The sequence below is a fragment of the Talpa occidentalis genome, unplaced genomic scaffold, assembly GCF_014898055.3.
Source record: "Talpa occidentalis isolate TD23 unplaced genomic scaffold, MPIMG_talOcc4v2.1 talOcc4.4, whole genome shotgun sequence".
Lineage (NCBI taxonomy): Eukaryota > Metazoa > Chordata > Mammalia > Eulipotyphla > Talpidae > Talpa > Talpa occidentalis.
The window spans coordinates 18,521,235-18,593,323 of record NW_023604295.1 but is presented as its reverse complement, the minus strand read 5'-3'; the positions used below and the strand labels follow the sequence as shown (position 1 = coordinate 18,593,323).

The following is a 72,089-nucleotide window of genomic DNA, read 5'->3' as shown; positions in this document are numbered from 1 at the left end:
ATCACGAGAGTGGCACAATTTGGCTTGTTTTAAAAGCTCTCTTGGAAAGACAGCAGACTCTCAGTTCCTTACTCTTTCCCAGGGACAAAAGGATATTGTTTTGAAGACCAAAAAAATTATAGTATTGGGAAACAATAAGAAATTCTATTTATAAATAAGAAATATGGAGGACCTGCCAAAAAAAAAAAAAAAACCAGAAGTCAAACAAGATCAGATAGAAAAAGAGACTACATCTGATGTATGTAGTCAGACATACATGTGGAGGGATGAAGGAGCCTAATTCAAAAGATTCCCATTCACCAAAGAGGGGACCATTTGAATATAGATAATAACTAAAATGAATTAAAACACATCAAATAAGTTTCACTCAACAAGTTTACAATGATATTGTAATAAAATTGGTTGCCACTAAAAAGGACCAATAAATCATAAAAACTTAAAGAAATAGAATCAAACATTTTTCCTTCTTTTATTATATAAACTATATCAACAGGTAAACAATACTGGATGAGGTTACATTTCTTTTATAGAAATACTTCAACTGATAAATGAGGAAGGAATGACTTAATTAGTGCATCACCATTTGAATGGAGGCAGGTATTGATCAACAATAGCTGCTAAAGCCACAAAAAAAAAAGTAGATTTTATGCCACCTGATAGAGAACAAAATACTATCTGTGAAGTAATTTTGCTAAAAAAATGTTGAACTTGAATCTAATCAAACCTCCAGAACAATTATTAATGTACAGGAAATTTAAAGTAACATAAGTTAAAATCAGTAAATCGACTTATCTTAAAAAAGAAGTGGAGGAAGAACTATAGATTGGAAGAGTATTCAGAGTCATACCTACTGATCACAATGTATGGACTTTACTTACATCCTGATTCAAGAAATAAGTCATAATCTAAGCTTGTGTTATGTGTGCCACCATTGCAAATGTAAATACTGACCAAATACATGATGACTGAATAGTTTGAATTTGGGGAATATAAAAGGAGATAATTCTAGGGAGCAGTTGCATACAGAACTCCAGAGCTCATGGTCGACTGGGGATATCAATTTGCGAGTTGCAATCATCTATGCATGTTTGCTAACACGTGGAAACTGATGAGAGGCTAAGTGGTGTATAAAGCAGAGTTTCTCATCCCTGGCACTATTGAAATTTGAAGGCAGAAAATGGTATGCGATGTAGGATATTTAGCTGTTTCTCTGGCCTGTACCCAACTAGAGGCCAGTAGCATTTCCCCACCCAGATGTCAATGGCAACCACAACTATCTTCAGATATTGCCCAAAATTGCCCTCAGTTGAGAACCACTGATGCAGAGTGAAAAGAGAAAAGGGTAGAAAATGAATCTTCAAAGAACCATAAAGATGTGTGATTAAATGCAATTCCACCATTACTGTGACCATCTTTCCAGGTCTTAGTTTTCTCATCTATAATATGAAAAATGTCATTGTCAAATTTACAAAGTAGGGGTGGCAATTATTTAATATTGAGAACATTTTATTAATGAGAATGCGTGCCTCCCTTTGCAATTACTATTGGTTTCCTTTTCTTTCCCTTCTCTCTCAATGCTCTTAGCCCACAAAACTGAAGATCCACACAACTCTTGAACACCATTTCTCCTTCTCTTGTGATCAAGAAACCTGGAGTTTGATTTTGTAGCTACTGTGCTAACGCAACCCTGCATTGTGAAGCTGCTTAATGATTTCCCAGGAACTGAATATGAACATTTACTTTTACCTTCTTCCCAACCCATACATGAAGGTACTTTGCAGTAAGAGATATAAATAAATAAGCTCAAACAGCAAAGATGAAATATTGTTCTCTCTGGAGTCCAAAATCAGAGCCCACACATATACCTCCCAGTGAGCAATCTCAATTTGACTAAGAATCAACACAGACTCACTGAAGCTTTTAGATCAAAAAACTAAAGGAAAATGTATATTTTCAGTGAATGAAAGAGATTTGACCAGGGGCAATTCACTCTGTTGTAATTGAGACAAATTTCTTTCTTACATTTTGAGAAAAGGACCTGAAGTTCAAGAGTTTTCCTCTGTTTATCCAATGTGATTTCCCCTTAGCAGTCATTATTTTTTTTCCTTTTTTTTTTAAAGATTTATTTATTTATGCATTCAAGAGCTGGGACACAGGCCAGAGATGCGGGGGGTGAGAGGATCCACCAGAGACAGAGTGGGGAACAGAGCAGGACGACTGACTGAAATACACTGCTGAGGGGAACAGCGGGTGAGTCAGGAGAGGTCTGCTGCACCATGTGGGTTGCTCCCTGGCTGAGAATCGAACTCATACTGAGAGATAATTCACACACTGAAGAATTCACCCATTTAAAATATGCAATGCAATGATTTTTAGTGTATTCACAGAACTGTGTGATCACAGCAATTTTAGAACATTTTCATTTCCAAAGGAGAAATCCCATACTTTTTAGCTACCATCTCTCTTTCCTTTAATTCTTCCAACTCTAAGCAACTATTTTGTATTTTGCTAATCTATTTTCTGGTAAATTTGCCTATTTTGAATACCTTATATAAATGGAATCATGTAACATGTAGTCTTCGTATCTGTCTTCTTTCACTTACGAAATTATGAAAAATAGAATGTTTTCAAGTTCATCTACCTTATTGCTTATATCAGAATTTCACCCAGACAGCTTCACATCTGTTTTCTTCTTTTAAGTTTGTAAATTGACCAAGTAACCTATTTGAAATTTGTTTCTATGGGAAAAAGTATTAACTTAAATATTGGATGGTTTTACTTATAGGAGGAAGGAATATAGGGCAACCAAATAAGGGATCAGGAAAAAAAAAACAATAATAATAAAAAAATTTAAAAAATTAGCTGACAACTATAAATCAGAGACTTTCTGCAAGAGAGGGGGAGGTAGAGAAATCAAAACACGGGCAAGAAGAGCACAAGGGACTATGGTGATGGTTCATGCATGAATTGGTGGTGGGAATTTTATAAGAACTATGCCTGAAAGGAGAAAGCATACAAGCATGCATTATATGAAAATGAACAATGATGTAAATATATATATATAAATTAAAAAATAAAAACATTGTGCTCACTGACAAAAAAAAAAAAGTATTGGTTAAGGTTAAATTCCTAGGAAAACGCATTTTCCTGATCCAAACAACACCCTGGGGGCATCTGACCAGGGAGACTTGCCCTATCTCATACAGCATCTTCAAAGGACATGTAACATCTAACAAGGGATTCTACCAACCCCAGAACTGCAACACTATGTAGAAGGGATTCTTCTGTCTTCATTTAATTTCATTGTAATGGCTCTGGCTACCACCTAACAGGTCTGCGGAAGTCTGTAGGTATCCATGTGATTCTGGAAGGATTTCCATTTCTCACCTCTCTCCTGCTTGCATCTATCCGAGATATTCATCAACAAGTGTTCAATAATTAGGGAACTTCTTGATTCCAACTGAATTCTTTGGCTTGGGAATATTCTAGTGTGAAAACTGACCAAGTATAAAAAGTCAATTAAGGTTAACAATTAAAGCAAATAACAAAAGTCCAGGCCATGAGGAATCACAAGTAGTGACCTAAGACCTCATAACCAAGGGTTAGGAGTATAGTAAAATAGAAATAAAAGTAAAAAAGATGTTGAGTTCATGAAAATCAAAAATCAGTTATGAAGTAGAATGCAAAATGGGTCAGAGTACATGGATTAAGGCAGAGAACATAAATACTAGGGTGCCTGCAGTATGCAGGATTCTAAGATAGTTTCCAAAATTCTGACCCTCGGTACACATGCCTGGCATAATTTTCTCCTGAAGAGTAGATAGAGTGTGATTGTGATGGGACAGCAATTTTGTGATTAGGTTGCAACATATTGCAAAGATGAAGGAATTCTAGTTATAATTAAGGTACTTAATGAGTTGGCTTTAGTAATTTCAAAAGAAATTATCTTTGGTGGGCCTGCCCTGAGCAAGTGAGCCCTTAAGAAACCCATTGCTGTGTGAAGGGCTATGGAAGTCATCTTCTGGGCTAGGAATTGACATTCGTCCCTGGCCAACAACTCACAAGAAAATGAAGCCCATTTTCTGCCATTATCTGCCAACAACTGAGGGAACTTGGAAGTGGGTTTCCCTAGTTGAGCCTCCAGATGAGGATGTAGCCAGCCAAGACCTTGATTCCAGCCACAAGAGACACTGAGTGGGGAGCCCAATGCAACATGCCAGATTCCTGAAACATGGGAACTGTGAGATAATAAATTAATTTTGTAAGCTGCTAAATTTGTGGCAATTTACCGCAATAAAAAACTAGTACACGTGCCTCCCAGGTGGCACAAGGGGTTAGGTCTCAGCACTATGAAGCAATCTGCAGCCACGCAGCATGAGTTCAATCCCCAGCCAGGGAGGTGACCTACATGGTGCAGCAGACCTCTCCTGTCTTGCCTGCTGCTCCCCTCATCAGTGTATTTCAGTAGATCCACCTTTTCTGCTCCCCACTATCTCTGGTGAATCCTTTCACCCCCACCACCACACACACACACCCCCACCTCTGGCCTGCACCCCAGCTCTTATATGCATAATTGAAGCTTAAAAAAAAAAGAAAATTAGTACAGTGCTACAGGCCATAGTATGTGTGTGGGGGCATAATTTCTGTCCTAAAAGGACTTGGTAGCTTTTAAACACTACCAAGACTTAACACATATTCATGTTATTGTTCTGTATGCTTTTTGTGCACTTATCCATGACTTACATTTTATGTTCTATGTAGCTATTTCCCTATCTATATTGTACACATACTTGCTATAATTAAATTTGATAAATGTTTTCTATTTTTGTTTTCATCTTGATAATGATGCGATGATCTACACAAAGGATTTGCATGTTAATTTGCTCTGTCCTGAAAGGTAGAGTTCTAAACCTCTCAATCTTGCAAGTGTTTTTCTGCTTCCAATTCCAAGTTTCACGTACAAACAGAATAAAAAATGGAAAAAGATTAGAGACTGGCCAGATGAGATTTACCATTCCTAGGGGAGCAGTAAACAGTAACAGAAAACCTGTAGATTGTGTATGTACTCACACAGACCATTTAGACGTGGTGGTGGTGTTTAGTTAGCCCAGAATTACATAGAAGCCTTAATGCAATTTTATTTTGGTGAGTTCACAGTACCAAGTGGTATATATCTGTGTCATCAGATTGCAATGTGAATAAAAAACAATATAAGAAAGACTCACAAGCCTCTGTTTCATTGCAATGCTAGCACCAAAGCTTCCTCATTTCACCTAAAGACAGATGGACAACAAATGTCCTTTTGTTTATTGGTATAGAGCTTATATTGAATGGGATTTATCATGAGTTTACATCTAATCCTTCTTCTTAAACTAACTCTAGCTGTTAGCTTTGGCAGACAAGAGAAAGGAAACCAGATGCTTGAACGTTAGAAAAGAGTTCCTCTTTTCAAAAAGTTTTTCTATGACTTTCATTTTTGATACATTCATACATGCCATTCTAAACATGAAAACGTCTACTCAATATCAATGGATGTGAATTATGAATTGATCTAAATGGCTGATATAGCACCTCCAAATAAAAACAAAATGTGTCGACTGACTGTTTATCAATATAGGTCTATCTGTGCTTGCTACCTTAGAGAATAAAGACAGTGTTGAAATTTCTAAAAAATTCTGACAAAAATGTTTTTGGAAGTAGTACATTTTCATTTTAAAATTCCCTTAAAATGCATTCCCTCCTGGTATGGAGCATCCTGCTCAGGGAAGTACTTGCAAAATCTCCAGCTGTTCCTTTTCATTTTCCCCCATCGATTTCACACTATCATCTTAAAAAGGCACAATAGGACTTTCCCAAATAATCACCAGCACATGATGAAATACTTCTCCAGATCTAAGAACTCCAACAAAGAATTGGTAGGGGATTACCATCTCATTTTCAAATAGTGGCCTACTCAGATGCAGCTATAACCATCCTGGAGTTAGAGCAATAATGTCTTGTTGTCACTCTTCAGGGGTCACCAGTTATCTTAACAACGATCATGAAATTCTAAAAGAAAAAATTAATTTAAGTTTGCTCTCAAAAAATAGGAGTAAGATGTAGGAGCTGTATGGGAGAAGAGCCCAAAACTCAAAAACTAAGTAAAACATCATAATCACAAAGGCTTTACTGTTCTAAGGAGGGCAGTGCCTTCCAAACTTGGCTGATGCCAAATCTTGTTTTGTCACTACAATAAGATACCATCTTACACCAGTGAGAATGGCACATATCAAAAAAACAAGCAACAGGGCTTCCCTGGTGGCGCAGCGGTTGAACGCTGGGTTGCGAAGCTGCCCGCAGCCTCTACAGCGCCAGTTCGATCCCCGGCTGCTCCCCGGCCACCAGAGGAGGGTCCCACATGGCGCGCAGACCTCTCCTGCCACCCGCTGTTCCCCTCAGCAGTTTACTTCGGTCCTTCTGCCTGTTCTGCTCCCCGCTCTGGCTCTGGTGAATTCTCTCACCCTCCCGCGCTTCTGACTGTACCCAGTGCTTGTATGTATAAATAAATAAATAAATCTTTAAAAAAAAAAAAAAACTAGCAACAACAAATGTTGGCGAGGTTGTGGAGAAAAAGGAACTCTCCTGCACTGCTGGTGGGAGTGCAAACTGGCCCAACCACTATGGAGAGCTGTGTGGAGATTTCTCGACTTACTAAACATAGAGCTTCCATATGATCCAGCAACTTCACTCCTAGGTATTTACCCAAAGGACACAGAAACATCAATTCCAAAGAGCACCTGCACCCCTATGTTTATAGCAGCACTGTTTACAATAGCTAAGCTTTGGAAACAACCCAAATGCCCAAAAATAGATGACTGGATCAAGAAGATGTGGTACATATAAACCATGGAATATTACTCAGCATTCAAAAAAGATAAACTCATATCATTTGCAACAACGTGGATGGCGCTGGAAGGGATCATGCTCAGCGAAATAAGCCAGAAAGAAAAAAAAAAATACTGGATGGTCTCACTCATAGCAGGAATCTAGAAAACCTAAATAAGGGACCAGGAAAAAGAATAACTATAAGAAAGAAAATATCAAAATCAACAAACAAATATGAACTAGAGACACTTTATGGGGGGTGGGAGGTGGGGAAAGGGGTCAAAATAAGGGGGTTGTAATTGTATGGGGAATATAAAAATAAAATCTAAATTTTAAAAAATGATAAAAAAAATCTTGTTTTGTCATCAGTTTAAATGGTTAAAATGTATGTTTAACCATACATTTTGTTAAAAAGTTAAAATGTATGTTAAAATGTAAAAAAGGAAAAAGATTAAAATGTGTGTTCTTAGATCCCAAAGCATAACTTTTAAATCAAAATCTCTGAGGTAGTTTTGAATATCCCTAGTGTTAAAGTAATCTCCAAGGATTTTCAATGCAACTAATCTATAGACCAGAGTGTAGGAGATTAAAAATTAGAAAACATCAGTATTTACTGTTTTTTGACAGTGTTGATTATGATGTAAAGCTTGATCGTCACCTATACTAGTTTAAAATTTAAAAGGTAGATTTCTGGTTTGAATCCTGGCATTTAACTTCTGATTTTCCGAATTCCCAATGGAATGACCAGAAGTTTTAGAAAATTTCTATCAGCTTCTCACCTATATTAATTTATAAGCTGTTTTCAGTGTTATTTCCTTTAATTTATTTTTTATCCAATGTGTTTCTTGCATGGTATCTTACATTTGACATTTAATAATAATTGTTGCGTAGTCTTTTTTTTTAATAAAGATTTATTTTTATTTATTTATTTTATTTATTTATACAAGCACTGGGTACAGTCAGAAGCGTGGGAGGATGAGAGAATCACCCGAGTCAGAGCAGGCAGAAGGACCAAGGTACACTGCTGAAGGGGGCAGCGGGCGGCAGGAGGGGTCTGCAGGGAACCTGGAACCTCCCTTTTTCCTGGGGACGACCCTGTTACAACTGTCCTGGCACAGAGTATTTTGAATTAAAGTAACTTGTAAAACAGCAAATACAAGAGAAACACTGAGAGTCTTTCTTTTTCTTAAAAGAAAAATATGAAATTCCTATATGAAGGATGTCCACCCTGTATACCAAAAGAAAATAACATTGTTATCATCAAGGACAAGTTGAGACCTAGAGAATTCTATACAAATAGACCTTGTTGAAATAAATTCCTTCCCTTTTCCTCTCTATAAAACTTAGTGACTTTTCCACAATACCCTCTTTTACTTAACATAAAAGCAAGTAGGTTTCACCATTTGTTTGGATTTTCATGATTTGTGAAGGTCTAGGGTCATATAAAATTTGTACTAAATAAATGTATGTCTTGTTCTCCTGTTGATCTGTCTTACATCAATTGAATTTTCAACCGAATGAACTCTAAAAGAGTAAAAATAAAAGTTTGCCTCTCCTGCCCTTCACACACCTAGATATCAGCATACACTTCTGTTGTTGCAGTCAGTGGTATACAAGTCACCTAATTGTCAGAGTATATACATCATTCCAAACATATGGATCTGTTAGGTTCTTTAAAAGTTACCATACAACATACATATGAAACTGTAAGGGAGCAAAAAAAATCTGCCTCCCCAAAATATGTCCTTTTGGCAAAAGACTGATTGAATTGGAGAAGCTCTGTAGCCCATGGAAATTGCTTTTGAAAAAGATATTTACATTTACATGTAAATTTCTGTAAGGGTGTGAATGGGAAGATCTAACTTCCTTATCTCTTTTCAAGGGAGAAGGCAGAGCTTAATCTGCATAACTTTTGTTAGCAGTTACTAAATTCCCTTACTGAATTTCTACCTTCTTCCCCCAGCCTTCAGGTCTCAGCTAAGCTACATGTCTAAAGTCACGTGGGGGAGTGGCCCAGTCTCACTGGGTCTCTCTCACATGCACAAAAGGAAATATTTTATTATTACAGCTTCTTTTTCACTTTTTCTCATCAATCTGTCTGGTGCTTCCTTGTTTGTCAGCCTATAAGAACCAAGAGGGGCTTTGTTGGGTTGCACCCTAATACAATCTTTCATATTCACATTAAAATGTGTTTTTTTTAAAGATTTATTTATTTATGCATACAAGAACTGGGGTACAGGCCAGAGGTTGGGGGGTAAGAGGATTCACCAGAGACACAGCAGGGAGCGGAACAGGCAGACTGACTGAAATACACTGTTGAGGGGAGCAGTGGGCGAACCAGGAGAGGTCTGCTGCACCATGTGGGTTGCTCCCTGGCTGAGAATCGAACTCATGCTGCAGTGGCTGCAGATAGCTTTGTAGGTTGCGTCTTAACCCCTTGCGCCATCAGGGAGGCCCTAAATTTTTTTTTATTTAAAAACATTCAGCTCCCAAACAAATATACAATTACAATATTTAATAAAGCATTCATTTGAAGAAAAAAATAATCACTATACTTGTAATGTCATTAATATTAAGAACAGTTTAAAAATAGAAATAAAAACCTGAAAATACGGGCCTCCCCGGTGGCGCAGTGGTTGAGCGCTGGGTTGCGAAGCTGCCCGCGGCCTCTGCGGCACCGGTTCGATCCCCGGCTGCTTCCCGGCCACCGGAGGAGGGTCCCACATGGCGCGCAGACCTCTCCTGCCGCCCGCTGCTCCCCTCAGCAGTGTACTTCGGTCCTTCTGCCTGCTCTGCTCCCCGCTCTGGCTCTGGTGAATTCTCTCACCCTCCCGCGCTTCTGACTGTACCCAGTGCTTGTATAAACAAACAAACAAATAAAGAAAGAAAGAAAACATGCCTCTATTAAAAAAAAAAAACAAAAAAACCTGAAAATACTAGGAACTAGTATCAGTTTGGGGGAGTAATTACATGTTAAATGTAGAAAACTTACATCTTCTATCTTTTGGCTGCTTATGCTTATATTCTATTGCTTTAACACTTCTAAATTTTCATGTCATGTACTTGTTTTTAAGAATCTTTTTTTTCCTCTTAATATCTCTTCCTTGAATTATCAAATTGCTGAGATACAATAAAGTCCAATTCAAGATTTTTACCTATTATTTCAAACAAATTTTGACATTTTAATTTCCTTATCACTTCATTTACTTAGGTTTGTCGCTTAAAAAGTTTCAGCAAGTTTCATTTAGCATTTCTTGTTTTTTTTCTCACTTTCATTCACTAAATTTGGAGCAATTCAAAAAAGAATTTTGGAAGTTATTGCTTACTGGATGAACTCACTACTCTATCACTGAGTCTCCACCCCTATCACAGCTTATACCAAGGATTGAAAGCTTCCTTATGTAACAAGGTGGTGCCCAGAAAAAGGGGAGGTTCCAGGTTCCCTGCCTCACCCAAGGGAGGGTGGAGCTGAGCAGGGAGGAGAAGAAACTGGCGAGGAGACTGGAGAAGGAAGGAAAAACAGGACTGAGAGTATGGAGGAGGTCTGGAGGAGGAACATGGAGCAGAGACATGTGAAGAAGATGTGCTTGCTTCTTGGTCCTGAACTGGTTGAAACAGATGTGGGTGAGGGACCCATGAGGAGGAGAATATCGAATTACTTCCTTTTCTTCCAATTGGCTTCTGTTTATTACATTATTACATTGCAACTTTATATATGGAATTACTCTTTAAAAGCAAGAATCTTGGGCCTCCCCGGTGGCGCAGCGGTTGAGCACTGGGTTACGAAACTCCCCGTGGCCTCTGCAGCGCCAGTTCGATCCCCGGCTGCTCCCCGGCCACCAGAGGAGGGTCCCGCATGGCGCGCAGACCTCTCCTGCCACCCGCTGCTCCCCTCAGCAGTGTACTTCGGTCCTTCTGCCTGCTCTGCTCCCCGCTCTGGCTCTGGTGAATTCTCTCACCCTCCCGCGCTTCTGACTGTACCCAGTGCTTGTATAAACAAACAAACAAATAAATAAATAAATAAAAATACATGAAAAAAATAAAAGCAAGAATCCTGTTTCTATACAAACACTGATTTGTAGCTTTTCTTTCATTTTCTTGACAAGAAAAAGCTCTGTAAGTCTTATATGCTCAATAAACAAGCACTAAGCTTTGAATTCCCTGAGGAAAACTGTCTTACTAAGTGATAGTTTCCAAAAGCCTTACAAATACTAGGCAGGCAAGGGTACCTACATTTAATTGAGAATGTATCATTAGCTCTCTCTCTTTTTTTTTAAAGATTTATTTATTTATACAAGAACCAAGAACCGGGGTACAGGCCAGATGTGCGGAAGGGTGAGAGGAGTCACCAGAGACAGAGTAGGTACCAGAACAGGCAGACTGACAAAATACACTGCTGAGGGGAGCAGCGGGCGAGACAGGAGAGGTCTGCCTCACCATGTGGGATTCTCGCCGGCTGACCGGGATCGAACCCGTGCTGCAGAGGCTGCAGACAGCTTCACAGTGCAGCGCTCAACCACCTGCGCCACAAGGGAGGCCCTCATTAGCTCTCTTAAGACCAAATATTCTCACAATGTCCATCCACATGGCAAAACTGTGGGTAGAAGAGAAATTCAGACAGATCTCAAATTGCTCATTTAATGTTTTATTTTGGAGATGAAAGGAGAAAATCTAGGAGAAAACTTGCAAAGTTATTTGCCTCTGATAAATAATATGTAGAAAATACAATTGTTAGATTGTGCCCGAGGAGTACACAGGATCCCAAATTGATAAGGGGTGCACACTCTAAAAAAGGGTCCAGTCATCTGAGGCGCAAACAAAGCAGACTCTCTTAGTATGAAAATTCTTTAATGGAATTGTTATAGAGCAACCCCGATATTAAACGGGTTCCTGGCTGTTGGTCCTCACCCGCGCACTTTAAAGGGACTTATGAATACTCCACTACAGACACACACAAAAGGTTAATAAAAGGTTTATTTACAAGAGAAAAGGAAATAAGGAAAATGTACAACTCAGGGAGAAAATAGGGAAATAAAGTCTTTAATGCGTCCTACCCTATCCGACGACCTGGAAACCCAAAGTCACTCTCAGAGCTGGCCGGACGCTGTGAGCTGGCGGAGAGCCAAAAATTGGGATTTCCCCAAAGCCCGCATGTCTGCCTTTTATATCCACCTGGCTGCTTAACCCCACCCTCAGGTCCCAGCCACCTTCCCTTTGGTGGGGATGGGATTTGGAGTTCCCAGTGTCTTTGGCTTTGACCTGGGGTGGGGGTGGAGTCCACAAAGCCTATATGGAATTAGCTTTGGGACATCCTTTCCCCCTAACAGAATTATTATGCGTCTAGAGAGAAGAGGAGAAAGGATATTCCTAAAAATAATTTCCCAGTAACTTCCCAAATTACCCACCCCCTTGTGGGCAAGTAGGCAACAAAAACGGGTCCCCCTAAAGCAAAGTTGCTGGGCCCCAAAAGCTTGCCATATGAGCAAGACACCTTCTAGCAAGGAACCGCTAGAAACGGGTCAGGCAGTTCCCAGAGAGCTGGGACAGAAGAAGAGATTCAAACTCATAACCACAATACAAATGAAGGTAAAGGCTGCCATTATCTCTGCCAAGGACAAGGAGCAGCTTCCTCTCATGCTTCTCCCCCATGTGTCTCCTTCTAGTCCCTAAGTGAAAATCAGTGCCAGAGAAGCAAGAGACAGTGTCCACCTGCCTTCCATCTAATAGATGTCACCCGGCCACATCTCCATCCCTATTTCCAGAGGCTGCCCCACTCAGAAAGTCCAGTTCATTGCATACTTGTAACCCAAGGCAGCAAGCATGTGATAGGGGAAGGGAAATGGCACTTCACTAAGGTGCATCTGTAACACAATCACAGGAACAATGAACAACATCTTTCCAGACCTCCCTGGTGGTGCAGAGGGTAAGTCTCAACGCTATGAAGCTATCATCAGCCACTACAGCATGAGTTCAATTCCCAGCCAGGGGTGCTAATCCACATGGCACAGCAGACCTCTCCTGCCTCACCTGCTGCTCCCCTTAGCAGTGTATTTCAGTCAGTCTGCCTGTTCTGCTCCCCACTCTGTCTCTGGTGAGTCCTCTCACCACGCACACCTTTGGCCTATACCCCAGTTCTTGTATGCATAAATAAATAAAAATAAATCTTTAAAAAAATGAAAATCAACTTTCCTCCAACACAGCACAGAAGGAGAAAAAATAGTAATATAACTTTTGTCAAGAAAGCATTACTTTTAGAAGACTTTTTTGGTGCTCTTGTTGTCATTCCTATTCTAGCAATTCCTAAGATCAAGATATTCTAAAGTAAAAATGGAATGTTTAGGAAACAGACGTATATGACCATATGATTTGTTAACTACTAAAAGATATTTCCCGAAAAAAACAAATTGATGACATTCACACACTCCTTTTCTTTTTGCTGTTGTTGTTAGTTTATCAAATTGTAGTATGTACCAGACTCAGCATTTCCCTCACTTTGTGTTTTTGTTGCAGAGCAGAGGAAATTTTCCTCTACTCCTCTGGGTTTTTTCTCAAGCTTGTTGAGTAATAAAATTAACATCAGACAGGTTAGTAGGAGAAAAAACAAATTTAATTATGTATGTACAGGGAATCATACAGACATGAGGACTCCAAAGACAGTGAGGCAAAATGAGAATGTGTACACTGAACTAAGGACTAAGATAAGGGTCTAAGACTTCAGGGAGAGGGAAGATGCCTCAGAGTGTTATAGGACAGGGAGAGGGGCAGCCCAAACCCCGCAAACCTGCCTATTCTATGTAGGGTTCTGCCATCCGCCGCATCAACACAAAACATATGAGACTTTAATGGGAAGGAACTTTAATACAATTTGGAAACAATACAGGAAAGGCAAAGAATCTAGTTTCTAAATCAAGCACCCAAAGTTACCCGTCCCCTCGTGGGTAAAACTCCATTCAAATGGGATTGGCCCAGAGCAAGGCCCCAAAGCCTGCCACAAGTCTAAAGTATCTTCCAGTGGGGACCCTCAGAAAAGGGTCAGAAACAACCAGACAAGCCCGGAAGGAAAAGAGCAAAATCAAAATCAAGATAAAAGCTGCCATTGTCACCTCCCCACGGGTCTCACCCACATCTGTGTCACCCAGTCCACGACCAAAAGACAAGCACAGTTTCTTCACGTGTCTCTAGGCTCCATGTGCCTCCTCCAGGTCTCCTTGCTCCATCCTGCTTCTTTCCTCAGTCTCTTCTGCAGCTTCTCCTCTCCCTGCTCAGCTCCACCCTCCCTTGGGTGGGGCAGGGAACCTCCCCCTTTCCTGGGGACCACCCTGTTACAATAGGACAGGGAGAGAATGATTCATATGACAAAGAGAAGATGCTCTGTCATTAAATATCTACTTGGTCACATAGACACATTTTTCAGATACAAAGATTTTTTTTCCTAGTAATAACCCTAGGTTTGGGTAAGACTCCAAATTTTTGTTCTTTTGAGTAAAGGAGTAGTATAAATTTCTTGCAAACCTGCCATGTCTGTTTAATCTCAGCTCAAAATAATCCACATGTCAAAAGGACATGTCTTGGGAAGGTGTGTCCAGAACATCTTGGGGAAGCCTGTCTTGAATGCCTTAGAGAGATTTAGCCTTCATTTACTTACACCAAACCTAACTTTAATTTCAGATTTAGTTTAAGGGGATAATTACCTTTTTAAAAAAAAAAAAGATTTATTTATGTATGCATATAAGATTTGGGGTGCAGGCCAGAGATGCAGGGGGTAAGAGGATTCACCAGAGACAGAGTGGGGAGCAGAATAGACAGATCCACTGAAATACACTGCTGAGGGGAGCAGTGGGTGAGACAGGAGAGGTCTGCTGCGCCATGTGGGTAGCTCCCTGACCAGGGATAGAATTCGTGCTACAGTGGCTGTGGATAGCTTCATAGTGCTGCATTTTAACAAACCCTTGCACCGACAGGGAGACCCTGTGGTTAATTACCTTTGAAGCATGGTTAATTATTTATAATGTTTATTAAACAGCAAATATGAGTGAATCACTTTGCTACATGCCTTTCATACTCTACCCAATTTAAACAATTTCTCTGAAGCTTTATTCCTATTTGTGTTACTCCACCCTTCTTTTGGGTGGGGCAGGAAACCTGGAACCTCCCCCTTTCCTGGGAACCACCCTGTTACATTTGTACTTGAGGAAACTAAATCAGAAGACCCACTAGTCACTTCCATCCCACCCTCAAAAAAATCTGAAGTTGTACATTGGAAGGTTCGCCAATGTTCATGATCTTTCCATTGTACCAGACCTGCATCCATGTTGATCCAACACATGTTGTATTGGGGAACAAAAATCTGCCACCTCAAGATTTGTCTTTTAGGCAACAGGTTGATTTCATGGGACTCTGGAGGCTGCTTGGAAGTTGCTTTTGACATTTATATGTAAATTTCTGTTTGTAGGGCCTCTCGGGGAAGACCCCCCCCTATCTTTTTGAAGTAGAAGGCTGATCTAAATCTGCATATCTATTGTTCGCTTATCTTTCACATCAAGCTCCCTAACTAAATTTTCTCATTGTTCCTCCAACCACCATTGGCTTAATTACTTTATTTACATTTGCACCTAGAGCCACAGGGGTGAATTTCTCAGTCATGTTGGGTCTCTCCCATGTATACAGAAAGTATACACGTTACTATTAAACATCTTTTTGGCTTTTTTCTCTCATCCATCTGTCTGATGCTTGTTTTATTATTTGCCAGTCTAGAAATACCCAGAGAAATATTAGAATGATAATTTTTGCACCCTGACAGTGATTTCAAATGGCATCCTCTTTATAAAAAGGTGTACATTTTATAAAAAATCGAACTACGTACATGTTCTTTCCCCCACCCCATCCCCAAGAACTCTAAGGTATGACATCAATTTGCCTTTGTAAGGAAGCAAAATTTGCCACCTCAAAATATGTCTTTTAGGTACAGGATTATTTCACAGGAAGGGGCTCTGAAAGTTAGATGGAGTTTCCTCTCTTATAAGAGTCATTTACTTGTATAAAGGAAAACTGCCATTTGTAAAGATATGCCCTTTGCTGAACTGGATAGATTAAATATCTTTAACTCTTATTAATGGAGAAAGCAGCAACTTAAATCTGCATAACAGTCATACCCTTGTGGCATCTTGCCTTATCACTTCCCAGATCCCTCCTCTTCAAAGATCCTTTGTCTTTTGCTGAAGTTATTTAAGGAGGTAACTTAACTGTTTCAGAGAGTTACTATCTTTTACTGGGTTTCTCCATCTATATAGAAGCGGTATACTCATTTTTAAACTTCTCTGGTTTACATTTTGTTATCATTAAACTTTTCTGTTTCATTTTTCTTTTGTCTATCTGTTTAATGTTAATTTGATTATCTGCCTGTCTGAAACTAACAGGAAAAGGGAAAATCACCCCCTGTCTCCCACACTGTATTCTTTCATCCCCCCAGGTGAACCACCCCAAAAATAATTCAATCAAGAGCAACTTGGTACAGTGAAAATCTCTATGCCAGTGGAGGAATTAAATGTTCTGGGTTTCATGTCCCTGTGATGATAACTGGCACAGTTACCTTTGCCCAGTTGCATTTTTTCTCTTAATCTCTTAGTTCTCTTAGTCTCATATCGCTCATCTGTAAAGAGAAGGTTAACCATCTGGCTCCATAGGATATTTTAGTTTGCTTTACAATGGTATTTCTAAGAGAGTAAATATATTTTGCAAGTTTCCTTTAAAGTAGCTTTAATCAGTAAATTGCAAAGTAAGGACATTGTCCATAACCTTAAAAAAAGGAGCTTAGCCTCTCAACTACACTCTAATATTATTTGGACTAGGTTCCAAAAAGTCTTCTTTTCAAAGAATGCAATTATTTTTTAAATAAGTTCATTAACATATTTTTGCTTATTATTTGGCTTTTAAAATATGCTGCTCTTATATTGAAATACCTATATCCAAAGCCTACCAAAGAGAGTGAATTCCTTAAGATGTTCCAAGTATAGCAACACTTTAGCTATCAGACAATAATAAATCAGGGATGACAGTTATTGCTGACCATGGTGCATTTCATGGTGAGAATGGTAAAGGCTTAGCAGCTTCCCATTAAATTAATGAGAAACCCCAGCCTTTTTGGCCAGCGGGAGTGAGCAACATAATGGAGATATCTGAACACCTTTCTACCTCCCTGGGAATGAAAGGATGACCAATTCAGTTAAGTGTTTGGCTTTCCACCCAGTTTATCCTCTAGATCAGGCTGTGATTCTATTATTTCCTCGGTTTGGTTTTCACTATCAGCAGCAGCTAAAAAGCCTTTTTGAGGTATTTTAGGTTGTTTATTCCCTTGTTTCCTGAATAAGTTAGAAATAAAAAGCCTAGGAATCACTCCAAAACTCTACAACTATCGAATGATGAAACTCTTTTAATTTGGTTTCGTAAAATGGGATTTTCATTTTAGGTCTGCTTGCTTTTGCCGTCAGCAACTCTGGTTTGCTATAAGAAAGGAGGATCAATTAGTTACAGATAAATAAGTAAACAAACTAGAATCCAGTTGTGAGTTTTTCTTGAGGCAGAATGCTAAGGTCAAAGGAATATTGGGTTAGAAATCTGGTGGTTGGTACTTCTAACAAGCTGTGCAGCAAGAAGCAACTGATTTCACCTCGGGAGATCCTCAGATACTTTTCATTGTTCAAAGAATTGTTTTGACAAAGTGATGCCTAAGTTTTTCAGCATTTCAAAATAGGCAGTTTCTTTAGAAGAGAGATGTGGAGGATGTGTCGGTTCAGTTGTTGATACTATTGTTGAAAAATATTCCAGGATTTATAATTCTTGGCAGAGATTCTCTTCTGTAAAGGGGAATAGTATTCTATGCTAGTTTCCTGTTTTCAAACACACAGGTTCTAAACCCATGGAAATTCTGTTTATGTATTGAAAAGTAGTTTTTCCTGTCACTACTACTAGTATTTTTTACTGTGACTTGTATCACCTATTTAGTCAACTTTGATCAACTAATCTTGACAGATTTTTCTTTTACTTACATTAATCTGCAATTTAATTCCCTTAACCCTCAGGAAAAAATCCTTATACATCACTTTGAAAGGGTTATTTTCTTAAACTCATTTTAGACATAGATCATTCTTTGACTGCATTTCCATTTAGTGGATTAATCCTGTGTAGGGCCTCAGCAACAACCTTGCTGGGTTCTCAATGGTGGCCCGAGACTGTAGTGATGGTGCATGGGTGCATTGGTGAAGGAAATTATATGGGGACTGGGCAAGGGGGCTGGGGTGTGTGGATTGGGAGGAGGGGGAAGCAAATACTGTTTAAAAATTAACAATCAAGGCAGGGCCTCCCCTGGTGGCGCAGGCGGTTGAGGGCCGCGTTGTGAAGCTGTCTGCAGCCTCTGCAGTACCCGTTCCATCGTGGCTGGCTGGCAAGGGTGCCACATGGTGCAGCAGACCTCTCCTGTCTCACCGGCTGCTCCCCTCAGCAGTGTATTTCGTCAGTCTGCCTGTTCTGCTCCCATCGTCTCTGGTGAATCCTCTCACCCTCCTGCATATCTGGCCTGTACCTCATTCTTATATAAATAAATAAATCTTTAAAAAAAAATGAACAATCATGTGGGAGCAGGAACAAGTCTTTATCATGAGGCAGCAACAGCAGCAGCATCCAGCAGTGGCAACCACCCTGGGCTTCAACTGTAGCACTTGGCCCGAGAGTGGCCAGTGAGTATCCAGAGTGTGGTCAGTGAGACCATCCCCAGGGTATACCTATTAGCTTTTATATGATGCATAGACTAAGGCACACAAAGCCAAGTTTAGACCTGTGATGATGCATGTGAACTATACATCAAGGACACATACTAGTTACTGCCCTCTGCACATGTGCACTACATCTCAAGGCTACACAATATCTACTAGGCCACCTGCGGTATAAGGTCACGGTGAAAAACAGTCTGAGAAACTGAGAAAACTCTGCTTTCCCATGAGCCCTGCATCATCTATATCTTTCTATTCTTTTTTTTTTTTAAAAAAAAAGATTTATTTATTTATGAGTACAAGAGCTGGGGTCCAGACCAGAGATGGGGGGAGTAAGAGGAATCACGGGGGTGCAGGCCAGAGATGGGAGTGGTGGTGAGAGGATTCACCAGAGACAGAGTGGGGAGCAGAACAGGCAGATCTACTGAAATACACTGCTGAGGGGGAGCGGTTGATGAGACAGGAGAGGTCTGCTGCACCATGTGAGTCACCTTCCTGGCCGGGGATCGAATTCATGCTGCAGTGGATGGAGACAGCTTCATAGTGCTGTGTCTTAACCCCTTGTGCCACCAGGGAGGCCCTATCTTTTCTAATTCCTAACACTGCCTTGTTTTGTCAACTCAATGCTCATTAGCATCTAAAAGATGGAAGTTTTGAAAAGAACTGAAGATTGATTGATGATAATATGCAGGTTTGGATAACCTTAACATTAATGTAACATTAACGTTGACATTGAAGACAAGGTCTCCCCGAAATCTAGATAGGCCTCCCCAGCATGTTGAGATCAGCCTTTCCAAAATGTCCAGAACAAGCTTCTCCACGATGTGTCACCTTGGCATGTGGGTTGTCTCAATGAGGTCAGTTGGAATCCTGAGGGCTTCAAGAGAAATTTTACTCCCTTTACCTAAAACAATGAAAACAACCTAGATTTAGTGTCATCTTCAGAAATAAACTTTCCATCAGAGAAACCCATAGCAAGGCAAGCATGACAACCTGCAAAGTACCTAGTTTTTTGTTTTTTTTTTTTAAGATTTATTTATTTATTTATACAAGCACTGGGTACAGTCAGAAGCACGGGAGGGTGAGAGAATTCACTACAGCCAGAGCGGGGAGCAGAGCAGGCAGAAGGACTGAAGTACTCTGTTGAGAGGACCAGTGGGCGGCAGGAGAGGCCTGTTGCACCATGTGGGACCCTCCTCGGTGGCCGGGGAGCAACTGGGGATCAAACGGGCGCTGCAGAGGCTGCGGGCAGCTTCGCAACCCAGCGCTCAACCGCTGCACCACCGGGGAGGCCCCAAAGTACCTAGTTTATATAAGTTACCTTCTCAGCATGGATCCCTCTTCCTTTCCTCCTTAAGCACCATGTTCCTATCCCATTCACCCAAACACCTTTGGTGTTTCTTCTTTACTCTAGAATTACTGGTCATATAGCACCTCCATATGTATGAAATTAAATTTGTTCTTTTTCTCCTACTAACCTGTCTGATGTAAATTTGATTGCTTGACTAGTCCAAGAAGAAGCCAGGAATAGGGGAAAATTTTCTCTTCACCTCTTCTATATGAAGACACACTGGGGGTGGGGGGTGGTATGGACTGCTAGATCTATGTGTTCTATAGCTCAAGTCCAAGCAAATAATAAAATTAAAATTTAATATGCAAATTCTTGGTAGGACTTTGTAAAAATCTACAAATGAGAGAAATAGCAACCCTGAGTACTTGCTATTTTCACACACTCTACTTTTTTTTTATATCACACATTAATCCTAAAAGAGTTATGAGTTCTGACTTACAAAAAGGAAGCAAGATTAAATGATGCTAAGTAATGAATAGACAGTCTTTGATAGAAAATAGTAGAAATGAGTAATCCAAGTCTGGTCTCTATAATTCTAAAAATTATGTTCATTTTCCCCTGTATATGTGCTTCTCTTGCTAAAATCAGTTAGACATTCCCTGTTTCTCTCTTCTTTGTATTCTTCCTTTCTCCATCTTTTAGCTCAAGAGGAAGGTTTTTTATTTAAAATTTTCTCACTTGCCAAGATTCTAAATCTAACAATTCTTTTATTATTAGTTAGAAGTAATATTTATTGAGAGTTATGTGGCCTAAACTCTTTGCAAACATCCTCTTTTTTTTTAAATATATTATAAAGGTAGGTAGGTACCATGATAACTGCTTACAGATTTGAAAACAAAGATTTAAGGATATCTAGTAATTTAAAAATAGATATTAAAATAAAATTGTTGGTCATTTTTGGAAAAAAAAAAATCTATCCCGTACCTAATTATAAAGTTTGTGCTCTGAGTCACTAAAAGAAATCAAAGGCTGGAGAAGAAAATATGTGGTAAAATTTACTTTATTTCAAATAGAGTATATTATTTGCTTCATATTTTAAATTGTTTTCACTGTTGATTTTCATTCTAAAACATCTTTGACTCTTCAAAAAAACTATTTTTTGTGTAACTAGGAAAAACCCAACTCAACGCGCTACCACCGTTATGATGATATGTCACTGGCATCTAGTGGCTGTCTACAAAATTACAGCCCAAACGCTTCCTGCCAGGAAGTAGTGTTTAAATAACGAATGCAAATATGTTAATACTAAATGAAATGTTGAAATTGAAGGGAAATGTTACTTATCCTGGACTTGAGTCATCTCAAAATGACTCAATAAACTGACGCTGCATGTATCATGGTGTTGGTGTTAGGGTGGAGGGTAAACGAAATAATCAAGCTTTTTACACCACTAGGCTCTATGACCATCACCTGTGGCCTTGCTGGTGTTAATGCAGAAGGCCCATGTGAGCATGGGAGTGGGGCACGTGTGTCTCATTGTGGACACCTGGGGTATGGATGGACACGCGTGTGCAAGTGTGCACACCTGAGCCTAGAGGCTGGGCTGACAGTTACGGCAGTGGCCGCAGTGAGGAAAGAACAACAGGTGTGACAACAGAAGAGGCAAGACCGTGAGTCGGATGTGAGAGAGAACTCCAGAGAGAGCCCAAAGAACTTCAAGATTTGTAGGGAGCTGGGAGGCTCCGTTGCCTGCTGCTTCCTGGCCCCACTTCTCAGCCATACGTGCCTCCTTGCACACCAGCCTCCCTACCTGGTGTCCCTGTGTACCTGGTTCCCTGAGAACATTAAAGTCTGAAAAATTCACTGCGAGCTCTGGGACTCTTTCTCCATCTGCCTGAATCAATAGTGAGCCTGCAGGCTTACACCACACCAGGTAAGCAGCTGGAGACTTTGGAGAATGGTAGTGGTTGCCCGGCCACCCAACCCACCCACCACTGCCCCGCCCCAGTGCCTGGCCCCAGAAGCTGCTTGTGGGCAGTGCAAGTGGCAGTGGGTGACAGGCATTTCACTGTCCGCCACCAGTGGCCCCACAGGCTCAGGCTGCAGGCAGAGGCCAGCAGTGATGGCAGGTGGCAGTGGTTCCCTTGCCACGCTGCTCCGGGGCTTGCAGCCCCACTGGAACTGCTGAGGCAAAGTTGCCCAGTGCTGGAGGGAGTCAGTAGCTCTGCAGGGCCTGGTTCAGGGCAGCAGGGAGGAGCATGGGGACCCACTGGGCCCACTCCAGTCTGTGAGCATCTCCAGCTGCGGAGAGTTGGATCCTGGCCTGCTGCTTGTCTGCCTGCAGGCAGCTCCAGGCCCTTGTTGCTGGGACAGCACCATCTTGAGCAAGCAAATTTGGGCGGGGACGGGGGGGGGGGGGGGGGGTTGGAGGGGGACGACTTCTGGACACTGGGCACTCTCTGGGCTGAGATAGCAGGGAGAAGCATGAGGCCACATTGGGCCAACTCCAGCGCAGCAGCTCCTTGGAGCCAAAGAGAGCAGAGAGGCCTGCAGAGTCCCAGGTTAACATGGTGGGTTCCCAGCAGAGCCTGCCTTAAAGCAGTTCCAGAGCTGTCACAGGTCTCCTCCTTGCTTTTAGGTCATTAAACCCAGTTCTGTTGGAGGGGTACAGGGTTCCAGGTGCAGAGTGCCTCGGGGGACCCACCAGTCCATGAGCCTGCCCTGAGGTCAGGGCAAGTTGGGCCTTTTATATTCCCTTTTGTATTTGGTGCTTGGGTCATAGAATAGACTAATCAGGGTCAAGCCCAGGTCATTATTTAATTATTCAGATTGAAAATGGGAAACAAGCTGATTGGTGGTGAATGGTCTAATCAGGCTTGTATGATGGGAGGCCCTGAAAGAAGGTCTAAGGGCAGGAACCAGCTTGGGGAATTCTGTCCATGGCCTATGAAGAAAGAAGGATCAGCAGCCAACTTCTGATAAAAGAAGCATTCAGTGACTGACCTCCAAAGGAAGAGGAGAGCCTAAGATCTTTGCAAAGACCTGGCCACTGTACCGGCCTCTGATGTCACCCTAAAGGTATACCGTAGACCTTGGACTGGTGTCTCAAAAAGGTGGTGTGCTATTGGTTCATTCTAATAGCTCACTGTAGGGTAAGTGAAAAAGTGTCGGGCTTTTCTGCCCTCCTGCCATTAGGATTGATGATGGATCCTTGGGGTCCTGAATGCATGCCTGATGGTGGGCACCTGGAGTAGGGTGTGGGCATGCGTAAGTGGGTACACCTGGGGCTAAGAGACTGGGCTTATAAGGGCGGTGTCACGGGGACGCCAGAAGAACGAACGGAAGAGCAGAGAGAATGTGAGAGAAGGCTGGAGAGCCCAGAAAGAGTGAAGACTTGCTGGAGGCTGGGAGGCCTGCCAGCCTCCTGGCCCCCTGGCACCTCTGCCTGCTGTGTACCTGGTAAGTCCCAATAAAAGCCTGCAAAAGCCACCGAGGGCTCCAGGACTCCCTCCTTTACCTGTCTGCTTGGGTCATAGAAAACTTGCTCCTTGTCCTCCTGCCCCTTATACTCACAAAGAGCTGTTAACATTGGTTTGATAACCTCCTCCTGGTGACTGGTGGTGAATGGCACTACTGGCCATTGCTGACCAGCACTGTTTCTGGAGCACCTTTGAGAGCTGTCCACTGCTTCTGATCGTCTAGCACTGCCTCCCAGAGCTGTTGTCTCTGTTGCTTTCCAGTCTAGCCTTCAGTGCTATCCAGGTTGGCCTTCAGGCTATAGCTGTGAGTTTCTTCAGGTTTATCTCAGTGGCCCCTTCTGTGAGCACCCCCCACTGCCATCATCAGTTGGATCCTGGTCCACTGCTTGCTGGTGTGCCACAAGCTCTAGGCCTGGATTGATGGGACAGTGCCATCTTGAATGAGCAATCTTTTGTTTGAGACTTCTGGACACTGGGCTATTTGGGGTGAGATAAATGGCCACTTGTGCCTTTATAAATTGTTTCCCCAATTTGTTAAATGAACCCCACTGTTGTTCCCTGAATCCAAGTGGTCTTCTAATTGAGTATATGACTGAGAACCCATAGACTGTGGCCTGTTTTCTACCTTGGCATGATCCTTTGACCTCTATAGTGCTGTCTAGCACTGTTTCACTTCTTTTAGCCACATACGCAATCAGAAAAGATAATGAAACTGCTAAGTAAATATAAAATGACTCATCCTTTGTACTACAAAAGGCTATTTTAGTTATCACACTAAAGAATTTAGAACAAAATATTACATCTTTGTAATATAATCAAAAACAAAATAATTTTTTTTCATTGTCATTCATATATTTGGCTTTCCTTTATTCTATACTTGACAATCTGTTGAAACGACTTTTCTAATGTGTTGTATATGGAGAATGATTACAGAATGTAGAACAAAAATAACTATCACATGAGTTATCAGGTAATATCAGAAAGAAGTAAATCCAGTTTCTAGAGAAACCATGTAGTTTGTCTTGTGCCATTAGTTTTGGTGGAGTGTGATTTTTATGAGATGGGGCTGTTTTCAGAAGTTTGATACACAGTCTCCAGATATAACTAAGAGTAGGCTCTGCTAAGCAACAGAAGGATTTGTAATACATGACAGTTAGTATGTAGGTTTCTAATCTGCTAGTCTCCTTAAAATATCCTAGCATGTCTTCCTGTTGAATTCATTTTCTGATTCTCAATATGTCAGAACAAAAAGTTCTCATTCTTTTCATTTTGGGGGGCACAATTCTTATTTGTATAATTTTAATTAGCACTACTCTGTTCTCTCTGTTCTTTATGCTATTTTTATATGTGGGTTGCTGTGTTAGTTGACTAAGCAAAGTCTGAGGCACCAGATGCTGACTGGAGAAAAGAATGGACTTTATATATCCAAGTATATTTGGTGGTGAAATTTGCCACAGCTGAAATTTACAATACATTGTACTATGCAGGAATTATATCTATAAGATTTTAAATTATTTCAAATATTTATCAAAATTAATGAGAAGAATGACCATGAAAGAAAAAAAAAGGCAAAGATGACCAAATTAGACACAAAATATAATCTCCTATGACAGTTAATTCGATGTGACAGCCTAGAGCTAGATTATAGTGGTCTTTGTTTCAGTCAAGCAAATGTCTAGATGTTGCTGAATGTAGGGTATTTTTTAGGTGTAATTGACATTTGAGTCAAAAGAATTTGAATAAAGAAATTTATCCTCCTCAATGTGTGTGAGACTCATCCAACCAGTTGAAAGCCTTAAGAACATAGACTGAGGGTTCTCAAATGAAAAGGAATGGAATTCTGTCTTCTAACTGCAATAACAAAATTCTACCTGAAGCTCCTATAATTGGACTGAAGATTGCAACATCAACTCTCATGCTTTTGAACTGCAAGGATTTAGGATTCTCTAGCTTTCATAGTCATGTAAGGAATTCATTCCTAAAAATAAATCTTTTTCTTTATATATATTTTATTGATTCTCTTTCTCTGGAGAACTCTGACTAATATACTTTCAAAGTTATAGAATGAAGATGCAAAATAAATACTGCAGATTTTGTATATATATACCATATATATAGCATACCTTCTTAGGGTAATTTTTTTTTAAAGATTTATATATACAATAGCTGGGGTACAGGCCAGAGGTGCAGGAGGGTGAGAAGAATCACCAGAGACAGAGCGGGGAGCAGAACAGGCAGACTGACCAAAAACACTGCTGAGGGGAGTAGTGGGCGAGACAGGAGAGGTCTGCCGCACCATATGGGTATCTCCCTGGACAGCCGGGAATCGAACCCATGCTGCAGAGGCTGTGGACAGCTTCACAGTGCTGTATTCAACCCACTGTGCCACTGGGGATGCCCATGGGTGATATTTTAATATCTTTAAAAAAAAACAAGTATATAATAACCATTTAACACAATCCATTTTTCTGGCATAATTGTTTTGGATTTTCCAGGAAGATTATGTTCTTTTGACTCTCTTAGGTTTCTCCTCTCAGTCTTATCCCACCATTGCTTTTACAATAATTCATAAAGAACATTACATTTTATTCTTTTCCTATAGGAGTAAATGAAATAATTATATATCTCATGGCCTCTGTCTATTTCAGGTCAAAGGTTTTCCTTTTTTTTTTTTTTTTTTTTTTTCATGAAACAGCTATTGCCATTTGTTTTTCAGTTTTGAAAAATATTAAATTGCAATATATTTAAATCTATGAAAGATTCTTTACAACAGTTCCAGAGAAGTAAGGACAAATGTACCCATGGCATAAGTCTTTACGTATTTTCTTATATTGTTATTCACTTTTGTACAATATTTGATTTCTCCCTCATGTTTAGTCACCTTAGTACCATAGTATAAATTTTAAAGCTTTCACAATGGTAACTTTTAGTGGAAGAATCAATCATTTATTGAAAAGGTGAGTTAGGAATGGAGATTTCTAGACGAGAAATAACTAAAGAGTGTACAAAGGTTTTTATATTTCGATTTTCAATTCTCCCTTCCAGCTGCGAGCAAGCAGAAAAAAGAATAGGTGTTTCAGACAACAGAATGGGAGAATTTTAAAAGGTAAGATTGTTCCTTAATCTTTTCTCATAAGCTACTAGTGAAACTGAATATAGCGCTGATGGTTGTGATAGAAAATAAACCCAGTGTAGGCAGCTCAGGGGAGGGTAAGGAGGGCCTGGAAAGAGAACAGCTGACAAATGTCCAAAATTACATAATTCATTAAACTTGTAATTTTCAAATGTGCTTCTTTATATAGTCACTTGGAGTGATGATTAACTACCTTAGTTTCTTCAAAACACGCATGAGAACATTTAGCAATGTTATATAAGTGGCAGTGTTCACAGTATGGCAAGGAAGAACTTTATCTTAGCAACTGGTACCACTTCCTAAAAGTGTTTCAGTTTTGTATGAGGACCCTAAAATCTGTTCTTACACATATCCTCCAGATTTTTCCAATATAAATTGGCAACTCGTTGATTCCTTTTCAAGTGTGTGATATCAACCTGGCTTGTAAAGTTGCATTTGTAGTTTATGTTCTTTGTTCTTGTGACATCTAACTGTAGTGGCTTGTCTGTATAAAGGAGGTGTGGAGAGGGACTTGCAGATAATGGGGCTTCTTCACGGAAATCATCAAAGAGTATAACATTTAATCAAGTGAGAAAGAACCACAAGACAAAAAAAGGGAATCATTCTGATGTCAGGAGATGCTTAATGGAAAGCAGAAAGTCACCTATGTGTTGTATTTCCAATTCTTGAATTTTGATATTTGAATTCATAATCCCCTTTCTTTAAACCATCGGATTGAGGAGAAACCACCCTTCCTCTTCCCCATGCAGTCCTTAACTCCTGCTACCATATTTTGTGGGCAGCAATGCTGTTTCCCAGAGTCTATTCCTAAGTAAACACAGGATGAATGAATTAGCAGTTTTGTAACTCATGCCATGGATTACTAAATTCCCAACCAAAATACTATAGGGCTTTTATTGACTACATCCAGACCAAACAATCAATTTAATTTCTTCATATTTTCCCAGGGACACTTTGCTTGTGTTGTTCACATTCTTTGTCAATTAGGATGTTGTTTTATAATCAGTAAAAGGAACATATTTTGGCTTGCCTAAGGTATTATAGGCACATAGTTATAGATATGGATTCAGATATTTAAAAAACTAGATATTTTTTAAAATATAGATATTAAGGATATCATGTATACACCCAGGCATAGCATATTATACACACAAACACACACACACACATACACACACAGGAAAAAAGGAGCTAACTGTAGTGATAGAAAGCTTATCTTAAAGGGCATCCCAATACATTATCCCTCCCAGATGTGGGTGCTGTTGCTCAGAATGAATTGTTTCTTTCCTTGTGTGCACCACAGAGTAAAGATTCAGAGTCATGTGTGGAAAAATCCAACTGAGGGCATTAAATCATTATTACCCCCAGGCTTCCATGGTCTGTTCTGCTTATTTCCCCCTTTGTTTCAAAAATAAGATAGTGCCTCTCAACAACATTACATACTGTGGGAATTGCCTCTAACTAGGATACTAAAGAGCCTCAAAATGCAAATGGGTATTAAAGCTGTAAGAATTGGGGGCTTTTGTAATTTTTTTATGGAGTTTACACTGGTTTACAACACTTGTTTTTTTTTTTTTTAAGATTTATTTATTTATGCATACAAGAGCTGGGTACAGTCCAGAGATGTGGGGGGTTGCAAGGATTCACCAGACACAGAATGGGGAACACAACAGGCAGATTGACTGAAGTACACTACTGAGGGGAGCAGCGGGCGAGACAGGAGAGGTCTGCTGCGGCATGTGGGTTGCTCCCTGGCCGGCCCGGGATTGAACTCGTGCTGCAGTGGCTGTGGATTGCTTTATAGAGCGGTGCTTAACCCCTTGCGCCACCAGGGAGGCCCTACAACACTTGTGTATAGTTTAGGGGTACAGGTTCACACCCCCCAAATACATGTTAGCACAACATTCCTACCACTAAAGCACTCATAATTCTCTACCATAGTCCATTGGGCCTCCTCTCTTCTTTGCTCCCCACCCTCACTATCTCCTTCTGGTAGCCTCAGTTCTATAATCCAATTTCTAGAGTTTGTTTTGGTTTATTCTGTATGTTCCTTTGTTTTGTTTCTCTTTTCTCTATGTTAAAGATGAGTTAAATCATCTGGTATTTGTCTTTCTCTTTCTGACTTATTTTCCCTAGCACAATCACTTCCATTTCCATTGTTGTAAATGATAAAATTTCATCTTTTTTATAGCTGAGAAGTATTCCATTGAGTGTATATATATATATATATATATATATGTATATATATAAAGATGTGGGGTGTGTGTGTACATATATATATAGACACACACACCACATCTTTATCCACTCATTTGTTGTTAGACACTTGGGTTGTTTCCAGAAGTTGACTGTTGTAAATAGTGCTATAATGCACATCTACCCCTTTGAATTAGTGTATTTGCATTCTCTGGATACCTAGCTTTCGTCATCTTTGTGTCCAGTGTAGTCTCCACATTGACTAAAATGTACACTAACTTGCATATGCCTCTGAGAACTCTGGATGTATTTTGGCCTTCCCTCAACCCCCAACAAGGATCACACACAAGTTTTTTTTTCACTGTAATTGCTCAGCCATCATGAACCAATTAACTTATGTTGATTTGCATGGCAGCAAATCACAATAGCAAAAGACAAGTCTGTTTTGATCATCGCATCATCAATAATATTTATTCACTGGTCTCTGACATGCAACAATTACTTTTCTACTACAGAAGGGCAATCTTAATTAAACTTGTATTTCCTGTTTCCCAGGCTTTTGGAGTAGGAGGAGAGCAGGTTTTCTCCACCATCTATTGCAATGGTTTACATCATCTTAATTTGGTTAGAGTCTTACACCCCCTAAATCTTGATTGTCTGCATTCCAAGCTGTGGGGTGTGGCAAACAGCCCAGTTCATTTAATTCCAGAAACTGCTTGATGAAGTTTGTGAAGTCTGTTTTATTTATACTTTCTCATGCAGTTTGGGAAAATTTTGAGCTCTGTGCTTCAGTTCATGATTTATATTTATTGACTATGTTTGTACGTGATCAAAGTATACTTGTTTACTTAGTTTTGACATTTCCAGACATTCAGTGGTATTACTCAACACAGGTGGACAGACAACCAAGAGAAGTTTGCTCATCTGTTTCCAATAAAGTTGAAGAAACAAATGTTCAAGAAATTAAAGGATAATAACAAATATATACAAAATTCAAACATAATAAATGATTATATAGTGAGTACAAAATGAGTAGTACAGGTAGAAAAAAGAGTGAGAAAGAATTCATTGGTGGTGGTTGCAGAGATAATGAGGAATATCTCCCTCCTCTGCTTAAGAAAAGAAATGGGTTTGGGCCTCCGTTGTGATGAAAGGGGTTAAGATGCAACCTATGAAGCTATCTACAACCACTGCAGCACAAGTTTGATCCCTGGCCAGGGAGCTAACCACATGGTGCGGCAGATCTCTCCTGACTCACACGCCACTCCCCTCAGCAGTGTATTTCAGTCAATCCACCTGTTCTGTTCCCCACTCTGTCTCTGGTGAATCCTCTCATCCCCCCACACCTCTGACCTGTAACCCAGCTCTTGTATGCATAAATAAATACAGCTTTTAAAAAAAATTTTAAAAAAGAGAACTGGTTTTACTTTTGTTCTTATGTGCTCATGTATAAAGCAATCAAAAAAATTGTTTTGATTTGTTCTACCACTAAGTAAACATTTCTCCCTTCATTGACATAGTGGAAGTTGCTTACCTGTGAATTCATTCTGCTATTACCAGACTGCTCAAGTCTAACTTTGAGGAAAGATTTAGCCCCCAAGTTTTGCATGTTGTCTTTTAGTTGCCAGCCTTAAGTATATTAGACTTTGTGTTGTCACCCAGATTAAGACATTGGGATTGGAGGAAATCTCTGAATTCCTATATCCAAGTAAAAATGTCCAAGAATGTGACATGGAGCATTAAGACTTTCACCCAAAGCCAGAGAGGAATTGTTCTGTTTTCAGAATGCCTCCATCTGAAAGTGAGTAATCCTTATGAAATGGATAATTTATGATTTTAATGCTCTCACAGCTTAAGCAGAACTGCAGAATTACACATAAAGAATTTTTTTAGGGCCTCCCCATTGCCAAAGCGGTTGAGCGCTGGGTTGCGAAGCTGCCCGCAGCCTCTGCAGCACCGGTTCGATCCCTGGCTTCTCCCCGGCCACGGGAGGAGGGTCCCACATGGCGCGCAGACCTCTCCTGCCGCCCACTGCTCCCCTCAGCAGTGTACTTCGGTCCTTCTGCCTGCTCTGCTCCCCGCTCTGGCTCTGGTGAATTCTCTCACCCTCCCGCGCTTCTGACTGTACCCAGTGCGTGTATAAATAAATAAATAAATAAATAGATAAATAAATAATCTTTTAAAAAAAAAGAATTTTTTTAAAACAGTGTCACCTGATCTTCTGGTATGACCTCCTGGGTAGCCTCCTCTCACTTTCTGGGGTAGTTTTATAAGAGTAAAAGAATAAACAATGTCCTGTTAGACTGGTTTATGCTCATTCTTCAGCATCTACTTTGTTGTTGATACATACTAATATATGAGGATTCCTAAGTGTCAAGTTCCACTTTAAACATGTTATAGATACAAGGATGTGAAAAGGAAGTGAATTCTTTAAAATATTTTTGTAAACCGTGCATGCCTTCTATGGGGCTGGGAACTACTTTCTTAAATCACAACTTTGCAAAAAATTTCTGTAATCTTACAATACAGTGTTTCCTCTATATTTTCCCTTTAAACCATTTTTCTCTTTTTTTAATTTTATTTTATATATTTTTACATTTTTCATTTTATATTTTTCCTTTAAACCATTTTTTAAAAGTGTTAGCTCTATATTTTTCCTTTTAAGTACACTAGAGATTTAAGAGCTACATTTAAGAGCTATCAGGTGAGCTACAAAGTGGAGAAAACTTAAATTCCCCAGAATTTTTGGTGTTATTCCTTAATGAAGAAAGCAGTACAAGAACAACCCATGCTGTTTCCTAATGTCCTTGATTGTTATGGGAAAGGTCACTAAGGGATAGTGTGACCTTTTGAAAGGATAAGAAAGGAGAAGACAGTAAAAACAATGAAGGAAGTATGAGCTTCCAGGTACAAATCATAGTGATTTGTATAGACAACCCTAGTACATTACTCCTAAGACATTGCTATGTTCATTGAAAAATACCCAGTTTTGGAAACTCTGGCTTTTGATGGGGCATGTAAGTATATTAGAAGTTGCCATAAGTAAAAACTAAACAAACTGAAGAATCAACAACTCTTTTTAGATCCCCAAGAGAAGTGAGGTCACAGAACAAACTGCTGACTTTAAATGTGGACAGACCATAGAACCACAGCAGAAACCTCCATGGGAACAAGTGATGGGGAAGGAAGACCTAAGCTGTAATCAACGAGTTGCTAGAGGTTCTGTCAGGACAATTCTGAGAGTTAAAATATCTGAGAGACCTAATCATCGGTGGGTCACTACAATTGTGTAAGTTTTACCTCCAGTAGTTCAGTTTCTCACAGCAAGTATAGGAGAAAAATCCCCTTGTGTTTCCAGCAGAGGGAGCAAAACAGGAACCACCATGAAATAAACCATATCATTCTTTTCTTAACAGTCTACCTTGGGAAGAAAGTATTTAACCACAACAGAGATGCTACAGTTTTATCTGAGCCTTTCTCGCCTGAGTTGGGAAATAACAAGAAGTTCCGATAGAAGGCAAGTTACTGCCACTCCTGTTCAATATTGTATTAGAAGTCCTAGCTAATGCATTAAGACCCCCAAAAAGAAAAACAATGTAAACTGATTGGGAAGGAAGAAATAAAATTGTATTTTGCTTGCTGCTGACAATGATTATGTAAGGCAAATTAGCCCATTGGAACACTCCTAAAACTAAAAAGCAGTTATAGTGAGGTTATAGAACATAAAATTAGTATACAAAATTGCTTTCCTATATGCCAGACATGAACAAATGGGATTGGAAATGAAAAAAAGGAAAAGGAAGAGAAATTTTTGTAAAATATTTACAGGATCTATATGAGGCTAACTACAAAGCTGATGAAATAAATCAAAAAAGAACTAAATCAACAAAAGGTATTTCATGTTCATATATAGAGAGATTCAATATTGTCAAGATGTCATTATTCCCTACTTGATCTATAGATTCAATGCAATTTCAGTCAAAATTACACAAGCTATTTAGTGGATATTGGCAAAATGATTCTAAAATTTATATGGGAAATGAAAGACCCTGAATAGTCAACTCATTAAAGAGAACAACAAAGTTGAAGAACAGGTGCTACATTTAAATTGATATAAAGTTTCAATAATCAAGACAATGTAATATTTGTGAAGAATAAACAGAATAGAGAGACCAGAAATAGAATCACATAAATATAGAAAATTGATCTTTGACAAAGGAGCAAAAACAGTACAATAAAGAAAAGATGATCTTTCAGCAAGTCATACTGAAACAGCTGGATATCCACATGCAACAAAAAAATGAATATAGATAACAGACTTTACATACTTCAAAAAATTAAAGTGGATCACAGACCCAAATGTAAAATTCAAATCTTAGCTTCCAAGAAGATGATACAGGAGAAACTCTAAATGATAATGGGTTTAGTGATGACTTTTTGAAACCACACTAAAAGCATGAGCCATGAAAGAAAGAAATGATAAGCCAGATTTCATAAAATTCAATTTCTTCTCTGTAAATACAGTCACAAACTGGCAGAAAATACTTGCAAAAATCATATCTGCAAAAAAATCATAGCATTTTTACCCAAATTATGAAAAGACTTAAAGCCCACCAATAAGAATACAATTAATTTTAAAAATTGGACAAAGACACTAATTTATATATGTCACCAAAGAAGATACATATATGCTCTGTATTATATATTTTTCTCAGAAATTAATTTGAGTGGGATTAGTGCCTGGTAGTAATAACCTTTCAACTATTTGTTTAGTAAATGACATTTTTCCTCTCATAATTAAAATCTTTGCACAGCTTTAACTGCCTATAATAGACAGCCCAAATTCTTTAATGAGATGTCTAAGATTTTAAGACATCATAGATCCTCCCCTTTTTATTTTATCACAAGTAACTCATTTTGGTTTTTAGACTTTAAAAAGTTCTCTTATGTTTCAAGTGTTTTACATGTACTTTTCATTTTCTCTCTTCTTCTCCTTCCTATTCTGTGTTGACCGTTTCTGTTTCTCTTCAGGCCTGTTCTCAATGCAGTCTTCCCTGATGTCTAAAAACCGAGTTAGTCCCATAAAAATTTCTACCTTGCAATTAGATGATGAATAAGTTGTGCAGCTTTAACACACTAGTAGTGATTATAGTCAACAATACTATATTACATATTTTGAAGTTATTAAGAGACTAGATTTTAAATGTTCTTACTACAAAATAGAAGTTTTAATTATGTGATGTAATAGAGATGTTACCTAATGTTATGGTGATAATAATATTGCAATAAATAAATGTATCAGTTCAATACATTTTATACCCTATGACAATGTTATATGTCAATTATGTATCAAAAAATAATCAAATTTTTAAAATTTGTATTATGAAGCTGGTCAGAGGTTCTTTTTCATATGGTAGTTGATATAGTTGTCTCTGCCTTTACATGGCAACTTTGGTGAGCAGAGATCTCTGTCTGTGTGAAGGCCTGGAATAGGTGAAACAAGCAAAAACAATGATATCAGGGAAACTTAGACTAGACTTCTACTTTCACAGTCTAGTTCTATGACTTTAGTAAAATGAATTAAATTCTCAGTTCAATTTTATTGCTTGCAAATATAAAAAGATAGCTATGTTGGCTGAGTCACAACCTGGTAGGTAAATTTCTATTTTTAAAAAGAATGTAGTGAGAGAGCAGTGTGTGTGTGTGTGTGTGTGTGTGTGTGTGTGTGTGTGTGTGATTATCAGATCTCCAAAAGATTATTTCACTATTTAATGGTGTTTATATTTCATTATCAAAGTGTGTATTCTCATTCAAACCGTATGATAAATGCTGCATGGGCAAGCTCAATTGCAGTCATAGACATAAGCAGTACCTGTAATTCTTTGTGAAAATGAAAAACTGAGACCTTGAAATATACTTAATCTTCTGTAAGAATAGCATTTTGAAATGTTTTCCTTCTATTATCTGACTTACATCACTTGCCTGACTTGAGTTTTAGAATCAGTAGCTCATATTAAAAAAAATCCACTATTTTATCAAAGCATTGATGTAAGTAAATACATGAAGAGAGTAACATAGGTAGGAATCTGCAAATCAAAGTGAATATATGAAATTATACTCACACCAAAAGTTAGAATTGTATATCTTACCATGAGCTAAACTTGGGTCTGATTTATAGGAAAAAAACTGATGAAAATTTCTTCATTTTTTCAAAGCTATTTCCTTTCTTCCAAGTCATCCTGCTATATTCATGTTTGTGTCTTTGATTCTTAGGTGGGGAAGTAAGGATAATTGGGGCAAAACTCTAATAAATGAGTAAACTATTACTATCAAAGATTTAAAACTGAGAATGGCACAAAATGTCATGGAATTTCAAAGCTAATCCCCAAGAGAAAATTGTGTCATTGGCCCAAACAGTCCCATGAACAGGCACTGTTGAGTTTGAATTCACTATGTGTAATCACTTTGTTGTAAAGCAATGGCAAATCAGCACACTGTTGAATATTAGGTTTTATAACTTAGATCAAGATATATAATCAATCATTAAATTCTTTACCTTTAAGGATTTGCATTTCCTTCTATTCTATACATAAAGGGGGAAAAAGAATAAAACCAAAGCTCCCACTTTAAAACACACCTCCACAAAGTGGAATTTGGTTGTTCACAAAGGGTAAGATTTCTGCCAAATGGATGACAAGCTGTTGTCAAGGCAGAATGGGAGGTTTCTGTGGGAGTAGCAGGGGATGAATGTATTATGGTTGCATCACATTTTGAGCTCAGATACTCTTTGAGACAGAAACAACCTAAATTTCAAGGATTTTACTAATCCTCCTCAAAAACTCTAGCACTTAATCATATATGTTGAATATTAACACTAAAAGTAAAAATATTAACTTTTTAAAGATAAAAGAATTTCCCTTTCTACCTTATTATTTTTTTTTTAAATATTAAATTTTATTTTTATATTCCCCCATACAATTGCAAACGCCCCATTCTGACCCCAATCCTTCCCCTCCCGCCCCCCACCCCCCAAAAAGTGTCTCTGGTTCATAGTTTTTTGTTGATTTTGATTTTCACTTTCTTATATTCATTTTCCTGGTCCCTTATTTAAGTTTTCTAGATTCCTGCTATGAGTGAGACCATCCGGTATTTTTCTTTTTCTTTTTGGCTTATTTCGCTGAGCATGATCCCTTCCAGTGCCATCCATGTTGCTGCAAATTGCATGTGTTTATCTTTTTTGAATGCTGAGTAATATTCCATGGTATATATGTACCACATCTTCTTGATCCAGTCATCTATTTTTGGGCATTTGGGTTGTTTCCAAAGCTTAGCTATTGTAAACAGTGCTGCTATAAACATAGGAGTGCAGGTGCTCTTTGGAATTGATGTTTCTGTGTCCTTTGGGTAAATACCTAGGAGTGGAATTGCTGGATCATATGGAAGCTCTGTGTTTAGTAGGTCCAGAAATCTCCACACAGCTCTCCATAGTGGTTGGACCAGTTTGCACTCCCACCAACAGTGCACAAGAGTTCCTTTTTCTCCACATCCTCGCCAACATTTGTTGTTGCTAGTTTTTTTAATATGTGCCATTCTCACTGGTGTGAGATGGTATCTCATGGTAGTTTTGATTTGCATTTCCCTGATTACAAGTGATGTTGAACATTTTTTCATATGTCTGTTGGCCATTTGCATTTACTCTTCAGAGAAGTTTCTTTTTAGCTCTTCTGCCCATTTTTTGACTGGATTATTTTCTTTGTTGTTGCTGAGTCTCATCAGCTCTTTGCAGATTTTTGTGATCAGTCCTTTATCATTAGTGTTGGGTGCAAAAATGTTCTCCCAGTTGGTGGGGTTTCTCTTTGTTTTTGTTATTGTCTCTTTTGCTGTGCAGAAGCTCTTTAATTTGATGTAGTCCCAGCTGTTTATCTTTCTCTTCACTATCACTGCTTTGGGTGATGTGTCTGTAAAGATGTCTTTGATGTGCAAATCACGTAGTGTTTCGCCTATATTTCCTTCTATGTATTTTATGGTTTCAGGTCTTATGTCTAGTTCTTTAATCCATTTTGAGTTGATTTTTGTGTATGGTGTGAGGTAGTGGTCAAGCTTCATTCTTTTGCATGTAGCGACCCAGTTTTCCCAGCACCATTTATTGAACAAACTTTCTTTGCTCCAATGCATAGTCTTTGCTCCTTTGTCAAAGATTAGTTGACCATAAATCTGTGGGTTTATTTCTGGATTTTCTATTCGATTCCATTGGTCTGTATGTCTGTTCTTGTTCCAATACCATGCAGTTTTGATGATTATGGCTTTGTAGTATAGTTTGAAGTCTGGGAGTGTGATGCCTCCATTTCCTTCTTTTTTTTTCAGTAGAGCTTTGGCTATTTGGGGTTTTTGGTGATTCCATATGAATTTCATCAATAATTGTTCTATTTCTTTGAAGAATGCCATTGAGATTTTGATTGGAATAGCATTGAATCTGTATATTGCTTTTGGTAGGATGGCCATTTTAATAATGTTTATTCTTCCAATCCATGAGCAGGGGATGTCTTTCCATTTCTTTGTGTCTTCTTCTATTTCTTTTAACAGTGTTTTATAGTTTTCTTTGTATAGGTCCTTTACCTCTTTTGTTAGATTTATTCCCAAATATTTGATTTTTTTTGTTTCGATAATAAAAGGGGTGGTTTTTTTGATTTCTTCTTCTTCAGATTTATTGTTTGTGTATAGGAAGGCTACTGACTTTTGCGTGTTGATTTTGTATCCTGCCACTTTACTGAATTGATTGATGAGTTGAATTAGTTTTTCTGTGGAGATTTTGGGGTTCTCTATGTATATTATCATATCATCTGCAAATAGTGATAGTTTGACTTCTTCTTTTCCTATTTGGATTCCTTGGATGTCTTTCTCTTGTCTTATTGCTCTGGCTAGGACTTCCAGTATTATATTGAAAAGCAGTGGTGAGAGTGGACATCCTTGTCTTGTTCCAGATCTTAATGGAATTGCTTTCAGCTTTTTCTACCTTATTATTTTTTAAAGATTTATTTATTTATGCATACACGGTATAGGCCAAAGGGGTGTGTGTGGAGGGGGGGTTTGAGAGGATTCACCAGAGACAGAGTGGGGAACAGGACAGGCAGATTGACTGAAATACACTGCTGAGGGGAGCAGCAGGTGGGAAAGGAGAGGTCTGCTGTGTCATGTGGGTCAGCACCCAGGCCGGGGCATCAAACTCATGCTGCAATAGCTGCAGACAGCTTCATAGTGCTGATGCTTAACCCCTTGCACCACCAAGCAGGCCCCTCTAGTTTATTACTTTATTGGACATATGAAATAACTCAAAATGTCAAAGAAATAAGAACATACTTATAATACAGAAAATGAGTTCTTAAATATCAAGATAACAGGAAAATTGAGAACCATGACGTTCTGAGTATACTGTGACCAGTGGCCAAGATTTTTTGCTTGACCAAATTTTTGTCAGGCAGTGGAACCTGGTCCCGTGCTAATCTGTATACATCCTCATAAATCCAGTGTCAGTAAGATCCCTGTGAAGTCAGTTTAGCAAATGTTCCCCATCTTTCATATGTGATCAGCCTCAGCATCTAGTCAGGTTCCTTATCCGTCACTATTTCCCAGGTGATGGCTGATTACCCTGGTCTGTCTTCAGCAAAGATCCTGTCAGGCTGTTTGACTAAAGCCTCCCTTACCCCTGATGTTACCTCTTAGTAATTTTTCATTCACTCACCCCCACTCTGCTCCTTGGCTACTCCTTCCCATTTGTCTATCCTGTATTTGGAATTGAGCCCAGTTCTGCAGTGATAGATGTCTCCCAGTAATAATTCCAAATTAAGTCTGTCTTTACCACTCTATCTGCTCTTTTTTCTTCAACACCAGCAATTGCTGGGTCCTTTTGCATACTTTTATTATTGAATCCTTATGACAAACACTGAATTTTTTTAGTACTCTAATTTCAAGGTTCAAAACGGTTATGTTTTATTGAAGATCAAGTAACAAAGTCAGTGGTGGAAATTTTTTGTGAATTTTAAGTCTTGCTTATTTCAAAAGTTGTGTAATTTCTAATTTTTTCGTATTATTTCAAAAATGTCCCCAAATATAGAAAACACAGAAGCAGTTGATTTAAACAGACAATTTTTACAGTATGGGAGATGTAAATAGCTTCTTGTTCTAAGATATCATAAATTTATCTTAGCATCAACACATTTTGGAAGGAAGCCATCATCATTATACAAGGGAGTTCCCAAAACTGAGACAAAAACAGAACCCTTGAAAATAGAATCTTACGAACCTTTCATTTCATAGTCCCTGGGGAAATAAATGAAGAATCTTCATTCCACATGGAAGTATTCCCTTCTGACCATCCCTTTGTTGGGAAAGGTCATGCTACATTCCTGAAGCGCTCGAGGTCATTATCAAAGATTGGTTGTGTTCCCATCATACCCATCTTTAAGGAAATAGTGTTCAAATTCAGCTAGCTGGTATTTACAAACTCTTTCTAATGTAGAGCTCCCATCCATTCTTGAACTTACAAAATTGCCTTCAAAGTAACTTTATAGCAATAGCCTATCACTGATTTCTAAGGAAACACATGTTGATAATAATAATTTATTGTGGGTTAACCTCACAATAGGCAGGTAAGACAATTTAGTAATCATTTTACTTCAGGGCTTAAGATGAGGCATTTTAACTCTAATCTGAAGAGAAAGGTATGCCTTTGGATATGGAAATACGGCACAGCAAAGGGCACACATATGAATATGTATGTTTATTCATACCCATCTTTCTGGTCAATTGGGATCTAGCTTGAGAAATCAAAAGAACCCATTCCAGGAACCTTGTTAACTAGGAATAGTAAGTAAATATCATATTCTAGCTGCTTATTTCCTTAAGCATATCATATCTATTTCATATTAAAATGGATTTGGTAAGGAACATGAACTGTAATGAGTGTAGAAGAAGAAAAGAATCTTTGTCTATCCTCTTATGTTCTTTGGCTGGACTGAGAATTAGGCTACCATAAAACATTAACAGGAGAAAAGCAGACAATTTTCATTTAATATCTTTGTGTGTACACAGTTGCCTTCATAGGAAAAATGAAGACCTGAAGAAGCAATTAAGACTGAGAGCTTATATAGTTTATTGAACAAAGATTGATAAATTTGTGGAGAAATGACAAAAGAAAAGGGCTTCAGCTTTTTGGTAAGGTAGGCTATAGAAAAGTGACTAGGAAATATATTAGGAAACTAATGGAAGATAAGGGTTATTTCAGTAGGGTTGTTTGTACAGATATATTTGAGAATTACCCCCTACTATCCAGTGATAAAAAGGTTTTTCCTGGTACAGGGAGAGTACCTTTTCTTAGGAAAATTTATGACCTGCTTTTTGATAAGCAGGGGAAGGTCAGAGAGCCCTCCTGGTATCAGTTGCTCCTCAAGTGCCTTCAGCTTAAAATAATATGTCAAAGGGCATAGTTGGTGTTGACATTTTTTTGAATCCCTTCACTTCTCTGTATCATCATTAGCAGTAAAGGAACTGTACACTTTTAGCTCTTGGAATCACATTTGTTACACCAATTCTAACAAATGGGATTAGGACAACTGTGTCCTGAAGTCTTGTATCCCAATTTTAACCTGAGGTCACGAATGTAAACCTTGAATAATTGCAGTGTATTTTCTAGTTGGTGGTCAAAGCACATAATTTGCTACATGACAAATACAAAGTGTTTCCTTCCTTGGCAGTATTTAATTTTATAAATGCAGGGATTTTATTTCAAGGGAAAGAAATTTGATGGACTGATAAAGCATTTGAGTACTTAATGGAATGCTGTAAGGAAGACATTATTATTAAATGAGTTGTTCACAGAATAGACTATACAACTCCAATATATGCAGCCAGGAAAATGGCCAAAGTCAGAAGCTACTTGTGTGATACTTGATTTAAATACAGTGTCTTAAAAATCAATGAACCCATCATGTAGAAGACTTGAAGCTCAAAATTAAGATGTCTTGTGGGGTAATTGATTCATATAAAAATGACTGCATTACTGGGAATAATCTACTTGGGAAATTTTTTTTTAAAGACTTTTTTATTCATGCATACAAGAACCGGGGTATAGGCAAGATGTGTGGGAGGGTGAGAGGATTCACCAGAGACAGAGTGGGGAACAGAACAGGCAGATCTACTGAAATACACTGCTGAGGGGAGCAGCGGGCGAGACAGGAGAGGTCTGCTGCTCCATGTGGGAATCTCCCCAGCTGGCTGGGATTGAACTGATGCTGCAGAGGCTGTGGACAGACTCACAGAGCTGCACTCAACCTCTTGTGCCAACAAGGAGGCCCTGCTTTTTTTTTTTAGGTTTATTTATTTATACAAGCACTGGGTACAGTCAGAAGTGGGGGAGGGTGAGAGAATTCACCAGAGCCAGAGCAGGGAACAAAACAGGCAGACCGACAAGAAATACACTGCTGAGGGGAGCAGTGGGTGGTAGGAGAGGTCTGTGCACCATGTGGGACCCTTGCTGGTGGCCTGGGATCGAACCGGCGCTGCAGAAGCTGTGGGCAGCTTCGCAGCCCAGCACTCAACCGCTGCGCCACCAGGGGAGGCCCAAGGAGGCCCTACTTGGTCACCCTTTAAGGGAACATTTGACTAATAGGAGTTCCCTGCATTAAAAAGGATATTCAAAAATTCTTTTCATAATGCCCTTTAGAAAACAGAGGTATCCCCGCCCCCATCCTTGTACCTCAAATTTCTCCATTTTAATAGAGATCTAGATAAAAATTATAAATGAACATTTAACATGCAGTTTTTCTAAGCCTCTGCACCTTCAATTGACCAGGTGAGGGCTGGTGCCAGATACATTCATACACCCTCTGGAGCCAAGGTCAGGCCATGAAAAACAAACTGGGAGGTTGTCTATCACTGACCAAGCATGTCTTGGCACTAAGAGCAGGTATAATTCATCCTCTGAATTGAAGCAGTTTATTTTGGATGCAGGAAGTCATTTTCAAGATCATATATAATAGATCACCTAGAGTAGGCCAATTTAAATAGAAATTGACACTTCCTGATCATGTAGTGCCTACCACAGTCTCCGCAGGGTGATTGCTATTAAATCAAGTTTGTTTTTGACTTTGTTTAAAGCCTTGAAGTGCACTTCAGACTTCGGTTACAAGTCCCGAAACCTGTACGAGACAGTTTTTATATAAGTTAAACTCAAACAGGTCTTGTGTGTATTCACCATAGTTTTATAGTAAACTTGACCTTAACAATGTCTATGTACCAGCATTCAGAAAATCCCGATACACAGATGAAGGCATGTTTATATGGTCCCTTAACTTTCTCAGAAATCTCATTTTCCTTAAGAGAAATACCTTATCTTTTTATTACATAACTACTTTGTATTCATGTTTTAACTCTTTCTTAAGGATTATATTTCTCAAATACCAACAATATTTGGTCCTCCTTGAAAGCAACTACAATAAAGAGGAAATAAGAAAGAAAGAAAAAAATAGGAATGAGAAGTTTAGGTAGTAACCTAGAATCATTTGCAGATAAGGGACTGTCTCAACTCACATGTGATAAGCTCACACCTCAGCTAAATGAAAGATGACCACATGTAGGTATATGCATAAAATCTTAACCATTATGAATCTACTTCATGTTCATCTATGTTGGAAAATAAATATTCTTTTTTTCCTTCATTCTGGTGTGAGATCAGTAAAAAGCATTATTTAAAAGTATTGCTTGTGTACTGTACTACTTATTCAATGTGACTTCCCCCGCCACTGCATGCCCATACAACCACCTTGGAACTGTGTCCTTGACTGCATTCAATCTTAGTATCCATATTTTGCCTATCTCAGTGAATTTAGGACAGCAAGTTAGAACCCCTTTGGAAACAGGAACTCCCGATGCCCCAGAATGAATGTCTGTCTGCCTGCTGATCATTCTCACCACAGCTGTGGCCCTCCAAGATGACAATGATTGATTCAATAATGAGACTATGGAGTAAGGTTTATGAGTCCTTCATTTATCCTATTTCCTTCTCACTTATATATTGCCCCTGGACAGGCACTTCAGCACTCTTGGTCTCACTTAGCTCAGTCATGAATAGACAAAACCATTGTTCTAGATGACCAGGAAGGTCAGCTATGAAAATATTTTATACACTCATGAATGAGAAGTTTTGATTTCATGTGATAGCAAAACACTAGTAGTCTGTGAATAAGAGTAGATATAACACCATTGTTATTTACTCTGAAGAGAAAATATGGGCAGGATTGAATACCAATATTCACTAAAATCTTAGGAAAGGTATTTTTTTTTCTGGCAAAGGGCACTTTGTTATCTTCTTATAGTAAACATCAATTCTTATACCTTCTTTTTTTTTTTTAAATTACTTCCCTGGCTAGGGATCAAACTCAGGCACTTGAGGTAATAGTGCTGAGACTTAACCCCTAGGCTACCAAGCAGGCCCAATTCTTGGTACTTTCTTATATAACATATCTAGAAACATCCTTCCTGGAATAAATAATTGCTAGAAGTACCCAACCTAAAAAGAAAATGACAGTTTTAAAAGTGATGCTGCCTTCACTTTGGTATAATGTAATGAATCATTCATCTGAGTCAGTGACACACATTGATATGTAAGAAACAAACCCCTAATAAATTATCTTGATTTTATGTCCTCTACTTTCCATATTGAGAAGAAAGTTAATTTCTGTTACTGCTCTTAGGAACCTCAAATTTAATCAATTGATATATTTTAATTAGAGAGATACCTGATTCACATCTGCTCTCTTCTTCCTCTAACTTCCATTTTCCTACTGTTTTTGCATCATCATTGTGCCTTAGCCAGAATCTACAAAGGGTTTGGTGCTCCCATATGTTCATTCATATTTTGTCCAGATGAAAGAACAGGGCATGGTAGAGGAGGCTTTTATTTGTGAACTTACTGTTCTCTCTTGTATAACCAACCTCTTTCAACAGATATCTTTGGGAAGAAAAATATCCTAAGTATACAGGAGAATCCAAGTACATTATGTTCCTTGGAGATCTTATTTGCAAAAAGTTTTTATGGGACTTAGATTAGTGCCTTCAGATAAAATAAGTGTAGATTTTCATAGCAGATACATCCCCAAATTTTATGTAAATAATGCCATTTTAAAGATCCCTATTATTTGTTGACCAGAAACCTGAAGTTGATTTACTTAACCTATGATAGGTAACCAGGAATTGGAAGTTTCCAGATGACATTTAGGGGGTTTTTGTCCTCAAATTGAGAGACTCATGTACTTTAAAAGATATTAGATAAACTAGGTTACAAAATGGCAATGTTCCTGAAGTAACCTACTCTTGAGAGTATGCTTCTTTTATTTTATGCAAAACCCATTTTCCTGTTTTGTTTATAGTAAAACAAACAAAAGTTCCTATTGTTTGAATATCTACTGTGTGCCAGATGCTAAATGCTTCTCTCTTTTTACTTTTATAACAGACCAGCAAAGAAGCATTTTTATCCCTGTTATTCTCATATTTTACAGATGAGAAATTTAAAGATCAAAGAAATTAAAGTACTATTTAAGATCTCAGAAATCATAAGGAATCAAGTTGGGACTTGAGCCCATCTGAAATCATATCCTGTATTCCCTGTGCTAGGATTTCTTCCCCATATTATGCTTCCAGTTACTTGACAAAAAATACTGTGTAAAATACCAGTGTTAGCATTTTTTCATAAATCACTTCTTTCAGTAAATATTTATTTGTCAAGTATTGCTGGTCTAACTTCACTCCCCACTTGGACATATGTGGCCAAATGGAAAGAACTTCTCCTTTTCATTTCTTCCCCATTCCCTACTCCCACCTTCTCCTGATATGCTGAAGAGACTCTTGATGGTGGTAAACCAAGCCAAAAATGTAAGCAAGAGTTTCTATAATTAGCTCCACTTACTCATTCTGTGACATTTCCTTGATCCCCAAGATAATTCTGCCCTTTCTGAAGAAGCAAATCCTTCCCCAATGATTTAGTCTTTTAAAATATTTGCATTCCACAAGCTTGATACACACACACACACACACACACACACACACATACCATACAAGCATAACCTATTATATGTTTTGGACAAGATGCCTGTGTCTCCTGTCTGGGAGCATTGGTAAAATTTTTCTGTTGTTAACAGAGTCAAATGAAATATTTCAGGGAGATACAAACACTTGCAAACATACAATGATCTTTCTGGAAGGAGCATGATAATCATGGGAACTGTCATCTGACAGATTTCAAACAAAAAATTCCAAACTAAATCTTTAGTTTTTCTACCTTTCCCCCTGCTCCTGATTCTATGGCAAATTTTCAGCTAATTTTCTGTACTTTGGGTTAAAATTCATCAAAACTATTAGTTAATAGAGGAACAGCAGAATTTTCTGAGATATTGACATAGTTTCTTTAAAACTCATTGACTGAATTTAACAGGTTAAACTCAGTGATAATATTTGGGTTGCAAATATGATTAAGAAAGAACTAAAAATAAACATATTTTGAATGGTTTGGGAAGAGTTAAACAAATAATAGTGTATATACTTGATGGAATAGTGTGTACACAATAAAGTTGATGGTTTCAAAGACAGAATTTTGAAGAAATGTTCGATGCTCTGTTAAGATGGAAGGGAGTAGAAGTCACTTATTTGTATAGTAGAATTACTGAACAATTAAAAAAAAACAGCAGTATAGGCTAGAAAGTCCTATAATGTGATAAAATAAAACATTTTTTAAATAAGTAATGGAATAATGTGTGATTTTTTCTTGTTTTTTACATTTATTAACTTTATGAAAATACTAAAAGCAAGGAATTACAGACCTTCTGAAGACATAGGCAAAATGTTCAGCTAGAGGATGTTACAAAAACACTAATCCTGTCTAAGGAGCTATCACAGAAGTATGAAGTGATATTTAAGGAGAGATTGGTCAGACAAAGAGGAGAGGAAAGGACATTCCTGAATAACAGAAGTACCTGGTGTTTTCAGGAGTGATGGTAGTATGTTCTGTATTTGGCCTAAGGAAATTGTGACTGAAATACCTGAAACATTATTAGATCATAATCAAGGCAAGTTTTTCATAAGTGGATCTTAAATAAGCAAATAGAAATTTACATAATAGCAGAAAGTATTACATGTGGCAGTTCAATGTATGAAATTAATTTCAAGTATTCTTGGCAATTACATTATGCTTCAAAACCTATAATCCCCCAACACTCTTCTACTTCGGATATTGTAAGGGTATCTGTCCTTAGTCTACACAACTTTCAGTCATTATAACAAAAGTAGACTAAACATGAGGATGTAGATAGATGAAACCAGGTGACATTCTGTCCTGTAGTCAATTAAGAGACAGTAAAGGTGCTTTATAAGCTCAGAGATATACCCCCACCTATACCGTCAACTCATTTTTGACAAGATTGTCAAAAATATATGACTGGCAAAGGAGAGTTTCTAACAAATGGTGGTGGAAGAATCAAAAGCCCTCATCTTACACAATATACAAAAGTCAACACATATCAAGACTTAGATGTAAGAACAGAAAATGTAAAATTCCTAGGAGAGAACAGAGGGGAAAAGACCACAGACCCTGGTCTTGACAATGACTTCTTGAATATGACATAAAAACTATAAGCAAAATAAAGAAATGGAACTACTTAAAACTAAAAATTCTTCTTTATGGCATGAGAAATCAACAGGATGAAAAGGCAATCTTTTGAAAAGTGTCTTCAAGCACCTTGTCTAATGAGAGATTATTATCCAAAATATATTGAAAAAAAACCACCAAAATTCTGATTTAAAAATTGTTAAATGTCTTAAATAGACATTTCTCCAAAGGAGATATTTGAATGGCCAACAAGAATATAAAGAGTTCCTTAATATTATTAAATACCTGTGAGATATAAATATGGAAACAAACTAAATGCCTATCAACAGATGAATGGATTTTTTTTTTAAAAAGTGGCATATACATGCAATGAAATAAAACTGATTAAAAAAGAAGGAAATGCCAAGTTCTAGACATTTGTTGTACCATACAGTGCCTATAATTAACAATAATATATTCTACAGTTAAAAATTTGTTTAAAAGATTACTCTCATGTTAAGTTTTCTTAAGCGCCAGCAGATGCTTTTTAGGAGAAATTAATGGCAGGAGCAGATTTATTTCTGTAAGATCATTCTTATAGCTATGTGAAGAATGACCTGAATCAGTAGAGAAATTTGAGGTAGGACAGCAGAGAGAGAGGTACAAAATGGTTCCAGGTCAAAAAAATAGAGAGGAGGGGCAGTAATTGTGAAAAATTGCCAAGTTAAGTCTTTTCAGTTAAATCATTCACTAATTCTATGATCTGGGAGAAGTCTCTTTATCTATTTCTTTAGCTGCAAAGTGAGAGTGATGAGCCATATTTAAAATGCCATCATGAAAATTAATATATGAGAAAGTGCTTTATTGTTTTTATGCCCTGCAAAACTACAAGGTTATGAAAGTTGTATTGCATTGTTATCATTAGTAATAGGAATATTAATATACTCATAGTGCAGCATCCTAACAAGGCATATATTTGGAGAGCATATATCAAAGACAAGAAAGAAAAACAGGTGAGGATTTCTGTTTATAAGGAGAAAATTTCTAAGAAACAAATTTGGTGCAATAGTTATATGGATGTATTTCATAAAGCAAGACTTATAATAATCATCCAAAATCAAGTGTGACGATTAACAATTTTCATTTGAAAATATGCAATGGAAAAGAATTACTGGCTCTTATCATCCACTCTTGTGATTCTGGAAAATCACCAGATAACTTGTTTATTTTCAAAAATATGTATTTGATCTGGCTCACACTGTACTAATATAGCTTGAATGTGTGAGATGTTTTCTTCTTTTTCCAAGGCTACTTCCTGTTTTTTCTTTAACTTGGTATTTCTTCTTTATAACCATTCGAATAAAAGTGATTTTTTTTGCAAAAAAATTTTCTCAATCTTAAATAATATTTGGATCCAATTTAAGCCAAAATCCTTTACATATATGCTAAATACAAATAAAACTAAGAATATTTTACATGTATAGCATACGTACAACTATAAAACCAGACAAAATTTCAAGTGCATCCAACCAAAAAATTTAAATATTCAAATTAATAATTACTGATGGAATTGGATTTAACTAAAGAACTTTGATTAAAATTCTAGATTAGCTCTGTCTTTGTAGTTTTTATATAAATCTAACACTTGCAAGAGTTGCCTGGTCACATAGGTGCATTATTTGAACAGAAGAGTTTGAAAATTTTGCTAGCTCAGAGTAATGCAATTTGCCCATCAAGAACACATCAAATGCCAATCTAACACATGAAAAATGAGTAAACCTTTTGTGTTTAATTCAGGTTTGATCTGGAACTTTGTTGAAATTAACATTCAATGGCTTTCCATTTTATCCATTGCAAAAACTGAAAACAGCAAATTTCTTCTTTGTGTATTTATTGCTCCTACTTTGTGTATTTATTGCTCCTACTGTTGATGAATTATTGCAAGTCAGAATTAGAAGCATTTACATAATGCAGCCATTTGTCTACCACCTGAATGGGGAGCAGATGTGTTCTGATTGACTCAATCTTGTCTATTTCAAGTGCTGTGAAACCTTTACTGTGCAGTCACTTTACCTCTACTTTGTGTAAAACACTGCCATCATCCAAAACTGACTTAGGCATTAATGTGACCGGGTATTCCATTATCACGTGGGCATCTAGATGATGCAGAATTCACGGCAAGTAATTTGGGACCCTGGAGACCTCATTTGCTGGCCTCAATCTGAGACACTGTGGCTAAAAGTAAATGCCAATTTGTATTTAGTTGTGAGAAAAGAATTCCAAACTATAGTTCCCTTTTACTATGAGATTAAAATTATAGATAAAACAACAGAAAAGCAGAGCAACTGAAATGTGAGTTTCCTTAAGAAAAGAACACAGCTAATTAACCTTGACTTAACTAGAGCGGAAGACAATGGCTGGTGGTCAGACATGCAATTTAGATAATATACAAGAAACTGACATGTTATTCTGTTGCTAGGACAACAACCTTTGTGGAGTTAAGGCAGGAAAGAAACTGTAATGAGGTTAATGAAGAGGTTTAAAAACTATACACACCTATATTTTGTTAAATCTCATTGTTTGTTTGGAGCCAAATAGCTTGTTGGTTTGAAGACTGGAAAAAGGAAAACCAAAAAATGCTTACCTTCACCAGAAAATAAGTCAACTTCTGAGACTTATCTCAGAGTTTAGAAAGAATAATGCAGACATGGAGACATGCTCCCTTTAAGAATACATCCCAGTGAACAATTACCATGGAAAGTCTTGGTAGCGATGGGTTTGTACTGCCACAAAGTGACAGCAGCCAAATCACCATTAGTCACCTTTTGTGTAGGAACTCAATCTTAATGGCCTTTGAGAACTCCAATCCAGTGATTATAGTGACAGTGAAAATGTTATGACTCAAAATAATCAAGGCTCCTTTTATTGTGTGTTTGTTCATTTCCTCACTTATTACTCCTTCCTTCTCTCTATTTTTCATTCTTTTCTTTTTTGTGGTAACATTGATTTACAATGCTGTACATTATTCAGAAGTATATAGTTACACCTTCTTGGATGCGTGTCATTAAGTCACCCCACCAGTAGGGCACCCACAGTCCTCCACAATAGTCCCTTCCTCCAACCCCTCTTCACATCGTATGGCTATGATTTCTAGGGTTTGTTTTTGGTTTAGTTTTAAATGAACCTTTGGTTTGTGTCTCTATATCCACACATAAGTGAAACCATCTGCTATTTGTCTTTCTGCTCCTGACTTATTTTCTTTGCATTATCCTTTCCAGTTCCATTTGTGTTTTTGCAAATGCCAAGAGTTCATTTTTTATAGCCAAGTAGTATTCCATTCTCTCTATATACATTTTTCTAATCTACTCCTCCCTTGGACACATAGGCTATTTCCATATAATAGCTATTGTAAATAGTGCTGAAAACAACATAGAAGTGCATCTAGCCCTTCAAATTAGTGTTTCTGCAACCTCTAGAGAGATACCTAAGAGTAGAATGACTGGACATATAGTGTTAATAGATCTATTTTTAGTCCTTTGAGACTGTTTTCCAGAGACTGAACCAGTCTACATTCCCACCTGCAATGTCATTTTCTACTAAGAGTAATGGTATAGCTATCATTTGTTGCCTGCTTTCTCATGTGAGCATTTGCAATGCACTTAATCTTCACTGTTTAATATTTTTATTTCTAGATATAATAGCTTATCAAGTCAGGTTAAGAGTATTTCGTCTTCAGGGATGCACTCCATGATGTTCATAGCCTCTGAGTAAATGCCTTTTGTAATTTATACTCATACTTACCTGCAGGCAAACAAGGAAATCAAATTAGCATCTTATCTTTGAGAGAGAATACTTCATGAATATAATCCTTCTGGAAGTATTGGTAATATAAAGTTTCTCTGTCACTCTTAAAAATAAAAAGACTCTTGATGTGTCAGTTTGAGAGCTGCCTGTGCACGAAACATGTATGACCAAAGATGAATGTTTTGTTGTGAGGACAGCCTAGGTGAAGGATCCTTAAGATCTGTGAATATGCATTGGATGGTCAAATTAAGAAGTCCAGAAAGAGAGTGAATAATTCAACTTACATTTATCAGTTGATTCTGGATGCTTCTCCCTTTTACACTAAGTGATGACTTCTTATTCTCTAGTGTTATTATTTTTGCTATTTAACATTCTTCACTATCCTTTAATTTCAGGATGTTTGGTAGTTGCCTGTATGTGTCAGGTCTTGGTTCAAATTGGAAATAGGTGTTCTTAATGATTTTATATATGATTTAATATGTTCTTTTGATTTTATAGAATCTATGCAATCTTAGCATGATGCCATAGTTTTGGGAAGATATGAATAACTTGGAGCAGTGTTCAGAGTACTGGGACTTACTCTTGACATGAAGGAAGTTTTGAAATTCTGATTGTTGATGTATTGGACAGATCATGAATTCAAAATATCACCAAACGTGATTCTTAAAGACAAATAGCAATATTGACTGTATCTCCCTTGAGAATGTGTTAAATATTTACAGGATATAGGTTACTGAAGTGTTAAGAAGAGGAATAAACGAAGGAAATCATTAAATAAATTGCATAGTAAGGGAAACCTTTTTCTAGCTAATGTTTATAGAAACTCACTTTCTGGTATGAGCTTAAAGCTAGCATACCATGTTGGCATGATATTAGCATGCTTCATGGCAGACAATAATGCTCCAAATAACATTTATTAAATTATGTATGAATAAGAGAAAAATGCTTTAAAAATTACTTCTTTAAATATATTTAAATGGTCAATTTCTTGCAAAATGCTGTAGCAACTTTTTTGTTTTTTTTAGTACACACCCAATGACACCACTGTCATTATTGCTGTGAGGTTGATTCTCCATGTATTAGAGGTTTTAATTTAGAATGATATGGACATCTTAGAAGTTTGAAGCCCAATTTCACACTCAGTGTAGAAATGTTTTATATGCAATTCTACAAATATAGTGGAAACTCTGCTTGGACACCAACAAAGAAAGAATATGTAGCCATCAGAAAACATATTACCCCCAGGGAGAGAAATGTCAAAATGTTTCTTAAAAATTAAAAAAAAAATCTCCGAGACTATTTATCATGAAAAAATGCATACTACAAATAAATATGTAGTCATTATTATCATCAGACAGATTGTTATACTTAGCTATGTGGTCCATCTTAACTAAAATTTCCAAGTTCACAAATACTCTTTGCTTCTGGAATATCATGACACAACTGTACTATGTCTACAAAATGTTAACGAGAACTAGAGGAGAAATACAAGGGAAGATCAATTTGTTGTCTCCTTTTGTCTCTCTCCATAGATGTGCCACCAAAGGTTTAGCATGTTTTTAGTATGTCAAATAAACGCAATAAAATTTTCTAATACCTTTGTTTAAATCTGGTTTACATACCAAAAAAAGTACTCTTTTATTATACAATTCAGTCCCTTTAGTATGTTCACGATGTTATGCAATTGTCACCAGAACCTAGTTCTACAACCTTTCATTGTCCCAATATAAATAATTTCTTAGCTCTTTTGCTTTAGCAATTCTGCATTTCTGGATAAACCCAAGGGACATTGTATTAATTTGGCAATGGCTCAGTCAAATCTAAAATGAAGGGAAAAAATAGGTGAAGATTTAGATAATTGGCCAGAGAGTAATAATTAGAAGCAATTGTTTCATTTGCTTTAGAAATATAAAGTTTTCTGAGATGAATCCTTAAATCTTAATTGTCAGTAATGGAAATTCTGGAAAGTAAAATATGCCAAACACAAAATGTTTTGATTCAAAAATTTTAAAACAATAATAAGCTGTGTTTGTATAGCAAACGTCTACCTTATGTTACACAGATGTTTGTATAGACACCCTTCTAGGATTTGGAATCTTCTAAGGAGAAAGCAGTTACTTAGACTTAATCCTGATCCTTGGCTCTGTTAATATGTAAGACATATTTTCATGTTGTTATAGAGTAGTGGTGTTTTTATAGTGCCTATTATTACAGAATATCTTTATTATCCTTCAAGCTATTGAAGACAGGATGAATGCTGTCTTTAGCATTTATCAAAAGAAAAAAAGATGTGCATTCTCTTTATATAACATAATTCTTACTAAATTCACGTGATTTATTTTCAATTTGCACTGAAGGAGTTGGAAGAAAACTTACAGATCAAATTACTTGGAAACATGGGTCATTATTTTTTTTTAAAGATTTATTAATTTATGCATATAAGAGCTGGGGTACAGGCCAGAGATGTCGGAGATGAGAGGATTCACCAGAGACAGAGCGGGGAACAGAACAGGCAGACTGACTGAAATACACTGCTGAGGGGAGCAGCAGGCGAGACAGGAGAGGTCTGCTGTGACATGTGGGTTGCTTTCTGGCCAGCTGGAGATCAAACTCGTGCTACAGAGGCTTCATAGTGAGGTGCTTAACTCTTTGCGCCACCAGGGAGGCCCTGGGTCATTGTTCGTAACCATGGTCAGTGCAGTATAGGCTTTGGTAATTTCCTCCCAAACATGGCTTAATATGCTTATCAAACCAACAATAAAAATGCTTTTAACCTGTATAGTCACTCAAATTTCCAGATATTACAAACTTTTTCTAGTTTTTGAATGTGTCTCTCCAAAAAAAAAAAAAACCACACACACACACTTAGGAAGCTTTTTTTTTTTTTTTAAAGATTTATTTATGTATACAAGAACTGGGGTACAGGCCAAAGGTGTGGGGGTTAAGAGGATCCACCAAAGACAGAGTGAGGAACAGAACAGGCAGACTGACTGAAATATACTGCTGAGGGGAGCAGCAGGCGAAACAGGAGAGGTCTGCTGTGCCATGTGGGTTGCTCCCTGGCCGGGGATCAAACTGGTACTGCAGTGGCTGCAGATTGCTTCATAGGTTGCGTCTTAACCCCTTGCACCACCAGGGAGGCCCAAGAAACTTTTTAAAAGCAGAAAATTACTTGGTTAATCTGTCTTTTGAAACAGAAACTGTGTTTAACAGGCTGTAAACCCACATTGTTAACAAACATCCCATATAATTCCTCATGAAACTGTCTTATCCATTTTTGAGAAAGAACATTTAGGAAACTCAGGAAAAACACAATGTGGTGGGATTCAGGAAGCAGCATGTTCATAGTTAAGGGCTGTGCTGGTTTAGCTCAGGAAATCATTCAAGTGAAGGAACCATGAAGGCGGGCACGTTCTGTGCTTTGTTTTCCATTCTCCCTAACATCACCTACCACGTACAAAAATACTTGATAAATGGAAGAATTTTCTTTATGGGCAGTTCTCAGATTGAACTGGAAATCACCTCAGAAAAAAGTAAGCATGTGAACAATGGAATCCAAATGAATTGTCAGAGATTTCCTATGACAATTTCTCTTCTGATTAGTTTTAAGTCAAGAAAATTCTAGACATTTTGATGAAAAAAACATCCTGATTAGAGTCACCTTTTTGAATATCCACTAAATCAAAAGAAAATAGAAATGGAAAACTGAAGACTATAGTAGAATCTCTTCCTGCACTCTGAAATACCTATTGAAAATCAGCTTTTCTAGAGTGTTTAATAGAATGTCAGGAAACTAGTTTTGAATTCAGTATTTATCTTGTTTGTTGCATTTGAGGGAAAGTTGTGCAACACTCACTCACCCAGCAATTGTACCTGTTGACTCTTAATTGTCTCATGCACAGTCTCGGCTGAGTCTGGAGGACATCAGAGGGAAGAGCACAGCTCATTCCTCAGGCAACATGACTGGAATTCTTCCTCAGCTTTTGTGTCCACAGAGAAATGTTATCTTACTCTCAACTGACAAGAGTGTTCTTAAAACAAAACTCAGAGGTAGAAAGCTAGAAGACTGTTTCAGAGAAATTTGAGAAGGATGGAATGAATAGAATCTGCACAGCAATTACATTTAGAAACTGAAACTTGTTACCCACAATTTAGACACAAGATGGAAAAGACAAATTGTTCCTTTCTATTTCAGGGTGAAGATTATAATAGATCATAATAGTGGCTTTTCACATTAAATAGTGGTTTTTTTTTTCATTTCTGTAAAAATGCATCATGTCAAATAGGAAGGAAAGTCACTTAATCACACTAGTAGAAAATATAAATCTATGTTGTGGCGATAATTCATTTATTTTTTTCATCTAGCAGTTACTAACCACCTTTTGTGTCTCTGGTGTTGGTCTAAGCAATGCAAGAGAGAGAGAAAATTATCATGAGTGCTCTAAAAGAAAATCTCACAAGAGATGAATATTTGTAAACAGACAATATAAGCAATTCTGGAAACTAAAATTTGAAACATTTTAAAGCAGTATCATAAAATTCTTTCCATGTAAAATTGGCAATTACTCTTACTGAATTCTTTGTGTGTCATAAGGATATATAACTCGCAGAAGGAGAAAAAAACAGCTCAGTGCTATGGATGGGAGGGTAGTATTGAATTCAAATGTTTCTGTTAATCCAGTCTCCATTAAAAATATTGACTTTTCACATGGTTTCAACATGGTGCTGATAACTGAAATGAGGAAAGGAGATTTTTTTCAGAAGTAACTGACATGAGCGGTCTTGAGTCATAGAACTTCATTTGTTTGTTTTAAATGTTTAGTTACCAGCATGGGAAGAAGGATTCATCTTATTTATTAAGAACCTAAGACCCTATTTTTTTGGTCCATCCCTGTCACATACCCTTTTTTCCTCTTTCTCTTCTTCCTCTTTTGTCACTTCTTCTCATTTCTTTTTTGAAAACCTCAAACCTCTAAGAAAAAAAAAAAAAAACAACAAACTTAACACAGTTACTAGGAGTTGCTCTTTTGTATCCACTCAGCAAGTTCCACAACACTGCAGAGAAAGCAGAGTCACTTGGGCATTCACTGGTGACTGGGGAGGGTGGAGGTGAAGGTTAATATGCTGAAAGATAATTGTAGGGAGCGCAGAAGGGAACATGAGGAATGAGAGGGAACAGAGGAAACAAGTTCTATTAAACATCCTGTTCTCAGCACTTTATCCTTTCTTATAAGATGTGAGGCTTAAAATGATAAATAACAAATGACTGATAATAAAAAACTCTTTTACTTTCATTCTCTGCCATTCTGTCATTACAATGCTATCAGAATCAGTAGCAATTTTAGTCCACTAGCTAAGTGGAAAATAATAATCAAGGAGGACAATGCCAGGTATGGTAAGAAAGAAAAACGCCGTAGTCTTCAAAGCAATGATCAAGACACATCGCCTTTCCAGGTTGGGAGGGGGTAGAGGAAGGATATAAACTGCAGCAGATGTGGTCATATAAGCAGAGCACCTAAGAAGTAGCTCCTCATTTTCAACCAGTCAAACTTCAGTGTTGGTGGAATGGAAGGAATGTTTGTTGAAATGCAACATATTAAACTCCACTGAAGTGTTTCTGACAGCATATCTCTCTTTGAGAAACTCCAGGTAAGAGATGAAGTGTAAGTGCCTTGGAACAGAATGTAAAGTCTGGTGGAGCTCTGAAAGAGGCCATGTTATTTAACAATCGTGAGGCTCTTCGGGAATATATTGACAGTTCCCAGTAATAAGACGAAGGTGCTGATGGGTAATCTTCTCCCATGTAACTAACCCATAGTATGTTAGTAATGAAAACAAGTTTTAGATTAAATCCTATCTAACATTCACTAAAAAGAGAGCATAAGTGGTCATCTCAACTGTGCTTGTAAGCTTGGGGTACCCAAGGTGTGAAGACATTCTGAAAGTAGGTAAGTCTACCTTCCAGGCTGGGTCAAGCAACCCTCTGGTACATGCAAAGTTACATGCCCCATGGGGCTGCAAACCTGGCCTGTTGCTCCTAATACATTGGTCTAAAGACTTTCGCTGCTGCTAGACATGACACATAATTTTTTTTTTTAAGATTTATTTTTATTTATGTATACCAGAACTGAGGTGTAGGCCCGAGGTGCAGAGGGTGAGAGGATTCAGCAGAGACAGAGGTGGGAAGAAAAACAGGCAGATCTACTGATATATACTGCTGAGGGGAGCAGCGGGCAAGACAGGAGAGGTCTGCCGCACTATGTGGGTTAGCTTTCTGGCTGGGGCTAGAACTCATGCCACAGTGGCTGGCAATAGGTTGATAGCACAGAAACTTTAACACCTGCACCACCAGGGAGGCCCATATGCCACATTCTTACACCATTTTCATAAACCCATGTTGATACCTGTTCACTCGTCCTACAGAATCATCATAACTCAAGCACAACTCATTTTACTATTTAAAAATTACTTTTAATATTTCTTATGCTAATAAAAGACTCTCTGGGGTAGATTTCCACAGTGATATCTGAAGACATTATATTGCTAATTTTGAAGTGTGATTACCTGTATAGGGTACTTTAGATGTAAAATATGCTCTTAAAACAAGGAACATAGCAAGCATTCAAATGTTAGTTATTAGGCTCATCTTCATCTCTGTTTTAGTATATGGCACATTTAGCTGTTGACTATTTCTCTAATGACTTACTATTTTAAGGGGCAATCTTATAGTGTTATCCCTAATAATTCACTTGTTTAGCTGCTCATGAAATATTTGAGTGAATGGATTTTTTTTTTCCTGCTAAGTTGAAGCTCACTGTAAAATGGAACCAAAGGATATTTAAACCTTTTGCAGAATCTGAAACAGAGCAGATATAAGCCCTTGTAAGGGATATTTGTAGAATCATAAAGTAGACGTGTTCTCTGCTGGTCTAGCTTGGAGAGAACTGTAATTATTCCCCTAGAAATCTTTATAGCTCTCTTTGTCTTGTACCTCAGGATTGTACAGTTTTTTTAAAAATTACTTCTTCCTGTGAAATGTGTCCCTGTGCCCTTCCTACTGGTTTTCTATTGTTGCTGTAACAAATACCGCAAATGTAGAAGCTTAAAATGATACAAATCTATTTTCCTACAGTTCTGTAAGTAAACACCTGACATAAAATTTCTATGGGCCAAAATCAATATGTCCACAGTGACACATTTTCTGAGTCTTTAGAAGACACTGTTTCCTTTGCTTTTTTTCAGCTTGTATAGGTCTCCCTTGGCTCATAGCTCTTTTCCTCATCTTTAAAGCCAAGAGTGTGGCACTCCAAGGACTCTTTTCAGGGGCCAAATCTGCTTCTCAGACTCTTCTGCCTCCTCCTTTCATTTTTAAAGGACACCATTGATTATTTTAGGCCCATGCAGATAATCTCCTCCTCTGAAGATCCTTGTTTAGTCATGTCTGAAAATTCTCTTTGCCATTAAATATTCACAAATTCCAAGAGTAAAATATGGACATCTTTTGGGGACCACTTGGGGGAGAACTAAGGGGACTATCATATGCACAATTCCATCATGTAAGCACAATCCTATTAAAAGATCATTTGCAAAGCATTTTGAAAAATTCTGATGTTATATGATTTATAAATATCACTATCTAGGCAATTTACTACAAGTCTGTTGTATGATATTATATGATTTTAAGGACCTGGTCTTTGAGGACAATAATGACTTACCATTGTGATTTTAGCATTCTTGGATTTGTGAATTTACTGAGATTGGCATAGCAATTCAGAGTTTTAAAAACTGCGAACGTTTGGCGTCTGATTGCTTAATTTAATGAGTCAATAACCTTAAAGAAAGAATTAAAGAATCAAAGTACAATACATAGCGTTCTGAATCAGCAAAGGACAATTTAAACATTTGTAAAGGTGCAAAATCTGCACAGTACAAAATTTTGGAAAGAATATGCTGTCCAGGGCAAAATCACTGCAATGTTTCCTGAAACTTTCAGGAAAGTGATTCATAATAACTACTACTGAATGTCATCACCCTGTCTGCACTAATTTTAGAAGTGAGGGCCTTTTAACATTGATATTTCAGTATCAGGCAGTTTAATTTGTTCTTTCTATTTCTTCTCTCTGTTTTCTATGGGGATTTGGTTTTGCCCATCAGATTAGTCTCAATCATGGAATTTAACAGCAAGAGAGATCCTGGAACTATGCTCCTTAAAATTTTTATGGTTCCTTTTAAAATAAAATGTATTCTCCATAGTAAAATTGGAAATCAAACATCTATCAAAGTAGTGGGTGTTTCTTATTACCTTTAAGACCTTAAATTTCTCTTATAAATTGGTTTCCTGTCCTCTTTTCCAATCTCATCTTAATTCTCCATAGTTTTAATAGCAAGGCATACTTGCTGGTTTCACTTGGTTTATTACTTTCCCTAAAAATAGTTTTAATAGTTTAAGTGGGCTTGTAAATTTGAGTCTTTCTAATGGTTTCATTTATAAGTGGTCACATTTTTTCTTTCAAGCCCAATTTAATATTTCTATTGCCCACTGGATTAGGTTTGTTTTTTAAATCATGCATCTCTTTCAGTTTGAAAATACCATTGTGTATAATCAGTAGTAGATGAGGCAGCCATAGCAGAACCTGTCTTAACCAGGAAATGCTATTTGGAATGATTATGCAAATAGTTCATTGAAAATTTGTTTGAGCAAAAAGACTTAGGTTGTAAAGTAAGCAGGGACCTTCTACTATCTGGAAGAAATCAACTCTGAACTTTGAAGTCAAACCCAGGTTTGAATTGACTTTATCACTGACTAACTGTGGCTTGAAGTAAGTTATTTGTTTTTCTGTCCCTTTAGTTTGCTCATGTAGAAAGCACCTTTCCTTCAAGAATGAAGTGAGAAATGTGTGAGAGAACATTGGTAATTCTCTATCATAGACCCTAAAGAAAGCACCTAATTAATACTAGCTACTATTACTTTGAATGTTCTACTTTTTACTTAAAAAAATCACATTCTTAAAATATTTTAATTGAATCATGTTATAAACAGATCTTAACACCCATGAGAAATATATAACAGTATAGTTTTTTAATTGTTCAGTGTATTTTTAAAAGTTCAGTATAATTTTTTAATTGTTAGACAGACAAGGATTTTTTAAGCACAACCTTTTAATGACCAAACACGTATTGCAGCTAAGCAGGGCAGGGGGGAGTATGGATTTTTTAAATAAAGTTTCTAGGACAACTTATCATCTATTATATAAAAACAAAACTGATCTACTACCTCATACCAAAAGACAAATATGAAATGGAGCACTGTAAGACTAACAACAAAGCACAAAACGGACATATCAATACATTAATCTATACTAAGTGTGGATGAATGTGCACATGAATAAGGATAAATAACTGCATAAAGAAGTAAGTTAGGGGGCTTCCCCGGTGGCTCAGCGGTTGAGCACTGGGCTGCGAAGCTGCCCGCAGCCTCTGCAGCACCGGTTCGATCTCCGGCCATCGGCGAGGGTCCCACATGGTGCGCAGACCTCTCCTGCCATGCTTGCTGCTCCCCTCAGCAGTGTACTTCCTCAGTCTGTCTGTTCTGTTCCCGCTCTGGCTCTGGGGGATTCTCTCACCCTCCTGCGCTTCTGACTGTGACCTGTGCTTGTATAAATAAATAAAGAAATGTTTAAAAAAAAAAGAAAAAAAAAAGAAGTTAGGAAGAACAGACAAGTCACCCTTACAAAAGAATTCCATGTAACACATGTAGATACTCCTCCGTTAAGGAAGTGGAGTTTATCTCTTGTTTCCAAGGACTAGAATATAGAAAGACAGGGGCTTCAGGTGGACTTACCCAAGTGATTAATGTTAATGTCCCCAGTAAAGTATTGTGAATGTCATATACCCCTTGATACTCTGGACTGAGAAAGACATATCACCTACGTGGTATTTAAAACAAACAAATAAACCCTTCATCCCACTCTAATCATGAGAAAAATATCCAAAAATTTTGGACTCTTGGACATTTTTCAGCACACCTGGCCCTTTTTCCTCAAAACTGTCAAGATCAAGAAAACAAGGAAAGGCAGAAATTATCCCAGACCAGAAGTAACCGGGGAGAAATAACAAATACATGTAATCTCTCGCCCAGTATTAAATCCTGGAACATAAAGGGAAAAAACTAGTAAAATTGAAATAAAATCTCGAGTTTGAATAATAGTGATGAACTAATATTGGTTTCTTAGCTTTGATATATGTACCATTGTGCTGTAAAATATTAAAATGTATCACTGAGGGAGGGATATATGGACACTCTCATGCTATTGTTGAAAGCTTTCTGTGAACCTAAAATTATTCCAAAATAAGAAAGCATATTAAAGAGATGATAAGACTTAGAAAATATTAACAAGCATATCTTTTTTTAAAAAAAGATTTATTTATTTATACAAGAACTGGGGTACAGGCCAGAGGTTGGGGGGCACAGTGAGAGGATTCACCAGAGACAGAGTGGGGAACAGAACAGGCAGACTGACTGAAATACACTGCTGAGGGGAGCAGCGGGTGAGACGGGAGAGGTCTGCTGTTCCATGTGAGTCACCTCCCTGGCCGGGAATCCACTCTTGCTGCAGTAGCTATGGATAACTTCATAGTGCTGCATTTTAACTCCTTGCACCCCCAGGGATGCCCCTCAAGCATATCTTTATATACTTAAAATACAGAAAGATTTATTATCTAGGAAAAAAAAGCACAAGAAAATATTCCTAAATTTGACTACATTATATTCTAGAATGTCTGCTTATCAAGACATGTTGCAAAGAAAGTAAAAATATAAATCAAAAACTGGAGAAAAACATTTAAAACAAATTCATTTTAATGACAGCATTCTCTTGTAATGCAAGTTGCAAGAGAACAACTTTAGAAAAATGAGGGAAAAAACCTTAAATAGGCACTTCAGAGAAAAGGGAAATCTCAAAGATTAACTGAGTAAGTTAAAGGTAGTTAACATTATTACTGTTCAGGAAAAATTGATAGTGAAACAGCATTTTGTCTTACTGAAAATTTTAAAGATTGAGACTATCAAGTGTTATTAAGGATATGGAACATCCAAACATTTATCCCCTGCAGGTGAGTGTAAGGTTATATTGCCATTTTGGAAATATCTAGAGTTCCAGATGTTTCTATCCTATATATGGCATGGCAATTGCAGTCCTACATTTTTACTCTAGAGAAACTTTTCTATATATAGAACAAGAAATATACTAAAATACTCCCAGTAGCACTGTTTGTAATAACAAAAACCTAGAAGCAACCAAAAATATCCATCGCAACACAATAAAACACATTGCCACCCAGTGATGGAAATAAAATGATAGGAACAAGCAACAAGAAGGATGCATTTCAAGAATATAAAAAGTTGGAAGGAAAAGAAGAAGCTGCAGAAGTCACACAGCATCATTTTGTTACATAATATTAAAACATGCAGAACTAACCTATTTATTATTTAGGATCACAGGCATGGAAGAAAACTATAAAGAAAAGTAAGAGCACAGTAAGCCAAATTCTGACAGCTATTGCCTCTATAGAGGGTTTAGGAGAATAGCACACAGGGAATTGCAAAATTAATGCAGTGTTCTCCATTTTCAGTGGGATGATGTGTTCATGGGTGTTTGTGTCCTTATAATTTTATATGATATATACCATAAATATTATTTATAGCTACTTAATAAAAATAGTGAAAAAGAGAGAAAAGTGATGAAGAGGGAGGGTGAATGTGGTTCATCACTCCTATGGTCAAACAGACTCATTAAGCCTAGCTACCCCAGCATAAGAAAGGATTCCTTGGTTTGGAACTAAGTCTATTGGTTTAGTAGATGCCACTGCCTCTTTCTATTATTATTATTATTATTATTATTACTGCATATAAAAATATTATTACCCCATATCAAAGTTCAATTTAAATTATCTCTGCCTAAAATACAGAGTTGAAACTCCATTGTCTACTCACTCTAGGTTAAATGTGTGTAACATACCTTGCCCCTGGCCTGGCCTGACCTGGCCCATACCTGCTTTGACAGTCACAGTCCTCTATCCTTCCTTCTCTCATTGTCACAACAGACTTTCTAATGTCTCTGTCTAGAGACCTGGGTGCTGCAATGCTAATAAACCATCCTGGCTGAGGATTCATCCCCAGAGCCTGGCCTGCCTTCCCTCTCATCCTAGGACTAGCTTTCTCCTTACTTTTTCCAGACCATTGGGGTGAGGGAAGAATTTCTCAGGCAAATCTACACTATCAACCAGAAACACTTCTTATCTCTTTTCCTGTTCAAGGCAGCTGTCAGGAACCCTAAGTAAGTGGTCCAAGAGAAATGCAGACCTCTCTTGTAAATGAAGGATTCCATGCCTGATTTGAGCAGGTCTTTGTTTACTTAAGATGCCAGAAGAAAATTGTTGAGCAAGTGTAGCAGTCTAGGGACTATGGGGAAGTTCAGATAGAGAATATGGTCTGAACTAAGGCAGTGAATGTACCAGAGGTTACATTCAGATAGGACACGACATTATTTACATTAGATAGGACAGAACACAGAGAGATTAGCCTGGAGCTGTGTTTATCAGTAAATAAAAGACTGTCTAGGGAGAACAATGGAGAAATGAACCATCATCTCCATGAAACAATAGTGGAAAGATTAAAAATGTTAAATCCTGAGCACAAACCACTGTCTACAATGAGCAAGCAGAAAACTGAATATTATGAAAGCTATAAATTATTGTAGCAAAATTATTAATGGAACACCAATGTCTACTTTTGCTACAAAACCAACAAAAAGAATATTGTAATCCAGTCAAACCTTCAGAAATTAATGACTTATCTTATTCATAACTACTATAATTATCAGAAGTATATATATGGTTATAAGTATATATATATGGTATTTTTTATGGTTACACATGTACAAAACCTCTCTTTGACAATTCCTAGCTGTTCACGTGTATCCTTCTTGTTCCACAGCAAAGAAAAGTAAAGACTATATTGGAAAACACAGATATAGCTCATAATATTCTTTTGATTAGATATTTTATGAAAAAAAAATTTAAGTATATAATTTTAATGTAGTATATGTATTAAGTATATTATACAAATGACAATAAAAATCAGGAGAGAAAGAATAGTGATCTACTTTAGTCAATAACTCATGCCATAGGCAGAGACTTTAAAACAAAACAAAAAAAGAATTCTGATCATCAATAGTTCAGCCACTTTCATTAAGGAGACCAAGATGGCCTTCAAACTAGAGAAGAAAAAAATCAGGTAAATTTATTTTATGACTCTTAGCTAATCATAAAGACAACTCTTCAATGTCAGCAACACATTTTATTTTCCCATGGGATAAACATATTTTTATAACATAATTTGTCATTTTATTTCCAAGGAAAAATATGCAAAAAAATACACCATAATGTTTCTTTATAAGAAACTACATGTGAAAAAAATTTTCAAATATCTATTAAGTAGAATTTAAGATATGGGTGATGTTTTTTCTCTCTTATTCGAAATGTTTATGCATTGCATCTGTTTAGAGTGGATTAGATCAATGTGTGTATCTCCCAAACAAATGTTGTTTCCTGTAGGCCAGTACTTGTGTTTGTACTCAGTCTATGCCATATTCCAATGCACATCTTTTATTATCGCTCTCATCACATCGCATGATTCTTAGTTTGTTTTCCCTCTTAAAATGTCAGCACACTGAAAGCAGAAATTGTCATTCTTATCTGGATATCTTTTAGTTCTTAGCACAGAGAATAGCACAGAGTAAATGTTCAAAAATACAGGAAGAATTGATTTATACAAGTATAATGTGTATTTGTAGGATACCGAACTTCCCTAAAAATCATTAGTTCTGAGTTGAAGTTAGGTAAGTATTACAGATAGTCTTAAAAATGATAGTTTAGAAGTCATAATTATACAAGCTCTGTAGTGAACACTTGATTCATCTGTTTAAAATATTATGTAAATTTTCTTGTAAATTCACTATGTAAATTTTGGAAACCAAAGAAGCCACAAAGCTTCTTTTCTCCATGAAATACAATAAAATTAAATGTCTTTTTTTTGTATTTTGGAGAAGGACTATGTAGTGGAAAATTACGAATTTTAACATTTCCATAAAACATAGAATATAGGAGTGTGAATCTTCTCTTCTTCTCAGGCAAACATATTCTGCTCTGGATGTTGCTAAGATACACTCAACTTAAAAGTACAGAAATATGATTTGGCTCTTTAAAAATAGGCTAGGCAACTTTCGTATTTCTGAAAAAATGAGGCTTTAGGGAATAGACACAGTCTCAGTACGATCATTTATTCTAGTCACTTTCTAGACTAATTACATAGTGTTTTGTAAAGATTTTAAATCTTAAATTTTAATATTGAGTAGAATAAAATTATTTACAAGCATTAATCAAATATCTCTGCCTTTTGGCTCTCCACCCTTATTTTATCCAAATTCATTTCAGTGAAAATTCACTTCCACTAGTAGCTACTTTCTGCGCAATCCCATGCATTCTTTTTGCTGGGGAAAAAAAAAAGGTTACACCACACCCCTAACTCGTTTGTTTTGAGGTGAAGGGATGGTGAACATGGATGGGAACCACCACACTGAATTCTTAAATTACGACAAATCGCTTGTAAACAGATCTTTTCTACCCGAGTCAGGTAGAAAACATTATGAACATCTTTAAAAGGTTCAGATTATTCTAGTTGCGAAGTCTGACCTTAGCACCTACCAGTTGTTTTCAGTTGCCAATATTTTCAAGGTGAAATATTACTTCTGTGTTATATTCCTATCACTGACCTTAAAATCTGTTTGTGGATAAGAAATAAACAGTTGATTTTCTTTACAGGAGCCTGGTCATAAATAGAAGGTATAAAAAGAATGTATATATGTATTAATATACAGTATATACATATTTCTATAATACGTATTACATGCACATATGTTATATGCAGAAAAATATACCTATAAAAGTTTGGAAGCTACCTACATCTTTATGTATTTATAGAAGTAAATATATATACATGTATATAATGTTGTAGACTCACTGAATACAGAAATAATAGATACAAATCAAAAATCTTATCATGTACTATCTCCACATCCCTAAATTTGTTTCTATTTTCAGTCCTCATATTCACATTCCCCTTATGTACTTCTACATTACTGTCTCTCTTAATTCTTTGCAAAATTTGATTTCCTTTACATTTCACTTTCATAGACCCTCTTATTTTTCCTGCTACAGAATTCCATCTTTTCTCCCTTCCTTTCTCACTACACAATTTAGCTGAACTTTTTCACTACTGTTTCAATTACTATCTAGCTATATCTATTATTATTACTAATTACTGAAACATTACCTCTCTTTCTAAGATGCTTTCATTCTCTGCAAGTATGTATGTAAATATATCTTTATACACACACAGAGGCAATATTTTTTTTTCTTCACCTTTCGTTTTTCATGTAGTATTGTATCTTGGAAAATATTCCATATAGTTCATAAATTGGTTCCTGATTTGTTTTAAGCTGTTGCAAGTTATTACACTAAATGTAGTATGTAGGATGGCATTCCATTAAATGTAGAAAAGTAAAATATATGGTAACCATGGTGCAAACACTAGGAGAGGAAAAGTGGAAATACACTATTGTAAAGTTTTTATAATATCATGAAGTGCTTTAATACATTTAGTTGAACTATGATATGTTAGGAATTAACCAAACTAGGGTAATAACTTAAGTGTCCTAATATAGACAGGTTTATCAGGAAGATCTTGTATATATACACAATGGAATACTACTCAGCTATCAAAAAGGACAAACTCTTGCCATGTATGCTAACATTGATGGAACTGGAGGGGATAAATAGTAAATGAAATGTCAGAAAGAGAAAGACAAATACTGGATGATGTCACTTACAGGGTAGAATATGGAGATACTAAACAATGGGTCTGATTATGCTAAGCTAATAACAAACCCTACAAAGCTGATTGTAGAACCAGAGAGGCAAGAACAAAGTAGGGGGGGGGCCACAATGAATTATGGGGATAGAATGTGGGTGCTTTGGTGGTGGGTCTGGGTGTAGTATCAGTACCTGAAGGGGGAGATCCCATACCTCTAAAATATTAATAATTATATAAACCAATATTAACTCAATAAATAAATGAAAAAACCACAGAGATGCTGTGATTATTCAAACAGACTTCATTGGAACTTGCCACTGGAACCTGTATATACCTAATTAGTTGGTATAAACAAGAGATGTTTGATTTGGAGAACAATATTCACCTGACTGCCGCAAAGCAAAAGCAATTCCGTCGTAGGAATAGAGGCAAACATTAACAGCAGAGACCATTGAATGTTTTTGGGCAAAAACTTTTCAAGACAAATGGAGACTTTCAGTTTAGAACAACAGATCTTGACTTTGTTTTCCTTTCTCTTTTCTTAAACCAACTAATAATTATATTTTTTGCTGTCCTTCCTACCATGCCCAGAATTTCACTTTCCCTAGTTGTCTTTCTTCATTTTTATACTGTTTCAGCACTAAATGTTTTCATTATTTCAATAAAGTTGGTATTTTCCTTTCTATGTCTTTATTTTCATTCAATATTTGCTTGGTTTAAGAAAGGAGAAGCCATACTATTTTTTTTAAAGATTTATTTATTTATGCATACAAGAGCTGGGGTACAGGCCAGAGACACAGGGGGGTGAGAGGATTCCAGAGACAGAGTGGGGAATAGAACAGGCAGACTGACTGAAATACACTGCTGAAGGGAGCAGCAGGTGAGATAGGAGAGGTCTGCTGCACCATGTGGGTAGCTCCCTGGCCATCTGGGGATCAAACTTGTGCTACAGAGGCTGCAGATTGCTTCACAGCATGGCGCTCAACCCCCTACACCACCAGGGAGGCCCAACCATGCTATTTTAAACTTCAAATACCCATTTCTCCTTCATGAACATCAGTACACAAAACTATTCAATGCCTCTACTAAAAATGTTTGCATTAATTCAAAGCTATGATATTTAATGTCTTAATGTTTTAGTTTTTATAGATTCAGGGCACGATATTTGAAAATGTTTATTAACCTTAGAGACATATCACAGTCTATGTGCAAACAAAGAATAGAAAAACAGTTGATTCTTTGAGTTGTAAAACTAAAATTCATTTTATCTTTTTCTCATATCATTGATGAATTGTTCCCATCTTCTATTAAGCAAAATAACAACTGCCAAAATCAGTCCCCAAAATTCAAATATAAAGGTTCAAAGATTTAAAAGAAATAAAATATATTCTATTTCTGGGATGAGAATCTCAGTACTCACAGGCAGGGCCTCAATGGGGTTGGATCAATCCTTTCTTTTCCTGATGTTTTAAAAATCCAAATGGATGATTCTGATGATTTTCATATAGTATATATAGCAAGTGTTTTATTACAGCAAATTAGGTTTCTCAAATATCTGGTGAAAGTGGATTCTAGAAGAATTTTTTAATATATGACTTATTTTCCTCTTATATTTTCCTCTTAGGTTCCTGTGAACTTTCTCTCCAAAAATGTCAGTTTTAGAGCTTCCCCAAATGATAAGTTCTTATGTTTCTGATGACCTGATGCTGCCCTGAAAGTGCCCATCACTCAACTGTCATCACTCTTTGCGGATATTATCTCTGTGAAATGTTGTTTCTCTCACTCATGTGATATTAAGACCTTCTCTGACTGCTCCCGTGGGGTAAAATATTCTTTCTCCATCAGTATTCCTGGCATGTGGCAGCACTGGCTCAAAGACTGGTAATCCAACTTTGATCTGAATTATTTGTTAATCACAGTTTTCACCTCCTAAGGACTTGGGTAATAGTCCGAAGGAAAACAAATAGTTCACATGGCACATTGAATATCACCCCATTGTCATGTGCCCACTAAAGAAGTAGATATTTGTATTACTTGGTTTTCCTCCTATAGTGTATCTTGAGATATGTGTTTGTGAATAAATCTTCCAAAATGCAAATAATCTAAATTGTAGAATCATTTTCATTAACATGTACATGTTACATGTCAGACAACATTCATTGTTCCATTCTTGTTTTCTGCAATAGCAATGACTAGTTGTGTATCAGTGTTTTCCTGTCACTTCAACAGATGTTTTCAGCGGGACAGAGGATCTATTGATATTTATTAAGTGCTTCCCTTTTTTTTTTTTAAAGAGTTATTTATTTATGCATCCAAGAGTTAGGATACAGGCCAGAGATGTGGGGGGTGAGAGGATCCACCAGAGACAGAGTAGGGGACAGAAACAGGCAGACTAAAATACACTGCTGAGGGGAGCAGCGGGTGAGACAGGAGAGGTCTGCCTTGCCATGTGGGTTGCTCCCTCGCCGGCCGGGGATTGAACTCGTGCTGCAGAGGCTGTGGATTGCTTCAGAGTGCGGTGCTCAAACCCTTGTGCCACCAGGGAGTCCCCAAGTGCTCCCCCTTGTTGGCCTTGTGCTAACTACTGCACCAATTTCACCTTTACTCATTTATCCTCACAAAAACCCAGTGAAGGAAGTACTATTACTATCCCACGTTGCACATGCAGAATGTCCAAGAAATAAAGGAGCAAAGAAAGAGTAGATAATTTGCCCCACACAGATGTAAGTGGTGGCGCCCATATGAGACAACCAGCAGAGAGCAAGTTCAAATCTCACCCTCGTCCCTTGGTCTAAACTGCTCCTCATAATGAAACACACACAGCCAGTGATTTCTTCCCCTACCCGATTCTATTGACTGTGTAAGTTCAAGGTATACAGCATGATGGATTGATTTATATATGGGGTGAGAAGATGACAATAATAGGTTCGGCTAATATCCATCTTCTCTTGCACATGCAGTAAGAAAAGAAAGCCATCACGGGCATTTCTTTCCACAAATCTTTTCCCTTTGCAAAGCATTAGCAGCATCTCTGCCCACCTGAGTCTATGCAGGTGCCTCTCTTTTTCCCTTTCTCCTTTTCCTAATAAACCTTTCCTTTTAAAATGAAAAAAAAAGGGGGGGGGAGATGTAGGGGGCTAAAAGCCCCTTGGGATAAGAACTTAGGTTTTACTCTCAATACCTTTCCTATGTGTCATATTTATTTGATTTCTCTTTTTTCTGCTTATATATTTTCCCCCAACATTTGATTTCTTAACCAAACCTATATTGATGAATACTTAGGTTGATCCTACCATTTTCTGCTTATGGGGAACATTATAATGATATGTTTGTACATCATTTTACATGAGAGTTTATAAACAGATATCTAAGAGTAAGTACATTTTATATTTTGATATTTATTGCTAATATGTTCTTCTTAAGGGGTAGCAAGAATATATATTCCTGAGAGCCACATATTAGAGTAAAGCAGTGTATTTTTACAAGTTTCAAGTTATTTTTGGAGTATATTCACATGTTCTTGCTTTTCTTCTCCCTCAGGTTCCCTCCTACACTAAATGGATACAATTATCTAAGAACTTGGACCACAAATCATTTTGTACAAAAATTCAAAATCTAGCCAAGCTTATGTTTTGGTACTTCTGAAGCATAGGGGAGGGTGAATGTAGTGGCAAGGCTGCAGGTTGGCAAGGCAGGTGGGCCAGGAGGCTGGGGAAGGACCCAGGCCCCCAGCCCCCTGCAAATCTTTATGCTTTCTCTGGGCCCTCCCTGACATTCTCTGGTGGTTTTGCTGCTTCTGTAGTCATGCCATGCATCCTCTGCAGTCATAGACAGCTCTAAGTGACTTTATAGCCCTGGCCTCCAGGCTCACGTGTGCACACTTACAGATGTGTGCCCACCCATGCTCAAGCTGTCTACCATCAGGCATGTGTGCCCCATGCCAATGCTCCCAAGTGCCCTTCGTGTTAACACGATTGAGGCTGCAGGTGATAGCTACAGAGGCTAGTGGCATTGGTAAAAAATTCACTTACTCTACAATGAAGTTATCTGGATAATTAGATTTCCTTCCCCATTTCAACTGGTATGTTTAGATTTATAGATGTTAAATGGCAGACTGTGTTATTGTTAGGTTTTCTGGAAATCAGATATTCACTACACATAAAAACCCTCAGAATTGTGAAATGTCTGGAATATATTGAAAGCAAGTTTAATCACACAATGATTTAAGAAAATAAACTTTAAAAAATAGGGGAAACTTGAAAACTGTATCTCAAAGAAAACAATTGGCGGCTAGATCTTTGTGGAACTGTTTTTAAAATGAAATTTTATTGATTTACAAAACTGCATCAAACTTGGGGGTGCTTATACACCCTTTATGTGTGTATAAGCCTTCCTCACTCATCACCAAAGTTCTCGTGGTATGGCCACAAGCAGGCTGGCACCTCACCCTTTCTTTACCCCTTTGGGGCCCCCTCCTTGGTAACCACTGTATTTATTTGTCATAGAGTCTAAGAGTTACTTTTTTGTGACTTGTTAGGTCATTTGCTTTGGTTATTTATATCCCACCTAAGAAAGAAGCCAGCCAGTAATTGTCTTTTGTTTTCTGAATTACTTCATTTAGCATAATCACTACACGTTCCACCCATGTTGCTTGGAGCTATTGATGCCTGGTGATAATAAAAAGCAGACGGACTATGTCAGTTTTATTATTGTTTTTGAAATCTCTCCATGCTCTCCATGACCCCAGTTCTCCCTTTCTATGTCACTATTATCCTTAACTGAGATAATGAATGTGAAAATGCTGGCACCAGCCTCAACAAGTTATTTTCTAGTGATCACAGTGGTGAGTGTTAATCATTAGCAAAGTTTATCCTTTGTAAAGTACATGGAGGCTCTTTTTAAACCATTTTCCACTAGTCAAATTAGGATTTCTGTTTGAACTGTTACTGCAAATGATTTTTCACATTTTCCCAGGGATACTGAAACCACACAAACCTGGGGAATGTCATGGTTCATGGGTCCTGCTCAATCATGCACTCAAATTTGCAAGATACAACTCAGACTATAATTACAGAATTTATTCACAAGGGGGGAACTGGGAGAGAGTAATAAAGAAAAGAGTTTCTATGGCCTCCTGTCCTACCCCAAATAGTGTTCATAGTGTTCCTAGACCAAACCAAAAGCTGCTTGTAAATGATAGTATTGTCCCGCCAATGGAGCCTAGAGCTGGTGGCCACTGATAAGTGGTAGATCAAGACCCAACACATGGTGGCGGCTCAAAGTAATCACAGATAGTATCGCTGAGGCAGCAATGCAGCAGCCAGCAGCGGCAGTCTAGAGGTTGGACTGGGCAGTGATGGAGACAACAGCAATAAAAGACAGCTCTAGAGGTGGTGCGGGCACCGGCTAGCAGAAGTGGCCAGCAGGTGATATCAAGGATCAGGCAGTGGTAGCAGCTTTAAGAGGCACCAGGCACAGGCCAATGACACCAGTCAGAGTTGGTGACAGTTGTTAGAGGCAGGAGTGGCAGGCACGTGGCAGTGCCTTAGGACCAGGAGGGAAGATCTCAACATGAGTCCCAGCAAAGAGTGTTAGGCAAGAGTCTCCATGAATGTCTCTGATTCCATCTGCTGCTTGGGCTTATGTGGCTTTCGGGGTATGTGGTTTTCAAACCTGATTTGCGCATTTTCAAAACCGGTGCAAGTTTAAAAACCCATGAAACCTGACGTGCCCCATGTCTACTGTTTCAAGCCACTTGTGAGAGGCCCAGGAACCAGGTTCCCTCCCCGGCACAGAACGAGAAGCCACAGAGCTCCTTTTACACTACTATGAGATTTTGTTTTTTAACAGTCAAGTAAATGCAAATTCTTAGTTATTAAAATTAACTACATGAAGAAAAGGCTTCCTTCTCAATTTTCACTTGCTATTATTTCAGTATATTGAAGCCATTAGGAGTTCTATTCCAGGACAGGGCTTGTAATTGAGCTGCTGAGT

The 72,089-nt window shown here is 37.6% G+C and overlaps 1 long non-coding RNA gene across 1 annotated transcript; it reads left to right on the top strand.

Moving 5' to 3' along the window:
• The first annotated feature begins 23,283 nt into the window (after positions 1-23,283).
• Positions 23,284-68,029, top strand: LOC129146819 (uncharacterized). The gene is made up of 3 exons (XR_008554082.1): positions 23,284-23,379; positions 26,445-26,505; positions 67,720-68,029. It is a non-coding gene; the product is annotated as an uncharacterized LOC129146819 (long non-coding RNA).
• The last annotated feature ends 4,060 nt before the right edge of the window (positions 68,030-72,089 follow it).